The sequence below is a fragment of the Crinia signifera genome, chromosome 2, assembly GCF_055691185.1.
Source record: "Crinia signifera chromosome 2, ASM5569118v1, whole genome shotgun sequence".
Lineage (NCBI taxonomy): Eukaryota > Metazoa > Chordata > Amphibia > Anura > Myobatrachidae > Crinia > Crinia signifera.
In genome coordinates, this window is record NC_139218.1 from 361,139,905 (window position 1) to 361,211,993 (window position 72,089).

Genomic DNA, 72,089 nt, shown 5'->3' on the forward strand with positions numbered 1-72,089 from the left:
AAATAGCTGCTCTGTGAGGAGTAATGTAATCCACTGACATACATAGAAACAAGAAAGCAAGGGGCTCCTTATCTCCAGCTGAAATGAGAGATGCAACAATATGTTCCTGATCGTGATAAATTACTGGTTGGGCGCCAGGATTTTTTTTTTTTTTGCACAAAGACAGAGGAAGAAATAGAGACGGACAGACAGCCCTGTCATTGTATACTGCCGGCACAATCCTGGAATACTGCACATGACACAGGAGAGATTGTTCATGTAACGAAGGTACTCTCATTTCCATGGGATCCCACTCTTCCTGAACCACCGTTGCATAGTCCACTTAGCCATTATTTATTTATTAACACCTATCTATATAGCGCCAGCATATTCCTTTGTGCTTTACAATTGGGAACCAATCTGCAATAAGACGAGACTGGGTAATAACAGTCGGACAAAGAGAGGGCCCTGGTCAAAAGCTTGCAATCTATAGGACCATAATATATACTTGCCAACTTTCAGGTGGCTTGATCTTGGGGGAGGTATACGAGTCAGCATTGCAGGGGTGGGGTTTTTGATGCGGCATATAGTGTGCAATGACGTGAAGGGGAGATGTAAGGCATAGTTACCTACCCTCCTGCATTCTGCAGGAGACTCCCTGAAATAACAGCAATCTCCCTCTCTCCCTGATTAGTGTAGCAATCTCCCTCATGTCACCTAGTCCACATTACACTGTTACATTTTTTTGGGAAAAAAGCAATGAGAGTTAGATACATTTACATTAAATTGTCAGTGCCATTTCCCAGCACTTTAGCAAGTATAGTAGCTCTTACTAACTGCTTTGGGTCTCATCTACATTTGGAATAAGTAATTTTAAAAGATTTTTCTCAGATGTATTAGTACACACCCACGCTTCTAGGTGCCACGTTCACAATCTCTTTTCACAATCTCTCCATATATGGAACTAGACACGCCCTTTGGGTGGAGCATGACACGCCCCCTCAATGGGGCACTGTGCAAAATTCTACTACCAACTATAATCTCCCTGAAACTAGTTTTCAAAAGTAGGCAAGTATGGTGTAAGGGCATGTCTGCAACATTACATCATCGTGGCCCTACTACCCTGCCATGTGGGGTCATGATGATGTGATTCAGTGTAAATTGGGTCATCAGGCCCCTTCACTAAGGCAGGGGTTATCTGGAGATGCAGAGGGGTTTGGGCGACTATCCAGGAGACTTGCTTACTCTTGCAGGGGGCCAGGAGAACCACACGATGTTCGGGAGAATATACCTTTTATAGAATATGTTTCCATTCTGGGTGGAGTTATTTTAATTAATCTAAAATATGCAATAATCACATCATGAATTGTGTCATCATGACCCCACCTCCGACATTCTAACTACCTTCTCTGTGAGAGGGCAGCAAGCCCGGCACAGCAGAGGGCAGGGTGGGCAGGCAGAACATGGCAAAGAGGGCAGGGTGGGGGTGCAACTCAGTATAGAAGGCGGTAAAGGGGGTGATCTCGTCATGGTGGCCACACGCCCACTGAACAATGCCAATATTACAGGAATTGTACAGCGGTGGATCGTGTATAAGTATGTGTCTGAGGTATGGGGGGCTGGCACAGCTTTCGGGATTGGCACCTGATTTGAAGGAGTCTCCCGTCCGCTCCAGGAGAGCAGGCAAGTGTGTCCAATCAGCAGGTTTGCCGTCACTTATGTTTCATTAATAAATAGTCCATGATATGTTCTATAAAATCAGGAAATACAGTATAGTGCGGCGAGTGCTGTCTTGTGGAGGGGAGGAAGGGGGGTGGATAACATAATCTGGTTTGGAAAAAGAACACCATCAGGCTGACAGTGTGATCATGCTCATTGCTCGGAGAGGTCACATATTCCTGGGTTTGAGTGACAGCAGTGTCTCATCAGCAAGCAGAGTCTTGTACAGCCCCTCTCTCCTGCCTAAATACTGTCTGTGATATGGGAGTTGTAATCTGGGTATGCAGAACAAGACGTGCTGTGGGAGATGTCTAATTGGCTCCCAGCAGAGCGGACGCTGCTTCAATTGCTTGTGTTTTCCCCTCTCAGATTGGTGCCATTTTCACATCCCATTAATGCCCTCTGGTCGTTTAAATACAGAACTACATTTACACTTTTATTTTTGACTTTCCCAAAAAGTAATTACCACAGAAGGTCAAACTGTCCTATTTTTGTGAAATATAATACTTATTATTTTGTAATGCGCCTCAAGTGCTGGACCGACAAGCTGGAACACTTGGCTTAGTTTTATAAGTGATTTTCGGCTCATTTTGTGACTTCTTATAGTGCAGATAAATGTGGTGCTGGGTAGTTGAGTGATAGCCACAGCAGCACAGAGGGACAGCAGGATCAGTGAGGAATAAGACTGAATAAGTTGCACGATAGGAACAATAGGAACTTGGAACTATGGGCCTTATTTCTTCTCAAATGGACAAAACCATGTGCACTGCGGGTGGGGCAGATGTAACTTGTGCAGAGAGAATTAGATTTGGGTGGGGTTTTTCTTCAAAGTGAGATCTATATTGCAGTGTAGAAATAAAGCAGCCAGTATTTACCCTGCACAGAAACAAAATAATGCACCCAAATCTAACTCTTTCTATTCACATGTTACCATCTGCCCCACCTGCACTGCATATGGTTTTGTCCATTTGAGAAGGAATTTGCCTCTAAGAGTGAACCAGAATAAGGCCCTTTATTCAGAAATAACATACAAGTATGTAGGGATTGGGAAATTGGGATGCTGTAACCACCCATTTATATTCTATTCCACTCAGGGGTAATCCTATGTAGTACAAGAAAAAAGAAGAACCATAGGCGCCAATGTACTCAAAAAACTAACAATACTTTAATGAACAATAACATTGGTTGCATGCATGCAAGAATAACATATAAAATATATCTAAAACAGGACCAATATACATTTACAGTAAAATCGACGAGTCATGAATGCTGTAATTTGATTAATCCTGATTAATTGCACAATTTAAACAGTTTAGCTGTCAATTCCAAAGGTGAATGTGTGTCCACAATCCTACGTAGTACACCCAAGGTGGCTGCCTCTTCTGGTACCATCCATGGGCCTACTATAGTATATAACGCATGGAAGTTATTACCTAAAATGACTGCACCGAACCTGCATTATACCAGGGCCGAAACTAGGGTTTCCGGCGCCCGGGGCAAGGCAGTCTTTTGGTGCCCCCCCCCCCCCCACCCTAGTGATGCTGCGCGCCTCCGGCGCGCCGAAATTTTCGGGGGGCGTGGCCTAATTTGGGGGCGTGGCCTATAATCACTGCTCCCCCGCGAGGCCACGCCCCATTTTGCCGCTATGGGGGCATGACCCAGAGGCTCTGTGAGCCTCTAGCCATGCCCCCAGCCACACCGTAATGCCCATTACATACTATACAACACTGCAATGCCCATTACATACTATATAACACTACGCAATGCCCATGACATACTATATAACACTGCAATGCCCATTACAAATAAATACTCCGTAATGCCCATGTCATACTTTATAACACTAAGCAATGCCCATGTCATACTATATAACACGACGCAATGCCCATGACATACTGTATAACACACCATACACATTTGACACATAAGTGCCACTTACCTATATGCTCAATGCCAGGGGCTTCATGCCGATGCCAAGGTGGACTGAATTTGCTTGTTGCCGAGGGGGATAGATCTGTGCCTCTGTGCTCGTTGCCGAGGGGGATAGATCTGTGCCTCTGCTCGTTGCCAAGGGGGATAGATATGTGCCAGTGTGCTCGTTGCCGAGGGGGATTGATCTGTGCCTCTGTGCTCGTTGCCGAGGGGGATTGATCTGTGCCAGTGTGCTCGTTGCCGAGGGGGATTGATCTGTGCCAGTGTGCTCGTTGCCAAGGGGGATTGATCTGTGCCTCTGTGCTCGTTGCCGAGGGGGATTGATCTGTGCCAGTGTGCTCGTTGCCGAGGGGGATTGATCTGTGCCAGTGTGCTCGTTGCCAAGGGGGATAGAATGCCAGTGTGCTCGTTGCCAAGGGGGATAGAACCCCCCCCCTCCCCCGCCTGCGGGAGGCAGACAGGCAGGCAGGCTTGTCAGTGTGCCTGTGCCTGCCTGCCCGTCCCCTCACGTCTCCCCCGCTGTATTCGCGGGAGAGACGTGCTGCTGCTGTGCTGTATGATTTTAACATTTCTAACTCCCGCTGCTGGACCGCTAGCCAATGGCCGTTCGCGGTCCAGCAGCCAATCAACTGGTGGCTGCTGGACCGCGAGCGGCCATTGGCTAGCGGTCCAGCAGCATATGCAGCACCGCAGCAGCACGTCTCTCCCGCATACACAGCGGGGGAGACGTGAGGGGACGGGAGCAGGGCAGCCAGCGGGGGAGCGGGGAGACGAGGGGGCGGCGGCGGGCGGCCATCTTTGATGTGGCAGCGGCTGCGGCGCTAGCTCCCCGCTGCTGCCGCTGGTCACACCAGCGTCCCCCTGCCTCCAGCGCCCCCTGCCTCCAGCGCCCGGTGCGCGTGCCCCCCCAGCCCCCCCCTAGTTACGGCCCTGATTATACTTACTGTGTGCTCTGTATTCTCTCTCCCTCTCTCTTTCTCTCTCTCTCTCTCTCTCTCTCTCCCTCTGTGTCTCTCTCCCCCTTTCTCTGTCTGTCTGTCTCTATCGCTCTCTCTCGCTATATAGTTTTCTACTATATCCTCTGTGCTATATGATATGTTTGTTATGTCTGTACAGCGACTTTTGATTCCTGCTGGAATATATAAAAATATATAAAAATAAAATTATATAGTAATACTAAATAATTTAAAATAATTATAATTATAATGAAAAAACAATGGAATCAGATCTGAGAGTAAATTTACTAACGGCATGTTTGGGTTTTTGGGTCTTTTTCCATTGGTTTTGCAAACAGGCCTTTTATGAAAACTAGTTCACTAGTGAGATTATAGTTGGTAGTAGAATTTTGCAAAGCGCCCCTTTTATTTATTTATTAACAGTTGCTTATATAGCGCACACATATTCCGTAGCGCTTTACAGAGAATATTTGACCATTCACATTAGTCCCTGCCCCAGTGGAGCTTACAATCTATATTCCCTACCACATGTACACACAGACATTCTAGGGTTCATTTTTTTGTTGGAAGCCAATTGACCTACCAGTATATTTTTGGTTTGTGGGAAGAAACCAGAGTACCTTGAGGAAACCCACGCAAGCACGGGGAGAATATACAAACTCTACACAGTTATGGCCATGGTGGGAATATTGAGGGGGCGTTTCATGCTCCACCCAAAGGGTGTGTCTAGTTCCATATATGGTGAGATTGTGAACGTGGCACCTAGAAGCGTGGGTGTGTACTGCTACATCTGACAGGAATCTTTTAAAATGACTTATATCCAAATGTAGATGAGCCCCAGAGCAGTTAGTAAGAGATACAGTGCTGGGAAATGGTGATGATGATTCAATGTAAATGTATCTATCTCTCATTCCTTTTTCCACAAAAAATGTAACAGTGTAATGTGGGCTAGGTGACATGAGGGAGATTGCTAGACTAATGAGGGAGAGAGGGAGATTACTACTATTTCAGGGAGTCTCCTGCAGAATGCAGATAGGCAGCTATGCATTGGGGCCCAATTATAGTTGAAACTCAATGTAATAAATATATTTTTAGGCAGCATTATGTCATCTATGTCCATCTGCTACTGGCAGTTTTAATGTAGAACCAAAACCGATAGTAAATTGAGCCCTAGTATTAAAATCTGTGACTTTATGGCTTTATGATCAGAACTAGTGGAATCTTCTTATTACGGTGGTCAGCGTAACACAGTACCGGCACCTGTTTCTTGTTCTTTTATTTTTTTTATTATTTTCTATCTATTACAAGAACAAATAATATGCCAACTGGAAACACACACATTTACAGTAAGTATAATTGCACAATTGTGTGTTTTAATGCGAGAAAGGTGCTTGTGTATGATTTGACATTTTGTGGGTTTTTTCCTCAAGTGCATTCATACCAAATTGCAGTACAGAAGTCACATTTAGTAGTAGCAGGGCCAGACGCACTAAGCTTTAAAAGTGATAAAATGGAGAGTGATAAACAACCAACCAATCAGCTCCTGCCTGACATTTTTCAAACACTGACTGTGACATGGCAGGCAGGAGCTGATTGGCTGGCTGTTTATCACTCTCCATTTTATCACTTTTGAAGCTTAGTGCATCTGGCCCGCAGTGTCCAGTGCTGCATATCAGACACATAATGTATATAAGCCTCTGTTTGGAGCTTTGTAGACGGGTAAGAGATGGTGGCTCCTCTTATTGGGTGAATTTGGCTAAATCCCACAGAATGATACTAATAGTCTTATTCTCACAATAACATGGTTTAGTTACAGGATTACAGGACACTATCAGGTTGCAGTAATAAAACATCCGGATCAGAATCATATTTGTGTCTTTTTCAATGTCAATTTTTCCGGCACCTCTGCAGTTGACCGTCCGGCCATGTACTGTACTGTCATAGGATTGACAGTATGAAGGTCGACATACATTAAGTTGACCCCTTAAGGTTGACATGGCTTAGGTCAACAATGGGAAGGTCGACAGTCAAGGGCGATATGATTTTTTTCATGTCTGTGTCGACATGGACACTGTATCAGTGTACCGCGCCCCCTTGCATGGAGTCAAAAGGTCGACAGGGTTTAAAGGTCGACAGGGTCAATAGGTCGACAGGGTCAAAAGGCCGACATGGGTTTTTCATGGTTTTTTTGTGTCTATGTCAACATAGGTTGACATGGACACTGACTAATTGTACCGCATCCCCTCGGATGGCTCACTGCACTCGCCAAGCTTGGCACATTTTACTAAGTGTGCCAAGCTCGATGCATTCCACATTTGTGGGCAGCTCTGTATGGCACAGTGGGGCAGATGTATTAAGCCTTAACAAGAGATAAATGCAAGGGTGATCAGGAGAGATAAACGTCCAGCCAATCACCTGCTAACTGCCATGTTACAGGCTGTGTTTGAAAAAAGTCAGTAAGGAGCTGATTGGCTGGACGTTTCTCTCTCCTTATCAACCTTGCATTTATCTCTTGTTATAGCTTAATACATCTGCCCCAGTGTGAGCAAAAAACCATTACACACAACCAATCCCACGTATGGATATAAGGGCAACGGAATGACTGCATAGGCATGCAGTGTATTAAACATGCTGAGGCAGGGGTGGACTTAGGAAAGCATGTGACTCGGAGGTAGCCAATAGGGCCTTAGGGATTGGCAGGTTAGCTGGGTCATTAGGTGTTGAAAGGGGAGGAGTCGGCCTCTCTTCCCAGGAAAATTGAGGTGAGTGGATGTGTGTCTGCTGTCTGCTTACCTGAGTAAATCCTGTGTGGTTGTGGTGAGAATTGTGAGGTAAAATTCGCAGGAGTGTGTGTGGTTTTTGTCTGCTGCCATGCCCAGGTCAGCTCCCCAGCGTCCCAGGCGTACTGCAAGGCGGCCAGCCCGCTTTGTTAATGAGGAAATGGCGGGCCCTGCTGACGGCGAAGCGGCGGTTGTTGCTGGCTCTGCTGCTACCGCCTCTGGCCCTGTTCGTGGCCGGGCGGCGGTCGCTGGTCCTGGAAGGAGGGCAGCGGCTGTCTCCTCGGCTGCGGGAGGTCGGGGGAGAGGTCGCGGTACAGCCGCGTCACGCGGCGGGCGCGCTGGCATAGGAGGCGCCCGTCGCGATACTGTAGCGTTTGCCGCAGCTGCGGTTAGCGCAGGTCCTGCTTTAAGCACACGGCGGCCATTAGCATCAGCTCAGCGGAGTGGTGCTGGGCGCAATGTAATGGCGGCTAGGCCGGCGGGCGCACGGGGGCGGGGTGGCGCTGGTAGTAGGGCTGCTGGGTTAGGGAGAGATGCTGTAAGACAGGGACAGGCACAAGCGGAGACTGTCATGGCGGCTGGGCCTGCTCCTGACCCTGAAACCCCTGGGTACGGTTACAGGCCTTCCTGGGAGAGACAGGTGCCTGATTCTTTCAGTGGGGGCAGAGCTCCTAGAGCAGCGGGCCAGGGTAGGGGCAGGGGGAGGGCATCAAACCGCGGTGGTCGCCATGGGGCTGATTCAGCTGCTGAGGTGGCTAGCGGTGATGCTCCCTCTGCGTCCTTCGACCCTGCTTTGCTGTCGGCGGCTCTGTCCTCTATGGCGGGTGCACTGGCTCCCTTGCTGGAGGGCGGGCCTGAAAGGGGTAGGGGATCTGGTAACAGCGGGCAGGGAGCGTTTGAGCCCATACCTGGCTGCGCTGAGTTTGTGAGAGCGTTTGGGGGTGTGAATACTCCTGTGGTTGATGAGGATGAGGGTGGCCTTGATGATGCCATTCCTGGCCCGTCACGCAGTCTGCCAAAGCGCAATAGGCGCTCGCGGTCCCCCAGGCCCCCTTCTTCTGTGCACACAGGTGGCGTTGCTGCTGGTAGAAAGCAAAGGAAGAGAGTGGAGACGGTCGACTTGGTGGACACAGATGTCGACAACGATGATGATGATGACACATGGGAGGAGCAGCCTGGGACTTCAGGTGAGGATTCATCTGATGGCGAGAAGGGGTCACACGCGGGCTCTTCATCCGGGGGTTCCCATTCTTCGCACTACTCCTCCTCTTCTTCTTCTTCCTCCCCGGGGGGCTCTGATGAGGGTAGTGCATCAAAGGCCCGTAAGAGGGCTGCTAAGTATGCGAAAAAGGAGGCTGGAAAGCGAGCTAAAGGTGACAAGCGCAAGCGTCTGGCTTCAATTTCCAGGAGAGAGAGGAAACGTAGGAACCTACCTAGTGTGGTTCATTGTGACTATACTAAGGTTCTCCGGGGCCTTCGCGAAAGCTGCAGGAAGAAAATTCAGAAGGGTGACTTTGTTGATTTATTTAGCTTAACGGATGAAGCCAAAAAAGCCCATAAGGCTGCGAAAGCAAAAGGGGGAATAGGTTCGGACACTTTTAGATCTTATGATAATTGGTTGTCTGGGTTTTGTGTATTTGCCGCATGCTATTTGGAGGATAGGCCCGACGAGCATATGAATATCATTCGCTATATTCATATGGTCCATGATATGTACAGAAGGTACGGGGGGGTAGCGTGGAGGAAGTACGATGAGCAGTTTAGGCGCAAGCAGGACTGCTTACACATAATAGATTTTGGCTGCAAGGACGTTGAGGTCTGGATGGAGGTGACCAGGGTTCAAATGGAGGCTGCGGAGAGCGTTCGCCCTCCTACAGCTGCGGCCCCTCCGAGCCATGCACCTCAGAGGGCTATCTCGGAGGGCCCAGCGGCTAGGCGTGTCCCACCCGGGGGTAGGTCATTTGCGCCTGGGGCTGCTAGAGGGAAGTGTTTCGCTTTCAATAACTCCTTCTGTAACATGGGGCAGCGCTGCCGTTACAAACACATTTGTATAACTTGCTCTGGTAATCACCCTTCATCCAGCTGCTTTCGAGGGGGCCGCCCCGCCAGAGGGGCGGGCACAGCAGCTACCAATAGGCCCCCCTCCACAGGTTCTACTCGGTAGGGCTTTAACACCAGTTTGTGCCGAGGCTATGTCTCCATGGCTTCATAGTTACCCAGACAGGGAAGCCGCAATGTTTTTGTTTAAAGGTTTTTCTGAGGGTTTTAGTTTACCAGTTAAAGGTGAAGTAAAAGGGGGGACTTTTAGGAACTTGCAATCTGCAAGATCCCTGGCGTCAGTATTAAGAGAGAAGGTCCTTAAAGAGGTGCATCTAGGTCGCATGGCTGGCCCCTTTTTGGCCCCTCCTATAGCTGACATGATCATTTCACCTGTCGGGGTGGTGCCAAAGAAGGATCCGGGGAAGTTCAGGTTAATCCAGCACCTGTCCTATCCAGCTGGATCGTCAGTTAACGACGCCATTCCTTTTGAATGCTGCTCGGTAACTTACCAGTCCTTTGATGATGCACTCGCGATGGTCCGGTCCTTTGGGCCGGGAGCCCTTATGGCAAAGATCGACATAGAATCGGCATTCCGCCTTTTGCCGTTGCATCCCAATGCTTTTAGGTACATGGGCTTCCGCATGGGGGACGAGTACTTCATTGACAAATGTTTGCCGATGGGGTGCTCCGTTTCCTGTGCATTCTTTGAGAGGTTCAGTACCTTTTTGCATTGGTGCGTGGAGAGGTCCTCGGGATTGAGCGGGATCGCTCACTATCTCGACGACTTTCTCTGCGTGGGGCCTGCAGGATCGGATCAGTGCGAGTGCATCCTTTACAGCATAAGGGACATTTTTGCTAAGTTTGGGGTACCAATTGCAGAAGAAAAGACCGAAGGGCCCACGACCTGCTTGTCTTTCCTGGGGATCCAGATTGATACTAAGGCAGGTTGTTGTTGTTTACCTCGGGACAAGGTGGAGAAGCTGAGTCAGGCCATTGACCTGTGCAGGGGGGCTCGCAAGGTTACATTGCGTCAGGCACAATCCCTGCTAGGACAGCTTAACTTTGCTTGCAGAGTTATTCCGATTGTTTTGTCGCAAGCTGGAGCGTTCCACTGCTGGGGTTAAAAGAGCGCACCATTTTGTGCGCCTGTCAATGGAAATCAGGCGTGACCTTGTCATTTGGTCCTCGTTTTTAGAGGATTTCAATGGCATTCGCATTTGGTTGGCTCCGGTTGTGGATAGCTCCAGATTGCAACTTTTCACTGATGCTGCGGGTTCCACTGGCTTCGGGTGCTATCTAGGCGGGAGCTGGTGCGCAGAAGCCTGGCCTGAGGATTGGAGGAAGGAGGGCCTGACCAGGGATATGCTCCTTCTTGAGCTTTTTCCGATCATGGTAGCAGTTGAGATCTGGGGTTCTCGCTTGGCGAATCGCAGTGTACTTTTCTGGTGTGACAATTTCAGCGTTGTCCACGCAATTAATAACCAGAAGGCTAAATCTATCCTGGTTTTGCGGGTGCTGGGGCAGCTGTCATTGCAGTGTTTGCGGTTTAACATCTTATTTAAAGCAAAGCATGTGCCCGGCACACAGAATGAGGTTGCTGATGCGCTTTCCAGATTTCAGTGGGAGCGTTTCAGGAAGATTGCTCCTGGGTCTGATGCTGTTGGTGTTTCGTGCCCTCTTTATGTTTGGCAGGTCATCAGGCCGGACTGGAGGGGCTAGCCGAGCTGTCGGTAGCGCCAGCTACGCTTGGGAAGTACCGCCAGGCTTGGTCGGAATGGGAAGCTTTCTCTGGAGGGTCTGCGCAGCCAGGTAGGCGAGGGCAGAAACTTCTGCTATCTTTCCTCTGGAAACTTTACAACTCAGGCAAATCCAGGGCGGTAGCAGTTAGTTACTTGGCAGGTATAGCGTTCTTTGCGCAGCTAAAAGGGTTCCCTGACTTCACCAAAGGATTTCTAATACGAAAAGCTGGCTGCGTAAATCCCCAGTGGCCCCTGATAGCAGGCGTCCCATTGACGCTTCAGTCCTCCCTTCTGTTTTAGATAAGGTAGTTTGCTACGCTGAGTCCGCGTATGAGACTTTGTTGTTTCGTTTGGCTTTTTCAGTAGCATTTCACGGGGCGTTTAGAGTCCTTGAGTTGGTTTCCCCTTCTAAACATAGGGATTCTTGTTTAATGGTATCAGACGTGCGGTTGGACGAGCAGGCGCTTTGGTGCAGGATCCGTCGCTCAAAAACAGATCAGTTAGGAAAGGGAACGTGGGTGTCAATGCCTTCTGTGTTGCCAGTATCTATCTGCCCAGTAGCCTTGGCAGGGCAGTATGCGCTTGTGAGGCCAGATTCTGATGGGTCGTGGCTTTTGCACTATGATGGTCTACCTTTGACCAGGTACCAATTTTGCTGGATGATGAGGCGTTGTTTGGAGGGCCTGGGTTTGGCACCAGGGGACTTTGGCACCCACTTCTTTAGAATAGGCGCAGCGACGTCACCGGCTAGGGCTGGGTGGCCGGATAGGGATATTAAAGCCTTGGGTAGATGGCGCTCAGCAAGCTTTAGAAAGTACATTCGTCCGCATTTATTGCCCTGCTAGTCTGTGTGTGTTTGGTTTCCAGTCGTTTGGTTGTATTCCTATGTTACCCCAGCCCGCCTGTTTCCTACTCGGGGATTAGCTACGCTCTGTTGTTGGGCCAGCGTCCGGAGTTTTCACGCTTTTTTGCCTGACCTGACGGACTGAATTTGGCTTATTAATTCGGCTAATCTGGCTTTTAATTAAGAGTCCCTCAGCAGGTTCAGACGTTTTTCCTCCGGCCGAGTAATCCCTTTCTTTCCGATACCCTTCCACTACCTTTCCCTCCCTTTGTGAGTTTTCTTACCTACTGTGTCTAGGAGTGGCTTCAATTGTGATTGAAGCAGTGCTACCGCACCAAATTTGTGCACAAAATTTTTTTCTTTTTGGCAGGTCCTCCCGTAAAATGTACATTCCTGTCATCATTAAGAAATCATACTAATCCCTCATATTTAATTTTTCCTTAGGTGTGGGCCTCGATAGCATCAAGGTGTGGGTTGTAGGCCACTCATTTGTCCATTGGGCGGGTAGGCTGGTAGCCTCAGGTGAAGGTCCAGTTGTGGCAGGTTGCCAGCGTGTGCGTTGGCTTGGAGTGAGGGGAATGTCCTGGCGCGAGCTAAGGGCTTTTCTCATGGTGAAGGTAAAGAGCTATGGGCTGCCAGAAGTTTTAGTACTTCATTTGGGCGGCAATGATATGGGAAAAATGGCGCAACTGGAGTTACGGGCCCTGATCCTGGGTGATCTGGCCGCTATTAAGGCTGCATGGCCTACTTGCACCTTGGTATGGTCATTCATAGTTCCCCGCCTGTGTTGGAGAGGTGCCAGGGACTGTCGGGCAATTGACGAGGCCAGGAAAAAGCTGAACTCGGCTGTGGCTCGTTGGGTTCTGCAAGCTGGGGGTGCGGTGGTACCTCATGAGAGGATTAGGTTCAGGTACCACCAACTATATCGTCCTGATGGGATACATCTTGTCAGGGCTGGTTTGTGGATTTTTGTGGAGGATCTGCTGACCGTGATAGCTTCGGTGTTATAATATGGTGGCGGGGCGGGAAAGAACGGCAAGTTCATAGATTTTAGATTATTTCTTAAGTTTTGTTAGTTGCGGAGTTAGCTGGTTTTCGGTGCGCTCGCCTCTCATTGGCTTAGGCCTTTCGCTGGATTACCCGCTCGGGGACTGCGAACCCACCCGGATGGGTGGGTAGTCAATGTTGTGGGTTGAGTGGATACCGTTTTTCTGGGTTAGGCTGATTTCCGCTAGTTAGTTTGGGGGGTGGAGCTTAACAATTTTAGCCGTTCTTTCTGGCCACCATAAAATAACCAATAAAATTAAACAAACTTCAAATTAGCTTAAAGATTAAATAAACTCAGCTAACATTCATCTGCCAATCTATGTCTCCGAGTCTTTATTTTTAGATAAGTTTATGTAGAAGTGTAAGCGAATATGTACATGCTAGAGGTCACACATCTGCTGATAGCATGTTTAGGGCAACGGAATGACTGCATAGGCATGCAGTGTATTAAACATGCTGAGGCAGGGGTGGACTTAGGAAAGCATGTGACTCGGAGGTAGCCAATAGGGCCTTAGGGATTGGCAGGTTAGCTGGGTCATTAGGTGTTGAAAGGGGAGGAGTCGGCCTCTGTTCCCAGGAAAATTCCTGCCCTCCCTCCCTATTTAGTTTGGTTTCTGGGGGGGGGGGTGTTGGGTGTTAATCGCGTTAGCTGAGCTGCGGGAAAGAACGGCAAGTTCATAGATTTTAGATTATTTCTTAAGTTTTGTTAGTTGCGGAGTTAGCTGGTTTTCGGTGCGCTCGCCTCTCATTGGCTTAGGCCTTTCGCTGGATTACCCGCTCGGGGACTGCGAACCCACCCGGATGGGTGGGTAGTCAATGTTGTGGGTTGAGTGGATACCGTTTTTCTGGGTTAGGCTGATTTCCGCTAGTTAGTTTGGGGGGTGGAGCTTAACAATTTTAGCCGTTCTTTCTGGCCACCATAAAATAACCAATAAAATTAAACAAACTTCAAATTAGCTTAAAGATTAAATAAACTCAGCTAACATTCATCTGCCAATCTATGTCTCCGAGTCTTTATTTTTAGATAAGTTTATGTAGAAGTGTAAGCGAATATGTACATGCTAGAGGTCACACATCTGCTGATAGCATGTTTAGGGCAACGGAATGACTGCATAGGCATGCAGTGTATTAAACATGCTGAGGCAGGGGTGGACTTAGGAAAGCATGTGACTCGGAGGTAGCCAATAGGGCCTTAGGGATTGGCAGGTTAGCTGGGTCATTAGGTGTTGAAAGGGGAGGAGTCGGCCTCTCTTCCCAGGAAAATTCCCGCCCTCCCTCCCTATTTAGTTTGGTTTCTGGGGGGGGGGGGGTGTTGGGTGTTAATCGCGTTAGCTGAGCTGCGGGAAAGAACGGCAAGTTCATAGATTTTAGATTATTTCTTAAGTTTTGTTAGTTGCGGAGTTAGCTGGTTTTCGGTGCGCTCGCCTCTCATTGGCTTAGGCCTTTCGCTGGATTACCCACTCGGGGACTGCGAACCCACCCGGATGGGTGGGTAGTCAATGTTGTGGGTTGAGTGGATACCGTTTTTCTGGGTTAGGCTGATTTCCGCTAGTTAGTTTGGGGGGTGGAGCTTAACAATTTTAGCCGTTCTTTCTGGCCACCATAAAATAACCAATAAAATTAAACAAACTTCAAATTAGCTTAAAGATTAAATAAACTCAGCTAACATTCATCTGCCAATCTATGTCTCCGAGTCTTTATTTTTCGATAAGTTTATGTAGAAGTGTAAGCGAATATGTACATGCTAGAGGTCACACATCTGCTGATAGCATGTTTATGATTTCACGTGCACACAGGACAAAGATCTCTTCAGTTTTGCCTGTTGGTAAGAGACTTCTATGTCCCGTAACAGGTTTGCCTGCATCACACCGCGGTAAGAGCAGTCTGAGGTAACTTTGCACTCAGGAGATTGTATTCCTCTGTTGTTGGTTCTCACCTGGCTCCCCATTAATTAGGCGCACAATCAGCCGCTCTGTTCCTCCTCTCAGTAAATAGTAGTCTGTGCAGTCTCAAAGCCTTATCTCGGTGTTTGGTTATTCTCTGGTCCATCCTTATCATCCTCTGCTGCCTGTTTGTCTTATCTGTCTGACTTTTCAATCCTACAGTTTGTGTTTCATTTTATTTCCAAATCTTCCTGATACCTCTCCCACCTCCTATTTTTTTCTAGCATCCTTGTCTTATGAATCACACTTGGGCCAGAACATTAGGGATGTTACTTGAGGACAGACTCAAAACTTACTTTACAGAACTAACTACAAAATGTAAAGTTGAGTTCCGATACCGGCTAATTGGAAACAGTGGTGTCACAAGGGGGGTACATGGGGGGGTGTGAGCCGCATGCGCCTCTGCAGAACCCGGTACCATCGCTGAGAATCAGTTGACAGTACTATAGAAAGTTCTGGGCTCAAGCCCTTTGCCCTCAGAGTGAGATTGTTGTGGACTTCCCCCATTAAGACACGCCCTCTTAGAGATGTACTTGGGGGCTCCAGTGAGGCCACACCCCATTCACATTAAACCACTCCCCATTTTGAGGTGCAAGCACACCTTGTTTAGAGGTATGCATTATGCTTCATTAATCCACCGTATTAGCAGCCCCAAATGATTTAATTGTTTAGAAAGACGAAAAACAGTTTTCCTGGACACAGGTGCGTAGCAACCTATTGAATGGTACCCTGTCCTAAGGCTTCAACGGAGACACCTCTCTACAGCAGCAGTTATTCCTGGTATGCATGGTATAAATACATCCCCACCGGAGATCCAGTCAATGGCTCTTCTACAATTGGCTGCTATAGCATAAGTCTTAAGGCATAGGAGATTAACCACCCCCAGTTCCCTTTTTTTATGAATTTTAAATAAAGAGATCTGCGGCCTCTTGCCCGCCCAGATAAATGTATTGAGGTCTTTATTTAGCTTGAGTGTGTCTTTTTTTCGGGAGATAATTGGCAAAATTTTAGGGTGTAAAGGAAGCGAGGAGAGAGATCATTTTATAGAGGTGACATCTGCCCATTCGAGTATGAACGAGGAAAATTAGCCCATTTGGCAAAATCAGCCATTGTTTTGTAGAGCAGGGGGTCATAAGTTAAAGAATATAAACAAGATGGATGGGAAGGAACTTTGATACCTAAGTATGTGATTCCATCCCTAGGTGCCCATTTAAAAGGGAAATAGTCACCCCATCCAAATTTTGCCTCTGGAAAAACTGCCAAAGCCTCAGATATAAGATCATTTATCTTTCAACCAGCCACTTTTCAAAGATATTAAAGAGCGAAAGTAGCACCGGAATTGCCTGTTTAGGGTTAGCAAGGTATGAGAAGGTCATCTGCAAAAACCGGCACTTCAGAACCCGCTAATTTAACATCCTTCCATCTAGTGTCATGTAAAAAATGTCTCAGGAGTGGATCTAAGGCTTTGTTGAATAACATCGGGGAAGGTGCGTATTGCGAAACAATTCAAATCTAGTATTGGCATTGTTGATGATCAAAAAAGCAGTTGGGGTTTGATATAACATTTCAAAAACATGAACGAAATCCTGGCCAAAATTTTGTAGATGGAATATGTTAATTAAATGTTGCCAAGAAACTCTGTGAAATGCCTTGTCAGCATCACAACTGAGTACTATAGTTTTTTGTGTTTAAGCTGGTGCATAGTTAGCATAGCAGCCAACAAGGACCTGACATTTTTGACGGAATGACGATTGTTAAGAAAACCAGTTTGTTTTGGGAGTAAAATAGAAGGGGACAAGAGGCAAGAAATTTAGAGCAAATTTTTAGATCTTGGTTGAGGCGAGAGATGGGCCTATAGGATGAAGCTAAGGAGGGATCTCTGTGAGGTTTTGGGATGACTATCAATCTAGCCTCATTATAGTAAGTCGGAGTTACATGACCATGACAGGGCCTGGTGTTTTACCCAAAGGTAAATATTGCTCTGGTGCTCTCCTCCGGTTCTGGTCATGTTATCGCTGCCTCTGCTGGTTTACAGCAGGTGACCAAGGTGGCAAATCTTCAAGAAATGGGCTCTTGCAACTGCGGCCACCTGTGAGCCAGGTCCTTTATATATATAAAGCAATTGGTGCAAAATAATTCAGTAGCTTCAAAATCAGATGCATCTTGGGAGATTTGCTCTGTCTGCTTTATATGCAGTGGCTGGGAGCGAAATGTTTTTTGAGACTTAATGCATGGGAACAAAATTGTCTCCAATAACAAAGTTTGGCCGTAGCAACAAACAGCGAGCTGCTTAATGCTTCTCACACATATGCCGGGACAGCTAAGTATAGATGTATGTCTTCCCAGCACAGACACATTCTGTGCAGCTTCAGGTCCTTGCCCAGTTTTTCTGTCTGATCTCAGGGCAGCCAGAATAAACAGCTTCCTGGTGAGAGCACTTGGACGGATGGGGTTGTAATGAACTTTCTCAGTAACACCGAGATTTATGGGACTTAAGGTAAACTGGTCAGCATTCATCTTCTGCAGAAGCTTTTACCTCGCTTTCTGCTTGCAGGACTGGAATGAAGAAGTGCGTACATAAATGAAGGATATTATTTTGATGCTGCTGATGATGATAATAAAATTCTTCATCCCACAGTAAAAATAAGGCAGCCTAGAGCACTACCTGTGCTTTCTTTATTATTAGGACTATTTTCCATTGGGATTAGAACCGGCAGCCCAAGTCCAGACTTTCAGGTTTACTGCACATGTGCAAGCCTGGTCTCGTTTGTACTATAGCACATGCAGCGGGATTGGTCGGAAAAGCGGGAAGACTCCTATAGCAGCTGGGTCTCAATGTCGCTGTTGCTGGGCAGCTGAGTATAATACAGTTCCCCTGGGAAAATGGTATCGTAATGCATGATTATCACCACTGCAATAAGGTGCGGTAGAATATTTTGGGTGGAATGCCGCAACTCATCGCAAGTATAGCAGCATTAAGTAATGATGCATGCTTTATATACAGTATATATATATATATATATATATATATATATACACTAGGTGATTCATCGCGCCCTACGCTCTTCACACCATCGTAAGGGGCTGCGCCCCCTTAATTTGTGAACGTTTGTATTGTGAGAAATATGGTTAGAATTGTATGAAAGATGCCTGTATTGCAGCTTCTGCCAGTGGGTGAGGGTCCAGCGGTGGCAGCACAGGAGTACAGGATGGTGGCCCTGAGTCAGTGTCTCCTCCTACTGGGTGGGAGTTAGGGTGCATGAGAGCAGGAGGCTGGGTGGTAAAGCATGATAGGGGAATGTGGGCAACACAGGGTGAGCGGCTTCCCACTGGCGGAAGTTACGGGGCAGGAGAACAGGGGCAGGGTCGCGGGGGGTCCCGCGAATGGGGGGAGGGGGGGTTGCGGGGGTGCCGCGAATCGCGGGAGGGGGGGTCGCGGGGGTCCCGCGAATGGGGGGAGGGGGGTCGCCGCAAATCGCGGGAGGGGTGTTGTGGGTATCGGTTTGCTGGCAGAGGGGGGGGGTGCGGGAGTAATGATGGATGGTGGCTGTGGAGTAATGGTGGATGGTGGGTGTGTACTGTAGCCCTGGCTGGGTGGAGGGAGGTGATGTCAAGGGGGTGGGATCTGGATGTGTAGAACGTTATACACATAGAACACTTTTCCCTGGAGAGGGCAGATTTGTGTATCCTGCTGGGCGGGAACGTTACCTACACAGGGGATGAGTGACAGATCTGGCTAAATATATGATATATATATATATACTATATATAAAAAAATGGCAATGGGAATATTTCATAAGCCAGTTTGATCAACACAACCTTTAGCACAGGACCTTTCCCCAGAACAAAAAATGTGCCTATAGCCATATGATCAACACACTTTTGTTGGCCCTTTTTTTTTTGCAAGGGGGGGACGACTTTGTCATCATTTACCAACCATACAGACTATGATTGAGAATATTAACGGGCAAAGCAAACCCTCAAAAAAAAAATCACATTTCTAATAATTTGGCTCATAGTAAAACACCAATAGAAAAACACTTGTGTCAACCATTTTTATACCAACCACTTTCATGTCAAACTTGTGCATGTGTCGCCTTGCCAAGTCAACTTTTTGCATGTCGACCATTTGAGGACACTCTATTGAGTTTTACTATAGATCTATTGGACTACACCCAGTGTTTCATTATAATAAATTAGTGGATAAATAAAATCACAAAATAATACCCTGACCGATCTCTAACAATAAAAAAACACCATAAAATGAAATATATTTTTAAAAAATAATAAAAAAATCAAAGATTTCACACCATAGAAATTTTATTAAAAATTGAAATTTTACTTCACTTTAGGAAACACCGCAAGTTAAGTGCCCTTAAGGAAATTATGGCAAACGTGGATATTTCTTTTACATTATTATACATTACACAGAGAAATTGTGCAAAACACCACATATCACAACATTTGTTTGCAACTCAATTTACCCCAACAAATGAAACGTATTTTTTGTTAAGAATTACAAATTTAACTTATTTTTTTTCATCTTTACAGTATACAATATACATATGATAGTCCCCCTGAATTCCATTTATCAGAGAAGATCGGCCTTTGCAGGCTTGTGCAATGGGAGCATTTTGTCCTCAAATCTCTATAATGGGAACATACAAGTTACTAATAGTAAATAAAAAGATGTTTGTATTACCACGTGGGTCAAAGAAAGTAAATAAATGTCAAACCCCAGATTATTGACAAATTCGATTGGTTAAAATGTAGTATTTTTTTTTTTTTATGAAGTCAGAAATTTTCTAGTGATGCACTAAGGTGGTAACAGCAATGCTAACATTGGGTTTGGAGCCATTCAATTGTTAGATTCTGTCAAAAAACATATATGAGGCAAATAGTCAAATAGTCTTTCTGTACCTTTATGAAAAAGCATTTACTCCTAATATACAGTTGTCGATTACAAGAAGACAATAGGGCCAATTCAATTTAGCGTGATATGAATAGATCCCCGAGCTATCCAATTGGCTGCACTGTTATGCCCGACCAGAGGATTTCTTGCTCGCATCACTCCTGAGGTGTGAGCAAAAATCCAACTAAACTAGTGTCACAATCCTGTTTTCTGCCTTAGCACATGCGCAAAAAGCATCGCGAGCGGCATTTAAGTCTGAGTATGCCTGTTGCCAGGATGAAGCATGCGATTTAAGGCACAGCAACCAGCACCTCCTGACATAGTGCAGTGTGCGCGATGGGGACCTCCTTCCTGGTGCTATTCATATTGCACTGAATTGAATCACTCCCATTGAGTGTAGCTTAATTCTTCTGTGCGCTAGACCTTCATTCCTTCCCCATATCATAAGGACTACAGGGAAAAGAGTCATCATTTAAATAAACAAAGTATGTCTGCTACCAGCAAGTTGATGGGACAGAAAGCTTTACATTAATAAATTGTGAGCATTTGCTCGCTCTCCAAAGCTTAGTAAAAAAAGAGACCCTTGTATTTAAAGAATGGCAGTTAGGAGCTGGTTGGTTGGTAGTTTATCTCTCTACAGTTTATCAATCGCCAAGGCTTAGTACATCTGCCACTTGATCATGAAGGTACCAATTTTTGAAATACCACATCTTGTTTTTTTTTTTTCTTTTAACCCAAATCTTTCTTTACATTTCTTCCGTCCAGACCCGTTGAGCCTCATCATGTATTACATAGAGGTATACCGTACTGCACATCATTCTTCAAGCTGCATTCATTTATCAGCATTACCAAAAGTAAACATAAATGATTTTATTCTGCCAAATTTATTGTGATTTGAAATATAACCGGTAAAAGAGGAGCAGAATGAGGATAATGATCCGGGTCAGGTTAGCAGGAATCACCAATGTGTATTATAAGTGTTCTTGTGGAGTTGTATAGTCATGTGTCTAGGTCTATGTTGAGTTCTAAGAAGAATCGGTTGAGGCAAAGGCCAGGGCTGTACCCACCGGGCTCCAGTGAGAAAAAGAGAAAAAGTAAATTGACAGAAATTTATCTAAGAGGAGAGATTTTAAATGATCCCTGTTGGGAAGGGGAGGGAGTTGGCCCCCGTAATCTGAAGTGCTAATGCAGTGACACTATAATCTAGTGATGGCCGTACACGGTTCATAAGCATCAATGGTTTCCTCTGACTTAAAATTGACACAAGAGGTCTGATGGCAAAGTTCCATTGCTTCTAAGTACTACTCAAGTGTAGCCCTTCCTTAGTGCATGTGCAGACCCTAACCAACAACGGTTTCCCCAATGGTAACATCCGATAGATAATCCATCAATGGCCATCCCTACTATTTTTTGTATATCAGTAGCAGAACTGTTAATCACCAGGCTCCACAGCAAAACTGAAAACGAGAGAGCGCGAGAGAGAGAGAGAGACAACCAACTTCTGTACATGCAAATCTGGCATTTGCATCTGAATGTATATGCGTCATTAAAAAGTGGATATTACCCTTTGTAGAACAGAGTGGGGGTAGAAGAAGACAGAGGGTGTGTGTGTGGGGGGAGTGTTGAAGGTGCCTTTCTGGTGTGGTGTGGTGCTGCTATTCACCTCTGGTACACCCTATGCACCCATGGTAATTCCCCCACTGTCCAGGTTACATAGTGCTCTGTATTATAGAGGTGCAGCTTAAGGCTGTTGCATGGTTTAGATTGACAGTAGTTGTAGGGCTTTACTCTCTGATTGATTTAAATTCACCCCTAGACCCTAGTCTTATAAACTGCTGAGTTATACAGAAAATACAGCCATGTTAACTCCCATTAGGAAACAAAACTCCAATCAAAAAAGGGGTGGAAAAAATGTGAAAACTAATTTTAAAATATGTATCAAACATAATGCATTGTTTCCAGTCTATACAACATGTGCCCTGTCCAAGGGTGTAACTACCATAGGTGCAAGGGGTGCAGCTGCTATGGGGCCCATCTTTGCGGTCTAAATAATATGTTTTACATACATTTATCACCATCAGTTGATAAATAGGGGCCCCTACATACTTTTGCTATGGGGCCTATGAATATCTAATTATGCCCCTGGCCTCGTCCTCCTCCTACATTTGTTTATAACACTGTGTATTCGTCTGCAAATTGAAATTGTGGAGTTATGAAAGCATTTGGCTGTCAGCTGGCTCTTCGTGTATATTGAGGCAGCTGCTTGGACACAATCAGAAATCAATGTTTACAAAGCACCGGGACATATATGGCATCTTGCTATGTGTTTTGGTCACCTTACAACTCATAGTGGCTTTTTTAATAGCAATACCCAATCAGATGTCAGCTCCAAAGCAGTCCAGTGGAGTAAGAATAAGTGGGAGCTAGAATATAATTGGGTGCTGTAGGTTGTAGTCAGCTATGAATTATCCAATGGGCAGTGGTGAATTTCCCATTAGGGCAGCACTTGGATGCTTGTTTTAGTACTGTCAGTCCAAAGTTTACCAGCAACGGCTAAGTAACATGTGCTATCTTCTGGATAGGACAAGCATGGATTGTCCATGTACGCTTCCTACGTAATAAATGTGCATAAATAATTAAATAAAACAAAAGGTTGCAGTACTGAGCTTTGTGTATTATTATTATTATTATTATTATTATTATTATTATTATTATTATACTAAATTGGCAATCATCAAATGAGGAATTAAAATCAAACAATGAAAATATAAAAATTGAGCAAAGGTGGTGTCCAAATTCCAAAATCCACCCGTAGCATTGGGCACGGCACGCACGTGTCAACAAGTTACTTCTTGCTTGGTTTATTTTATTTCTATTTTTCTCAACAGTAACTTTCCTACATGTCCTCACTAGAGATGTTTTGAAAGATCTCCCCCAAAGTTTGGTAACAGCTTTTACAGATAACATTGACACAGCCCACATGCTAAGATTAGGCCTCCAATTCCTGCTCCCCTCTTCTTTGCTTTGTGCCCTAACGTGCAACAGGTCTAGGCTGGGAAAGAGGATATGGCTCCTTGTGAGTAGGGGAGGGCAGAAATCCTTGAACATGAAAGTGTCTGGTTTGTTTATTTACATTGGTCATAAGGAAAAAGCAGATAGAGGACACTCATGCATTAAAAGGATTGTGTCACTAATACCACTTTTCCACTAAAATCCCGGGTAAGACCTGGCATTTTACACTCAGGATTTTGCCGGGTCGAATTCGGCAGGACCCCATTTCCACAGCATCGTAGTTCAGGTTTTTCCCGGGTTAGCTCAGTTTCCACTGAACTTAGTAAAAACCGAGTAAGACCAGCAAAACCTATGGATGTCATTACAAATGGCCTTCAGTACAAATACATCAGCAGCCAGCACCCTGGGAGGACCAATCAGCGGTGTATGGATGTACCCGTGTAGAAAAATCCGGGTAAGAGACATTTCCACGGCTCGTCACCCGTGTTTTACCCGCTAAAATCCCTGATTGAGTCCCGGGTAAAAATCTCAAGTCACTAGACCCGGGTTTTTTCCTTGTAGCCATTTTCACTGACATGAGCCCCGGGTCAACCCAGCAAAAACTTGAGTTTTTAGGCCGGTGGAAAAGGGGTATTAATTATCTGACACATTCCCTATATTGCCTGATATACACCACAGGATTTGTTTGTTTTAATCATCATTAATTATTCATTTATTTAGAAATAGTCTCTTCAGCTCTGTATCAGAAACGATGTAAAAGTGTCGGTCATATCAAATATTATTTCTCCCAGATCCACCTTTTTTAAACGGTTTGATTCTTTGTAAATTACATTTTTCGGGAAATATTAATAAAAAATAAAAAAAAATTTATAGCACCAGTGGATTTAAAATATCACTTTACAAGACTGATAACATTTTTGTTTACTGAGCTACTTTTACCCTTTAGTAGCAGTCTAAACAATACCGTATAAACTACAGAGCATTTTCAATTGAGCAGTCAGCTACATTCATCTCTGAATAAGTCCTGAGGCCTTAAAGAATATGCTTTGTCTATATATAATGGAGGCAGCCATTTTGTGGGCTGAACCAATTCATGTTTGTTACCTGATAAACAAGCTGGTTTAAGAGCAAAAAACAAAATGATATATAAACTATTTATACTTCACATTTTTTTTCAGCATGTTACATGGGAAGCTGCCGCCCCCCCCACTAGTTTCTTCCTGGAGAACAAATATGTGACAAAACCACAAAATGGCTGCCTCCGTACGACAAATGCAGTTTAAAAAAAAAAAAATCTATGGCACGTCCATTCATAGTTTATTACACATTTATATTATTTATATATATTTAATCCATAGGGGCAGATGTATTAAGACTTAAAAAGCTATATAGTGGAGCGAGATAAAGTACTAGCCAATCAGCTCCTAGCTGCCATGTTACAGGCTGTGCTTGAAAGATGACAGAAGTTGATTGGTTGGTACTTTTCTCTCTCCAATTTATCTCTCTCTAAGGCTAAGTACGTCCGGCCATATATGAGTTAACAAGTATTGTTTTGATTTTCTTTGCTTTTTTTTTTTTTTACAATTTAGGCCTGAAATAAGCTTTAACCGAAAGCTTGTGTGATTGCACTGTCCTATTGATTGTCTGCATGATTGTCTAAGTTAAATAGAAACATGTTATTCATAATTAATACACTTCAACAGGAAAAAAAAAATCCCTATACCTGCTATAGCAGAATATACTAAACCTGCTCTTTGCCGAATTGGTGACCAGGAAAGAATAGGCTAATGGCTCAGGCAATTCAACTAAAATATGTATTATGCACCCTCAACCCTCCATAAAAATAAAAAAGCACGTTCATACAAGAACAACAACCTTTTGTCATTTTGTTTCCACATGCGTTTTACAATAAAGCTATTGAAAGTCTCTCTCGCCACTTAAGTAGTCCTGTAAAATGCAATATTTACTGTACTTCTGAAACAGTCTGTTTTCCTCATTGAAGAGATGATTTCATGTTCTAATTTGTAGTCCTTTACATATGGCTCAGCTCAGACAGTCACTGCTGGGTACATCATCTGTTCAGGGTTGCTGTGAGGATAAGGTGATTGCATTTGTCTATAGCCACCTTGTAGCCCATCCATATAAGGTGGCATAGGAGTCATGGGTACAGAGTCATGAGGTACAGCGTAACCCACAAACTGAGGGTGGAGATATTGTCCCTGGTGAGGAACCATTTGGGTCGCCTGTTGACAGTTTAACACTGAATAATTGGTCGGCATATTTACGTAGACATTATTCATTGCGCCCTCCGGCAGGCAGCAGTTGGTCTGCGATCTTGTTGGAGGAGCCCTTGCACCTGAGTTGGCACTGGAGCTAGAGCTGGTGGCCGTGCTTGACTGGCGAGAAGAAGAGCCACGTGAGGTGTTGGCACTGGAGATCATAGGGATAGTCTCCATCAGGCGGTTACTCCCAGGTGCCCTGCTTTGCTGGGGTTCCTGCTTGGGCCTAAGACAGCGGCAGCAGCAGATGGCAACCAGGGACCCCAAGACGATGAAGGCAACAAACACGGATCCGACAATGAGAAATGGCACGTAGATGGGAACTGGAAGAGAAAGAGAACAGAAATCAGTAATATTGGGGAATTAGGAAACACACACACACCCCGACTCCTGTGTGGTTCATGCATGAGTCTATGCATGTGCAGGAGGTCTACCAGGTCCCAAAGACATAAAGTACCAACCAATCAGCTCCTAACTGCCATGTTACTACAGGCTAGAGTTCATTATAGAACCCTGCGCCTTTCAAAATCTGTGCAGTTCCCCTTTCCTGCCTGGGCTATCACCATCTCGGCTGTGGCACTTCTAGCACAGTTTGATCTGTATCTCTATGCCGAAATACAGCTCAGGCTGTGCTAGAAGCAACACAGCACAGTGACACCACAGGCAGGAAAGAGGAACTGCACAGGTTTTGAAAGGCGCAGGGTGATAGAATGAACACTATCACTCTGCTTCCAAGACACAAAAACAAACCTGTACCTGCCTTGGTAATAAAATCTAGACTTTGCTTTGTGAGGTAAAAATAAGTTAAAAAGTTATTACTAGAAAAATGTAATGCAGCGCTAAGATGCTGGAGTTCTGGCATGGACCCTGGCAGATATACTGGATATACTGGCAGGAAGTCTGCCAGCTTTTAACATAATGATTAGTATTACAGCTTTCGGGCTACAATATATTTCTAGGTTTTGGGATGTGTTTTGTTTTCTTTACATCAAAGATGACTTGTACAAATAAAGTTGAGTGAAAGACTTATAATGAACGTCCACAACCGGTTTATTCAATACAATAGAATGTAAAATTAATAGGCAAGGAATCGAACTTCAAAGGATTAGCAGTGCTTACTAAATAAAACTCTGTTATTGCTTTGGCCGCAGCGCTGCTTACATCCCGCTAATTGAGTAAGCTCCAATTGCAAATCCCAAAATGAAACCAGGATGCATAAACAGAGGCTACAATTATAAGAGGGGATTCTGTGCCTTGGACAGGTGGTATCATTTCACTTATTGAAGCAATTTCTTCATTAGTACACTACAGTCGCCTCCGACAGCGGAAAGGCACAGAATCAAATAACAGGAAATGGAATCTTAATGATAACGAGAATGTTTCCACTCTGAATGTTTCCGTTCTGAATGTGCGATGGCCGGTGTGACGCTGCACTGCAGACTGTGGCCCCATTCTGCTGGAAAGGTGAGACGCCTGGCTGGTTCCTCTGCTTAGCACCAGGTGCCAGCACTGGAATTTATCCTAGGAAATCAGCCAGCATCTGCTTTTCTGCTCACATGAAATACAGCACTCCATAATGATATTCAATAACATCCACATAAGGCTCAATGGTGTAATAAAAGGATATCTATAATTAGATTTTTTTATGTGGTAGGATTATTTATCAATATTCTTCTGGTGTTTCCCTATCATTACACACGGGACGACGGAGCCTCCTTGCTGAGTGATGTAGAGTATTGCTGGCACATATGCGATGCACCAGCGATGTGTGCTGGGCGATCTGGTACGGCAAGTGTCCTATGGTGAATAGGCATTCCCCTACATCACAATGCCATGGAAATACAGGATCATGAAGAGCGGATGATTCTCTGAGAGTCACTCTATTGCACCCCCTAGTGTTGTAATAGGGCAGCATTGTTCCTTGTGCCGGTCCCACCCCTATATACGTGTGTCGCCGCGACAGTGACACCCTCTGGGGCTCTGTGCCAATTGCCATGGCACCACTTGCACACCACCCTGATAGGGACGGCCATCGGGGCTTTATGGGTGTCGGCGCGGAACTATGCTCCATGTCACGGCACTTTAAAAAAATAAACAAAGCAAAACATCGGTTTTGCTGTGCCATCGTTGGAGGGAAACCATCTGGTTCTCTTCATCAATGGCAAGAGTATTCAACATAAACCATCGATGATTTTGAGTCATCGATGGTCAATGGCCAGCCCTACACCCTGATGACCCCCATTCTGCCTATTTCTTTAGGGACTGGGCAGGGGCACCCCAAATGTCCCAAGAGAAAAGACAAGCATAATTAGATCTGTGACAAGTTCAATAGTCTGGCCCTGGGTTTCAATAAGAATCAAATGTCTGCATCATTTATCAACATCTCTTATCAACACTATTTAGCTGTGGTAACAGATGGCAATTTATCAATCTCCTGATGATCAGATGCTGGTTACAGTACAGCGATAGCTTGTCAATATCACCAAACGTCCGGCATCTGACATTTTGTGCACTGTGCAGTCCCCACACTTGTGCACAGAAACATGAGTAAGACAGTGGGCCCTGATGGGGAGGGATCAGATGATCCCTCTCCTGCCAGGATTTCCCCATAGATAAACACCATCAGATGTAATTCTTTATTGGAAACAAGATAAAAAAAAGAGCAAAAGCTATTACACACAACCGTGACTTTCATAACGCACTGTACGAAAACTCCAAAGTCAACCAACTGATCTTTGCTTATTTGACAATTTCTTCTGTCAAATCACAGCACGCAGGGCTACACCAACCACTGTACGTATACTGGAGAACAGACCTAGATCCATAAGCATTTCACCTGCTGCACTCCATAAATTACAAATTTAGGTTGACGTTCTCATTTTACTGAAATACACAGGACTTTCATCTCTCTTTTAATGGTTTAAAGGAGTTTCACTGCTGGCTCTGAGCATTTTTCACTACTATTCCAGAAGTAAAATCTAAGCCGTAGCAGTATAAAATTACAGAAGATGCTCCATGTCTCCTTATGGTTAACGCAAACGGACTATTTCCACTAACAACTAAAAAATAGTTACCATATATACTCGAGTATAAGCCTACTTTTTCAGAACATTTTTTATGCTGAAAAAGCCCCCCCTCGGCTTATACTCGAGTGAGTGTCCCACTTGAGTCAATAAGTTTTCCCAGTTTTTTGTTGTAAAATTAGGTGCCTCGGCTTATATTCGGGTCAACTTATACTCGAGTATATACGGTATCCATCATTTGTAAGGCACCACTTTACAAGTTATATACACAAAGTAACAGTAAAATATGACAAATCAATGGACCATTAATGTGATATTTCCTTATTACAATATAGTGTAATAAACCAACAAACTAGGTCGGATATGGTATGGAAGGTCCTTTAATTTGATAGGCAGGAGGATGTGAGTTACAGGGAGGGGAAGGCAGTTCAGCGCTCAGGGGTTGACGTATCCAGCAAAGGCACCCAAACAGGGCAGGTTTTAAGAATATCCATACTTAATTAGTACTTTAGTCAGTTTAATAATGCCATCTGTGCACAAGCAGAGACATCCCTAAACCTGGTCTGTTGGGGTTCCTTGAGGATCGCGTTTGGAAACCACTGCCCTAGGAGACAAGAGGCAAGGAGAACTGTCTGTAAGGGAGGGATGAAAGGAAGAAGGGCTCTGCCAGAGGAGGAGGATAAGGTAGCTGCTCTTCAGAATAAATAAACCCAAAACAACTGGTGTCTTCCCCTTCCTCTCCATATTAGGGCTTAGTCGGTATACTTCCCTATCATCCTATTTTTGAGAGTCACTGGAGGGCAGAGACCGGTGGCTTCTCCAGCACCGCGGCCAGCAACAGAAAGCCGGGATGCCGGGTAAATACCTTTCACACCGGCCTGTATCCCGGGCTGGGCCCGGGAGCAACCCTGCTAGCAAATTGGTCCTGGGATTTTGCCCTGGGAGCCTTTCACACCAGCGCTAGTCGTGGGTTGTTCCCGGGGCTAACCCGGGAATTTTGGCTGTTTGAAAGGGGTATTACTCAGACATCTACAAATGCATAAGAATGCCGAGGTACCTCACCTGTCTACTACTGGGCAATTACGCTGTATGGAATGAGAAGGATGATAGGTTAGAGCAGCAGCATGGGGACAAGTTTAAAGGTAAGAAATTTCACTTTTAATCAGCAGACAGGAGTTGGGGAACTCTCCTCATCATTACCCAGAACAACACATCTGATCCTGTGCCCAAATGCAACATTAGATTTATGTTGTGGGCCAAGATACTATAAAGAACTTCCTTAGGTGGAGACGGCATCCCTGTGGACTGGGATACTATAAAAAAAAAACATCCTTACTTGGAGACGGCAGCCCCATGGACCGAGATACTTTAATGAACATCTATAGGTGGAGACGGCACCCCCATGGACCGAGATACTATAATGAACATCCTTAGTTGAAGACAGCACCCCCATGGACTGAGATACTATAATGAACATCCTTAGTTGAAGACAGCACCCCCATGGACTGAAATACTATAATGAACATCTATAGGTGGAGACGGCACCCCCATGGACTGAGATACCATAATGAACATCCTTAGTTGAATACAGCACCCCCATGGACTGAAATACTATAATGAACATCTATAGGTGGAGACGGCACCCCCATGGACTGAGATACTATAATGAACATCCTTAGTTGAAGACAGCACCCCCATGGACCGAGATACTATAATGAACATCTATAGGTGGAGATGGCAACCCCATCAACGAGATACTATAATGAACATCTATAGGTGGAGACGGCACCCCCATGGACTGAGATACTATAATGAACATCAATAGGTGGAGACAGCACCCCCATGGACTGAGATACTATAATGAATATCCTTAGTTGAAGACAGCACCCCCATGGACTGAGATACTATATTGACATCCTTGGGTGGAGACGGCACCCTCATGGACCAAAATACTATAATAAACATCCTTAGTTGAAGACAGCACCTCCATGGACTGAGATACTATAATTAACATCCTTAGTATCATCCTTAGTTTGAGACCCCATGGACCGAGATACTATAATGAACATCCTTATGGGAGACGGCACCCTGGGGAAGCATTACCAGTATAGTAGTTGGAACAGGAGTAATAACTGGAAGCTAGCGGTGACCAGTGTTGAGCCTTCCACCTCCTGCACAATCTAGGAACATGTTCTATGGCTAATTGCATACAGGATGCAGCTGCCATCAAACATGGGGAACAACTGCCAGCGAGCAGAACAGCAAAATGACACAGACACAAGAGGACACAAACTAAAAACCATCAGTCGGACCAGCATGGGGGGTGGTGGGGGGCAGTATGGGTGAGAGCAAATGTCTGTTCTAAAGTTTCTACAGTGACTGGTTCATGTCTCAGACTTCTGCTGCCTGCCTTCGTCCCATCTGTATTACACTCATGGTAGCTGCACAGACCTGTATACCAGTCACAGATGGTTAAGTCATTGCTGGACAATTATAATGCTGCTCCAAACAATAAGCAGACACACATTCCATTCACAGCACCTGCCTCCAACTGTCACCTCATATACCCCCTATCACACTACAACTGCCACCTCCTATACCCTCTATCACACTACATCGCCAGGTCCAGCCTGGATCACTAAACAGGGCACCCCAAATTCCACTCATTCATACAATGTATCTAAGAAGTAGATGAAGTTCTAATTAGCAGTACATTAATTACACTTTTAATTAAGGCATTAAAAGTCGTAGTAGACCAGGCTTTAAAGGGATGCTTTAATGTTGCCAATGTGCCAATGTTTCCTATGATGGAAAACCACCCAACACATTAGCACCCAAAGTATTTACACCAGACTGACCAATTCCTCTTCATGTACAGCAGGTCCAAGCGAATTGTGTCATTGCAGCCAGGTCCCCCGTTGTGATATGCTGCAGTGTGTGTGTGATTACACTGTGGAGCCACAATCACACAACTCGACTCAAGGCCATGGACCACCCCACTGTGCAGACAGAGAACAGGATTTTCCAAGCACGTCAGGGTAGTAAATAAGGCTTACACTGTTGAGCTTCAAGAAGCAGAAAGAGTGTGTGCTATTGTAGACACTTGCAGAGGAATTGAATTGTTTTATTGTTGCTGCAGCTCCTGTCTCGAGTTGCAACTGTCTGTACCGCAGGTTGCCCATTATTTCTGCTTACATCTCCAGCGGTGGTTAGCAGAAATCCGCTTCAAGTCAGAAAACCCGCCCTGTGCAAATTTGCAAGTGAATGGTGAAAACCTTGCTGTTCACTGCGAATCCACACACGCAGCTCGCTCATCGTTGAATGACTTTCCCAGTTTGTGCAAATGTGAGTAACTCTGGGGTAGATTTATTAAGCTCGGTGAAGTGATAAAGTGTCTGGTCTTTATCACCGGCCAATCAGCTCCTACCTGTCATTTTTCAAACCAAGCCTGTAACTTCACAATTGGGAGCTGATTGGCCGGTGATAAATTACCAGCTTAATAAATCTGCCCCTCTGACCCTTCCAGAGCTGGCCTTAGGCATAGACAAACTAGGCAATTGCCTAGGGCATTTGGAATGCCTAGGGGCATCAGCAGCTTCTGCTGATTAAAATGATATGCAGCATGCCTATATTCTGTGTGTGAGTGAGGCTGTATCTGCATATGAAATAGTGTATTCATGGAAATCACTGTAACATAGCATTCTGTATGCAGGTACAGCCATAGTCGCGCACAGAATATATTCATGCCACATATCATTTTAATCATCGGAAGCTCCTTGTGTGTCCTGGTCACATAAAAATGCAAATAAGATGAATTTTCAGCAAAAAAAGGCACCAAACATTAGCAGAACTGGCCAGGAGCTGCATGGCCTATTGAGGCAAGATGTATGAGGAAACATCTGTATCCAAGCAGAGGCAGAGGTCACAGTGTTAGCGGCTGTGCAAGTGCTGTCTGCGGGTGGGTTGGTTGTGCAATAGTGTTCGGCATACTGTATGTGTAAGGGGCATGCTGTGTGTCATGTGTATAAGGGCATTAATAATGTGCAACATGTGTAATGGGCATTATGTGTGTCATGTGTATAAGGGCATTAATAATATGCAACATATGTGTAAGGGGCATTATGTGTGTCATTATGTGTATGAAGGGCATTAATAAAGGTTGGCATAATGTGTAAGGGGCATTATGGTTATAAGGACATTAATAATGTGTGTCATGTGTAAGGGGCATGACTGTGTGGTATTATCAGAGGTCGAGAGAAAGGGGTAGGGAGTACAAATTACCCAGGCCAAAGTCTGATGGAAGGGCCCAGTGGGGGCCCCAGGCCCCCTCCCCTTAAGTGACAGCAGCAGCTGCAGCTCTCTCCTCTGCCCAGCACACACTGCTTTGTGTGGCCATGGTGCTTAAAATACAATATTTTCTCCGGATTTTTTTCTAAGGGTATAATGTGAATAATGTGAGGAGTAATGTATATAAGGTAAAGTGGTACTACTGTGTGATGTAACGTGAATAAGGGACACCATCGCATGATATAATGTGAATAAAGTTGCACTACTGTGTGGCATAATGTGAATTGGGGGTACTATTGTGTGGCCATGCCCCTTCCCAGCAAGAACACACCCCTGTTTGGGCTGCGCTTCGAATGTGTGCACTGTTTCTATTTAAAATATTGCGGGTAGGAGCACCAAAATGATGACTGCTATGATGAGGGTTGATGGTTCTGGGAAAGGGGAGCACGGTCAGAGGCGGAACTAGTGGCGGTGCTAGGGGGCACCAGCCAAAATCTTGCCTAGGGCGTCATTTAGGCTAGGGCCGGCTCTGGACCCTTCCACAATTGTGTGACAGAATCAGGCTGATCGAGGCCGGCAATGACATCACAGGTCATTCGTCAGAAAACCACTGAATCCCGCTCTTGCTCAAACAGGTTATGTACACACAAAAAAATCATGTACCACAGACTTGTCTATCAGCAATGAGAGAAACCCACAATTTTTCCTATAATAATACTAACTTTCATTTGAAGTCTATACAGCTGCTAATTAAGGCTTTAAAGATAATTGAGGACTGGAAATGACGAGGATGATCCGTTTGTAGACATGAGTCACATAAGTGACACACACATGAAACAGCTGTACTTCTTACTATGATAATCCCTACGGTTCTCAATGCCTACATCCCCTTGATCGCCTTGGAGGTTAAGCGATAGAAAGGACTGTTCAGCCGGTTGGCTGGCAATATGATAATTGCTGTGCCAGGATAATACAGCCTAAATCCCAGCACTTCATCAAACATTCCTTAAATTCTTGGGATTTGTAGTGTTGATTTGTCTAATAAGCTTCTGCCCTGTGTAAGACTACGCAAGGCTAATGGGTAGATGTCAAGAGCCAAGGAATTTCCTTGTGGAATATTCTCAGAGATGAATCCCACCGGGCACTTGGGCGCACCTACGTCCATGACATTTTGGCATTTCGTCTGAGGGTGATCAATCTACATACTTAAATAAATTAGAAGTAGATTTCTGATTGGTTGCCCATAGCAACATCCTGTGTGGAATCGAACTCCCAGCTTAGTAAATTTCATTAGACGCTTTGAAAAATCTAAAAAGTTTGCATTACAGTGGTTAGCATTGCTGCATTACAGTACTAGCATGCAGATGCGTAACTCTGGGAGACAATGGAGTCATCTGCCGCTGGGCTCCTGCTCCCAAGGGGGCACCTCTCCTGCCCTGCAAGTTTGAATCAGTTAATTGAAAGCCATCAATATCGCTTCTGTGGCTGACTCCCCCTGCTAGCATCATTTTTGCACGTGTCACACCTGGTGGTAGTACCCATGACCTGTCTTACTGCAGACAGACACCTTACTGATTTAGATATTTGGGGGCACAATATTTATCTTTAGTTTTATTTTGATCAGGGACCTATCTGTATAAAGTCTGCATATACCTATATCTATGCCTGCGGGGGTTTCCTCCAGGTGCCCACCTTCCTTAAACAAATCCAAAAAACATAGTGGTGGAATAATGGTGTTTGTGTGGTAGTTAGCCAGGGGCTGGTGACAGCGATTAAACATCTCCTATATGGCGCTGTGGAACATGCTGGCGCTATAAATATAATGCATAATGTTTGCTTCATTTTGGTTCCAAGTAAAACAGACAAATCCAAACAACTGTGTCATTCAATATGTAACAGAAATGTATGTAATGTAACAATGTATGGTAACATATGATTAAGGTCTTCCAAACAAAATAGGAGAACTAGAAGTAATGATGTTGGAAGAGACTTATGAGGCAGCAGTGGGAAGAAGCGGAGACTTGGTTGGATGAGATCCATGACTGGGGCCTGCACTAGGAATCCTATTAGCTTGATTAGAAAGGACGGGGAAGCAGGAATGGTGTTTGGATGGGTGTGGATCATTAGGTCACCAGCATGTTTGTTGACAGCCATTAGGTTGACACCATTAGGTCGACATGCATCTAGGTCAACAATGAGTCTAGGTCGACATGGGTTAGTTCGACGGGGTCATTTGGTCGACGGGGGCAAAAGGTCGACATGGGTTAGGTCAACATGGGGTTTTTCACGTTTGTCACGAATGTCGACATGGACACAGAAATATAGCACCGCGTCCCCTCACATGACTCACTGTGCTCACCATGCTTCGCGCACTATTTTATTCTCCCACCACGCCCTTGTTGATGGTAGGTCATGAAATACCGCCTATTGGCACATGTGGGCAAAAGTGAAAAACCCCATGTCGATGTTTTGACTGTTGGCCTAACCCATGTCAACCTAATGACCCTGTCGACCTAGACTGATGTCAACCTAAATGCATGTCGACCTAATGGTGTCGACCTATTGACTGTCGACCAAAATGCTGGTGACCCAATGTTTGGATACAGGTATGTGACACCTGAGTTACGCCCCCATACACTATGCGACTTCTCAGAGGGGAGGGGATGCATGTGATACCCCTTGGGGGGAAGGAGTACACACAATAGTACACACAATATATGGTATGCGTCTCTTTTGCATACGATATATCATATGCTTTTCCCTTTTCTGCTGCTGGGAGGCTATCAGAGGTGGGACAGCACATGCAGCATGGTCGTTCTCCGACTCCAATATGAACAGAACGGCGCAGTGGACTGGATGTCGAGCAACATTTTGGCTACCTTTCACCCTATTTCTCAGCCAAATCTGTCGGAATCCAGTGAAAAGTACCAAATTGCAAATAGTGTATTCCAGTTTAGGACTTTCACAGTCTGGAGGATATCAGGAGAGATTATGACACTTTTCGGTACTTATGTAGTAACTGGGCTGCCGATTTTGAAATCGGGTCCATCGCATCGCATCGCACCCGACCATATCGCATGCGATGCGATGCGATGCGATGCGATGCGATGGACCCGATTTTTCCATAGGATTCAATGTTAAAATGGACTGAGTCCATTTTAACATGGAATTCAATGGGAAAAAGGGGTCCTTTTCATACCCCTACTATCCAAGTGGGCATGGAGTTGGATATAAACCTGTGGCGAGCGTAGCGAGCCACCGAGCCCGAAGCGTGGCGAGCGTAGCGAGCCCCGCGAGGGGACACAGAATACCGTCCCCTCGCGGGACTCGCTTCGCTCGCCACGCTTCGGGCTCGGTGGCTCGCTACGCTCGCCACAGGTTTATATCCAACTCCATGCCCACTTGGATAGTAGGGGTATGAAAAGGACCCCTTTTTCCCATTGAATTCCATGTTAAAATGGACTCAGTCCATTTTAACATTGAATCCTATGGAAAAATCGGGTCATCGCATCGCATCGCATCGTATGCGATGCGATGCGATATCGTATCGCATCGCATCTGATTGTATGCCTTAACTTAAGGCATACAATCAAAAAATCGGCAGCCCAGATACTACATAAGTACCCACTTTTCTCTCCATACAGTATATAGGGTTTGCCATGTTTTGCAAGTGGTATAAGGCCCAACTATATGACAGTGTCAATCTCATGTCAACCTTTTCCTTTTGTTGACCTATTGCATAATGACCTTTTGTCAATGTCAACCCGTTTCCTCATCGCACCTTTTGGTCTCCACTTATGCTGCTTTCAGACCGCATAACTGGCTTTGACCCTGTATTTGAAAACGTTTCCAAAAACGGGTCTGCCAGGTAAAACCCCTTTCACACTGCATCTCTTAAATAGTATATTACCGTTAAAGTGCAGTTTTTTTGACACTGCTCGACCCGTTTTTGGAAACTTTCCAAATTCAGGGTCAAAGCCAGTGCAGCCTTTAGCGCCCCGCCACTCATTTCACATTCCCCAAAGGGACCCTGCGCTGTGTTGCAGCGGGGGCCACCTGCAGCCCCATCCCCAGACCGGACCGAGCTGCTGGTACCTTGGCAGTGTGGGGTCCTAAACACCATTTCAAACCCGTTCAGACCACAAAAAAAACGGTTCTGAAACGGGTAGGACCCTGCTTTTTTTAACGTTTCCAAAAAACGTTTTTTTTTGGAAACTGTAAAATCACTCTGCACCTTTCAGACCGCACAGATTACCATTTTAAAACTGTTAAAAATCGGCAAAATACCGTTTTTTTAGTTAGGTCTGAAAGGGGCATTATTGACTATCAACCTAGACACTGTAGATTTTCCCATCCACACCCACATGTTCCTTGTGTAGTACAGAGGGCAGAGCAGTCACACCAAGAGAAGATAGATCAGATAAGGCATCTAAGCCTGCAGTTTACCAATATTATTGGAATGCGGTCATTTGGTCTACAGCATGATGATCGACGGTCATTAGGTCGACATGGGAAAAGGTCGACATGGTTCTAGGTCAAAAGGTCATTAGTTTGACAGGTCATTAGTTTGACAATGTCTAGGTCGACAGTCAAAAGGTCGACATGGGGGTTTTCACTGTTTTTTGAGCCGACATGTGCCGACAGGCGGTATTTCATGCCCTACCATCCACTAGGGCGTGGTGGGAGAATAAAATAGTGTGCTGTGCACAGCGAGGCACTGTGCCCGATGCATAGCGAGCGCAGCAAGTGATGCAAAGGGATGCGGTGCACTTGAAACGGTGTCCATGTCGACCGTGTTGACATTCAGGTAAAAAAACACCACGTCGACCTTTTTTTACTGTCGACATAGATATTGTCGAACTAATGACCTGTCAAACTAATGACCTTTCGACCTAGAACCATGTTGACCTTTTTCCATATCGACCATCATGCTGTAGACCAGTGGTAGCCAACCCTAGCCCTCGAGAGCTACCAACAGTTCACATTTTCCAGACAACCTAGCTGCTGCACAGCTGCACTCATTAATCACTGACACATTTTAAAAGATACACAGATGGAGCTAATTAGCTCACTTGTGATTCTGTGAGGAGACCTGCAAAACATGCACTGTTGGTAGCTCTCGAGGACTAGGGTTGGCTACCCCAGCTGTAGACCAAATGATTCCAACCCTCATTATTAAGTGTGTCTGCATAATACTGGGACCTACTGCCACAGCCAATATTGTTATTTAGATCAGCAATGGCCGGTACTGTCTAGTGCAGAGTTCTAAGCATTACTCTGGGAGACAAAATATGGCTATTAAGCCATTTATTGTGACAATTATGTACTAATAACTCTGGCGTATCTATAATTGGTGCATGATGTACATTATACATGGAATCCCAAAGTAACCAAACACCCTATAGGTCATTTAACAAGACAATACTCATAGTGAAGGGCACCTGTTTTTGCACAGCTGTGTGTGCAGCGGGAACAAGCGCACCAGATATGAAACCATACTAAATACCCAGACGAGTAACCCCTTCAGCTCCAGGGGAGTAAGCATTAATGCTGTGTACACACGGGGGAGATATATTGCTCAGCCATATATTGCTGAGCAATATATGGCTGAGCAATATATTGCTCAGTTTCTACTTTACATCAGCGACCAGAGATGGTCGCTGATGAAAAAGAAACTGCCGGGGGGAGCCCGGCAGTGGTAATCAGCTGGTCGCAGGAGCATGTTCCTGCGACCAGCGATCACCACAGGGGCAAAAACGGGAGCGCGCACCCGGCGATATATCGCCGGTGCACACTCCCATTGCGGGCAATATGGTCGCTCAGCGACCATATTTCCCGCGATTTTACACTAAATCGCCCCCGTGTGTACGCACCTTAAGACCATGGTTTAAGTATTCTAGGAATAATTGGAATATTACTTATTTGAAAAGTAAACAGAAAATGGCGAGTTAAATACAGATTAATGTTAGTGCACTTACTGGTGCTTCATCAGGAACATCGCCACTGCAGCGTACAGAGTTATACTCCATGGTTGCCTACCTGACCCTCTCCTTCAGGGAGAAAATGCTCTGCTCCTGGACTTTCCGTATGATTGCCATCACGGTAATTGATAAGAAAGGTGTTTCACCACAGGTGATGGCAATCCTACATTATCAGGGAGGTCCAGGAACAGAGTATTTTCTCCCTGAAGATAGAGATGGGCAAAACGAGTCACTAAAAAGAGCTGGGATCTAGCCAGTGCTATTTTTCAGCAGGCTCCAGCAGGAACTGAGGGCCTTATTCTAGTTCACTCTTTCTGACAAAATCCTTCTTAGATGGACAAAACCATGTGCACTGCAGGGGGGAAGATGTTACTTGTGCAGAGAGAATTAGATTTGGGTGAGTCATTTTGTTTCTGTGCAGGGTAAATACTGGCTGCAATTTGAATGGGGTTATTATGGTTGATTCGCTTGGATGCGAATTTGCATCCTTGCGAGTCAACCTAAGCCCGCCTTGCGAATGGTGGTACGCCGGCCCATCATTTGCAAGGCTCATATGTTCACACTGGCTGCAAATGATGTTTTACATAAACATACATTCACAGCCTGCGGGGGAACACCCACATCATTCGATGGTCAGCGAACATCGAATGATGTGGAACGTGCATGCATATGTAAGGTTGCTTTGTGCTTTATGCATGCACGTTCTGAAGGAAGTCAGCGGGCAGCTGCCCATCCCCTGCACCCTTAGCTGGCATCCAGTGGCCTCATTAGCATGAGAACGTCCAGCGTTCTCATGTGAACACCCATGAAATGCTGGGTGTTCCCATATACTAATAGGGCCGCCCTACACCCCTCTCTGCCCCCCGCACGCTGTCCTGGGTGCGTGCACCCAGCAAACAGACTGTTCGCAGTAGGTGCACACAGACACCCTGCGTATGCACATGTGCAGTATGACAACATCAGTCCCTGTGCAAACGAAGGGCTACTGCGAATGGACCTCAATGAGCAGGAAGACCCATGAGGAAAGAGGGCCCTGCTTGTGAGAGCTTACATTCTAAATGTGTGACATCATATAGGGGTGGAGTTCCGCCGTCATTCCCGGGTCCCACAATGTCTGATCGCAGCCCTGACCACACATATCAGCCTTGTCTGAAGGCATTGAAGCCTAAGCCCTACTTACTGCCCTTCTCCCTGTTCTATTCGCAGCTACAGAATTTGGCCACTAGAACGTTGTGTTTCCTGTTGCAGCGAGGATTCTGCTTCCAGCAACAAGCAGGCAGAAAACAAAATACATGACCGAATGTTTCCTGGTCCGCTCATCACCGACTGGGATGTACAGAAACATGAATATACAAATAAAATAAATATTCTTTAACTATACACTTCTGAAATAAACATTGGGCTCATTCTATAGAGTGTAGTCCTGAAACCTAGCAATGGTGCCCTCTGGGGTATGGGTCATACAGTCGAAACTATGAAGGTCGACATACATTAGTGGACCACTAATACCCCTTTTATATCACCGCAAAAACTTGGGTCAGCAGTGGGTCAGACCCAGGTCAGTGACGGTGTAAATGGGTCCAACTGTGTCCCTTTACATGGATGCCTGTGTGCGGCATCCATTCACCTCCCTGACGGGAGCTGGAGGGGTGCACGGGGGCTGGGGGCAGCCCAGCAGCTTACCTTGGTGTTGGGCTTGCCCCCAGCGCAGTGATCGGCGGTCCCAACTGGGGTGATCGCGGTCTGGCGCTTGGAGATGGTCATCTCCAAGCGCCACCTCCGTCTACACTGCGGGTCGGCACCGCAATGTAAACGGTGAAAATCCCGGATCCGACCTGGCTTGGATGCGTGTTCCAAATGCCAAGTCGGATCCGAGATTTTTGGTGTAAAAGAGGTATAAGTGTCGACAGGGCTTAGGTCAACACATGTCGGCACAAGTCGGCTCAAGAAAACCTTGAAAAACTCATGTCGACCTTTTTGACTGTCAACCTAATGCATGTGTCAAACTAAGCCCTGTCGACCTCTAGTGGTGGACCTAATGTATGTTGATGTTCATAGCATGGATTTAACGCCAATATATGAAGCTCTATATTGTTACTATCCAAAAGGGAAAACATTTCCTTCGATTTTCAGATAAACAGAGTAGTGTATATTTAATCTTCTGTATTTCTACAAAAATAAGATGCCAAATACAAAAACAAGAACGGTGGCACTAACAGAATAAGAACAATTCTGATTAGAACAAAGGATTTGAGGTCAACTGAAGGAGACAACACCGTCTCCATACTTTGTGTCCTGGACATTGACATACAGGGAATGTAAACCTACAACTGTTTAACAATCAGATCCATCATCGGACATCTACAGGGCGAGAGAGCAGCCTCCTTTTAGACACAATATCAAGTTGCCCGCTAGTAGGACTGAGCCCAGCGGAACATACTGTTATCTGTTACATCTGTTTAAAGAGAAAGAAAAGTTGTTTGGATGTTGTTGAGAAAGAGAATAATCAGCTGGTGTCACTGTAGTGATTGATGGGTCAGAGCAGATGAGTTGCAAAGTTACCAATCTCCCTATTCTAGAGCAAACATGCTTATACCAGACTACAGCCCTGCTCCTAGAGTATCTGCTGGCCAATGTAATATCATATAAGACCAGACCACTGGGCACTTCATTTAGGATTAAGTCCTCTTCCATGATTTTTTTGCAATAGATTATTAATAAATGTATTTACTGTATATGACAATTTTTGCTAATCTATGTCATGTCGTAAATTAGGTTTAATCGATCTTTAGCAAAACACACTTAGAAATAGTAAAAGACTATCACACCTATTGGCAAGTAAGCCATCGCCTGTTGCTGTTAGCATGCACACACGTTTGGAAATATATTAACTATTTGTAATGCGAAATATAATCTATATATATATGTCCAGTGCCCGCGAGTCTCCGAAACACTGCCGCCTGCTGCCAGCGAGAGAAACTACATCTCTTTCTTACACATGCGCAAACACAGAGGAAAGCAGACTAGCATTCGAAGCATTTGCATCAAGCGGGCATACTAGCTACAAATATATGTATTATTACTGATCACAGTGGTTTTATATGAACACAGACACAATCATGTATGTCTAAAAGATATTTTACCTGTTTTGTATTATATAGGTCACAGCCTGTTATTACAATAAAATGTGACTTCCATGGCTCCTTGTTATTTATGTGATCTGATGTACTGTGTATATACAGTATAGCAGGGACTTTTTTTTTAAATCTTCCCCTTACAAAATAAGTATCAGCACCAGGTTAAATCCGGAGAGCCACTTAGATTAGGCACATCCACTTTTATGTGATTTTTAATTAGTATTTTCCTCCCAAAGACCATAAAATCTGAGTGAGACCCTGTACTTAGACCCCCCCCCCCCCCTAAATTTGTGACATATTGGGTTCTTCCTGCACTGAGTTACTGGGTACTGGTACATGAATGGGTAAAGTGCTAGGGCAGGACCTGTGGTTTAGAAATGGCTGTACCTGAATGGATGAATCAATCATCATCTATATATATGTCTAGTGTCCATTTGGGTGTCTCTGAAACACTGCCATCTGCTGGTAGCGAGTGAAACTACATCTTTCACACATGCCCAAGCACAGAGGCAATCACAAGGTAGCAGACTAGGTTGTGTTTACTACTGTAGCTTCGAGCGGGATTACTAGTATAATCCCAATATCAAGCATGGGGCTATATACATCCTGTACACCAATATCAAGTGAATGGCAACCTTTACCAATGGTGGTAACTGTAATGTAGGGATGCCCACAACAGAATGGGAGAAGGGGAAATTGTAAACAATTATGGACATCCCATTATGCTGAGTACAGGATGAGAAACCACGTTCTAAAACATATCGATGAAACTATTTGTCTATCCAAACATGATCGATGTATGCATTGGGATGCAGAATACAGGCACGTAACCATATATGGTTACTATTACTAACAGGTTAGTGATGACAATTGTGCTGGCAATCGCCATTTATTCTCATAGATGATTAAATATGAATTATTAATGAGCGATCTGCCCACACAGTACTCGGCTGCCCTGCTAGGGACCTAAATTGGCTCCAATTAACACTACTATGAATGGAAATCTTGGGAAGATCATCTCTACCGCTATGAATAAATGACACACACACTCATACATACTGCAGCAAGCTGGTGTGCTCTGGGCTGCAGACTTCCAGCCGGGAACAGTTCCAAAACAACATGCTCCTAACACCTTTCTCCACACGCTGAGTAACACCAACCCCAATCCTGTCCCAGGCACATCCCGTGGCACAGGGCGGCCCAGCTCACCTCCCTTCCAGTAACACATGTGTCCTATCAAATCCCAGCCACCAATTCCCTTTGGGCTGCATCTGGGGTGTCGGTGATCACACCCCTAAAGCCCTGCTCATGTACTGACCTAATGATACACAGGAGAAATGCTTTACGGACATGATAATCTGGGGGTAATTATCATGATAATCTCCATCAGAAGGTAATAATAATAATAATAATAATAATAATAATAATATATTACTGTATAGTTCTGTTATGTTATAGTTGGACCCTTAATGTTATCCAAATCCTCCTGTCTACACTGAGAATAGCGAACTGATCACACAGTCTCGCCTACAATATCTATATAAATAAATTATTATTATTATTATTATTATAATTATTAATAATAAAATAATGATATAAATTAATAATAAAATAAAAAGAATACGAATAGAATAATATAAAATAATAATAATAAAAAGAATAATAATACAAATAAAATAATAATGAAATGATGATCCCGTGGCAGTGTTGGGCCAGGTGGCACAGGACCCCCCCAGCACCGCTCCAGCACTGCCCCCTGCCTAGCAGCTGAGCCTACCTGCGGCAGTGTCCGGGTTCTCCTTGTCCGGCTTGCCGTGCTCTGGCGCCCCCTGCTGCCGGTCGTTGCTGCACAGTCCCTGTTCCAGCCTAGCCTCCGAGCTGGAGCAGCAGTAGCGCAGGACGCAGGTCCCGCAGCAGATGGTGGCGTCGTCCCCGTCGTACCTCTCCGGGCACTGGAAGCCGTCCCTCCACACCTCCTGCCCGTCCGTCCAGCCGTGACAGTACTCCCCGCTCCCCTGGGCAGCTGCCAGCACCGCCAGCAGGAAGGAAGCTGCGACCAGCGGGGAGCCCTCCGGCCACATGATGAGTAAACGCACGGGAGTCGCAGCGAGTCGCAGCGACAGCGCGCTGGGGATCCCTACAAGCACCGCACTAGGCAGACATGAGCAGCACAGCGGCAGTCCGGGCACTTGTTCTCATCCAATGGAAGAAGACGATCCGAGGATGGTGCTGAAGTTCTGCTGAACTATCCAGAGTGATGGGAGCAACCAAGTTATCCAGCGACCTGTGGGGGGTCACAGCCGGCACCCAGCTCGCCCGGTGCCAACCATCAGACAGCCAAAGCCTGGGCGCAGGGTACTAACCAGCTCAGTGCTCGGGGATGGTATACATGGGGCACGGGTGGCTGTGTAGGTGGGTATCCCGCTGTCTCAACGTCCCTGCCAGCATCCTGCTCGCCAAGACCTTTCCTAGCCCACTGGCTATTCACATGATTTGGCGTCCAGGGAAGGAAGGTACCCAGGGGTGGGAGCAGGAGTGATCTGGGGGGGCACAGGGTGCCAGCTGTCCGCAGGAGAGCAAGTGGTGGTGGGCAGCTAGCGTACAAGCAGAGTGCTGCTGGTGGTGGTGGTGGAGCTGTGAGATCCCCCTGTCATTCCCCTGCTCCTCACTCCTCCTCCTCTGCTCTGCCAATAACTCCTCTCTGGCAGCCACATACTCTGCTGCTTTACAACGCACAGGACGCGCAGAGGAATCGCAGGTGCGCGCACAGAGCCACTGCACTGACCAGCGTGGTCATACAGCACTGCAGGGCTGGGCTGATGGGCTCCTTCTGTAACAACTGCTATGTGCTTGCTGACACATGTAGTCCTACTCCACAGGAGCACCCACAGGCTTCTAATAATTCCCACTGAAGTTTATTTTCTTCCTCGGGAATCAGTACTCCATACCTGGTACAAGCACAATTTACAAATTATATTTTTAAAAAGTTGTAATACTTTGAGTTAATAGTTGCGTTGATATATTTATATTTAGGACATTTAAGCCAAACCATAATCAACATAGCAATGCTTTACTTGGTACTTGTTTCCTAGCACGGCGCCCACGATATTCAGTCGTATGGAATTGTATTCAATTTAAAATTGTATACCATTGTATATGGCATACAATGGCATACAATGCAATGCGATGCGATTTTAAATTGTATATACAATTTTTAATTGTATAAGCACCTTAATAGGTGCTTACAATGTTAAATGCACCCCCACGCCACCGCCACTATCAACGCCAACCCGAAGCGTGGCGAGCGCATCAAGCCCGCGAGGGACGGCGGTACGCGTCCTCCGACCTTTTCATACCCCCACTATCCACGTCGGCGTGGAGTTGATTTTATATAGTGTGGCGAGCGCAGTGAGCCACTGAGCCTGAAGCGTGGCGAGTGGCCGCGCATTACTTCACATGTATTCCGCGTCCCCTCACGTGGCTCGCTGCGCTCGCCACGCTTCGGGCTCGGTGGCTCGCTGCACTCGCCACACTATATAAAATCAACTCCATGCCGACATGGATAGTGGGGGTATGAAAAGGTCGGAGGACGCGTACCACCGCCCCTCGCGGGCTCGCTGTGCTCGCCACGCTTCGGGTTGGCATTGATAGTATGGGTGGCGTGGGGGTGCTTTTACGGTGCTTATACAATTATTTATCTTATAGGGGGCAAATTTAACATTGAAAACACCAATTAGGGTGCTTATACAATTTAAAATTGTATACCATTGTATATGCCATACAATGGCATACAATTCAATGGTATACAATTTAAAATAGTATAACATCGGCTAACATCGTATCGCATCGCATACCATCGTATGCCTTATGGTATGCGATGCGATGGGCGCCGTGCTAGGAAACAAGTACCCTTTATTTGTTTCATGGTTACACAAATCCCCAATTGTAAAATGCTGCGGAATATGCTGACGCTATATAAGTACATGTTAATAAACACCCTAAGTGGGAATTATGCAATGGAAGGGGTTGCTATATAAATGTAGCTTATGCTCACATAAACCAGGCAGTTATCGACTTTGTAACGACGGGCGACGTCATATAATTCACAGAATAAACAACTTTAGGGCTAAAGCAGTTATAAGTTCTAAGTGAAAACAACATTGCTAAGTGTGTAATAATGACTCACTGAGAGGTATGTAGGTCCATCCAGTATGTAGTCCGTCCGTGTAACATGCACATACTGTAGTGTACTGACTTATACAATGTTTGCTTTACCCACAGTAAATATTTTATGATTATAACTATCCATTAGTAATTTTAGCAAGTAATTAACATTAACAGCTGAACGCATGTAGTCGGGGGTGGGGGTCAGTGATCTCTGGAGGGGTGTATTGCCAAGGCTAATACTGCAATACAGTGTGGGACTGCTGCAGAAGAAAGTCCCGGAGAGAAATCGGTGACTGACGTGTGTTTTTCACAAGAGGTTCTGCAGCAGATCAGGTTTCCACTCCACTTTTATCAAGAGCTTTTAGGGAATGGGAGAAGGGGGGATCAAAGTGATTTTTTTCTCTTAAACCACAGCTGGTGTGTAAAGCCATACTGTAATTGTGTGTGCGCTTGTGCAAACTATGGGATTTAGCAAAGGACATAATGCACAGGAAGATGCGTTTGTGATTTGTAAAACCAGCAGATTGCAGACAGCGCCAGGGGCGCTGCGTATTAAGCAGAGATGTGCAAAATCGCATGGAAAAAACTGCGCTGTCTTTAAAGCCTCATACAGGATAGACCAGCTTTTAAAAGAAAACTCTTAGAAGGGCCCTTCAGAGCTCCCACCCGGGGCCCCTCTGAGCTCCCACCCAGGGCCCCTCTGAGCTCCCACCCAGGGCCCCTCTGCAGGGCCGGTGCAAGCCCCCCGCCCGCCCCAGGCAAAACCCCCCTGCGCCGCCCGCCCGGGGGGGGGGTTATCGGTGGTCGACACTTACTACGGCGCGGAGGGGGGGGGTGCGGGCGATACTGCGGCCGGCAGGCGCCCGCACCCCCCGGAGCGCTGTACCTGCTGTACTGATATTCAGCTTCTGGGTGCTGCGCGAGTCCCATTAGTCCTCTCCATCCACGCTGCAATCCCCCCAGCAGGGAGCTGGTGTCTCCATCCTCGCTTAAATTCCCCCAGCAGGGAGCGGGGGTCAGCGTTGATTCACGCCGGGCGGGATGGGATGCTTAGTTTCTGGTACCTCTCTATGGTACCTCGGCGGCTCAGTACCGCCCTCCAGTGGCCTCTGAGCTCCGGCACCCGGTGACATCACTGAGTAACAATATCATTCACTGTGTGCGCACTATGTGGGTGATTCTGATTGAATCACGGGGGACGGATTTTGCATAGTTATTTATGCGCATGTGCAGTCGCTGTGTGAGAGCACCCACCGCCCGCACACAGAAGTTCAGGGTGTGGCGACGGGCCAGGGGATTCACCCATGGGAACGCCCAGCATTTCATGGGCATTCCCATGAAAATGCTGGGTGTTCCCATGGAAATTCCCCATCGACGCATGTGCGGGGGGGCGGGCAGCTGACATCAACGGATGTCAGCTGCTCGCCCGCTTCCCGCACTGGGTGCCCGCAGATCAGAGACACCACAGACGTGTCAGATCTGCGATCACTGGAGAAAGCAATCGATGGTCGCTGACCATCAAATGATTCTCACCCAAGGCTGTGAATGGATGATTATGCAAATCATCCATTTGCAGCCGTGCAAGTCAACCAGAATAAGGGCCTATACAGCGGTGTAACTATAGCACCGCCGGGGGCTGCGGTGCTATAGTTAAACCCCCCCCCTCAATCCCCCGCAGACTTACCTATCGCGCTGGTCCCGGCGGCTCCGTTCTTCTGCTGAGGACCACTACAAAATGGCCGCCCCCATATAGCGCACAGTTCACTGAAACTGTCTGCTGTATGGGGGCGGCCATTTTCTGGTGGTCCTCAGCAGAAGAACGGAGCCGCCGGGACCAGTGCGATAGGTAAGGCTGTCACTGTGGGGGATTGAGGGGGGGTTTGCATGGGCGGCGGGGTAGGGGTGCTTGGCGGGGCGGCGACGGGGGTGGGGGCGCCCCTCCCCTAACGGCGGGGGGGAGCCCAAAACGTAGCTACGCCACTGGGCCTATATTCTAGAGTGGAGCCCTTAATAAGGCCGGCGGTAGAGCCTGTGGCCTAGTGTGTAAGAGCCTGAATTGAGACTGTCAAATCCAGATGCTGGCAGTCAGTAGACTGATACCTTTTAGGTAAATACTCCCCTACCCCCCTAACGCTTCCTATCTGCTGCCTGTACCTAACCCTGCCCCCTTAGTGCCTAACCATAACCGTATCCCACCACAGCCTTCCCCAACCGTACCCCTTTAGTGCCTAGCCCATGCAAAATTCCTGTATAAATCGTCCCCAAATACAACACACTTGTGCCATAAGTGTGCACACCCCATAACTAAGAATTCTTACACAGGGCGGGATTCTCTAATAACCCCCGGTGCACATCGCCGGCATTTGCATTGTTAATAATCGCATATGCAGCAACATATGCGATTATTAACTCAAAGGCGATGGCCGGCGATGTGCAGTTGGTTCCCCCCTCCCTCCCTGCACCCTTACCCGGCTGTGAGGGCTCCGTTTCCTCCTCCCTGCATTCGGAAGAGGTGCAGGGAGGAGGAGGTCACTGGTCCGGGCAGCAAAGCAGGAGGCTGCCCGGACACAGGTGAGGGGGGTGCGTCGCGGATTGGCGGGGGTGTGGCGGGCGGCGGGGGTTGCGAAGGGAAGCCCATAGGCTTCCATGTGGTTACGCCATCTAGAACTGGCGTAACCCCCCACAGTGAAGCCCCGGCGGTGGGGCTTTGCTGCATATGAAAATGCTGTAAAAACCCCGAAAACAGGGGTTTTACGGCATTTTTAGTTTGGTGAATTTCGCCCACAATCCTTTTATCTCAGTCCTTCCTGCACAAAGCTACCAAATCCATCACACTGTGAGGGGGTCTCCAGTGTGCAGCTATATTTAGGTTATTCCACAGGATTTCACTTGGATTGATCCCTGGGCTCTGATTGGATCATTCCAAGGCTTTGATCTTCTAATGAAGCCAATCCTTGCTGGACTTGTGTGCTTTGGATGGCAGGAAGGTGAATTCCCCTACATATCCAGCCTTCTGGTAGAGGTCAAGCCAAATCCCTTCACATTTAAAGCTGAAGAGAAACAACCACAAATTATAATGATGGTATTTCCACTACAGTTCACAAAATTTTTGATGTTCTTCAGGCGATGAGTTGCGCCAAATACATATTTTAGAATGAGGACCAAAAAGTTCCTCTTTAAGTTCTTGTAGTCCCTTTTCTGTTGGTTGCTTCCCGGACTGAGTGTTCTCCTTGTCCTGGCCTCAGCTGTGTAGGGACATCCTGATCTTGGTAATGTCCCTGTCGTGTCACATGCTCTCCGCTTACTGATGATAGTCACAGTGTTCCCTGTACTTATAATGCCTTTGAAATTATTTTAAATCCTGATTCCTCTCGGTTCCTTTCAACATTGAGACCATGTAGATGTTCTGACATTTCCTGGCGGATCACGGCTGTCCCTGTACAACGCAGCCAAGAAATCAGCAAGAGAATCCTATAGCCCCGTTCATTACTGGCAAATGCACTAAATACATTTCAGAATCAAAATCGGCTTTATTGGCCAGATACACTTGCTTATATACTAGGCATTAGACCCCCCCCTTAGTGGATCTTCTTCACTTAAGTGGCAATGATGGCATGACATCACATACGATGTGCCAGAAGAAGAAGCCACTGGGTCAGGCTTTTCTGTTGGAATTACTGTTCAGGGCTGTGATAGAGGTGGAATTCAGTTCCCCCTATCATTAGAGGTGGTGGAACTCAGTTCCACCCCGTTCCCCCTCACTTTAACCCCTGGACATGTTTCCAATCATTATCGTACCACCCACCCTTTTATGCAATGCTGTCATTTGTGCCATTACGTTGCACTGGCAATGATGACGTGATTAGCCATGTATTGCGGCAAGAGGCCCCTAGACCGGGAGGCTAATTTACTATCCTAGGAGTGGGGAAGAAGGGACTACAATTTGTGGCTTACTTGGACATAGGGCCAGACAATGATAAACAGCCAACCAATCAGATCCTGTCTTTTTCAAACCCAGCAAGTAACATGGCAATAAGAAGCTGATTGGCTGGTTGTTCATCACTCTCCATTTTATCACTTTTTGAACCTTGATACATCTGGCCTATAATAGGATGTGTAACTGTGTGGGGTAATTTAAATTACGACTGTCATTAACCTTTACTTTACAATAATACTTTATTCAGGTATACAGAGACATCTGCTTATACTGCCATGGTTTGGGGCCTAGTGGTAGGTCTGATATCATTAGGGGCATAACATTGAGGCAGAACTAGCAAATGACGGACAGCAGTCCCTGGGTAGAAACAGCCATAACTCCTAATGTTAGTTTTCTCATAGATTGAATAACAGAACACCAAGCAGTGCTTATAAGTTCCTGTGTCCTGGAATGTGATCTAGGGCGCGGGGCCCTTGGCAAATGCCCTTTTTGCCCCATCTTTAGTAATAAGATCCCATAACAACACTGCATTGCGGGTCTGAGCTGCAGCGGTACTAAAGGTGGCCATACATCAGAAAGATATTGTACCCAATCATACAATCTCAATCGATTGTAAGATGGATTGTATGCAGATTGTGTGCACATCTTGTGTACACAATCATACAATCAATCATAAGATGGATTGTATGACTGATTGTATGATGGATTGTATGCAGATTGTGTGTCCAAAAACCACCAAGGACTGCCGGGGATTTCAAGGGAAATTGTACACAATCATGAGCGCAATCGATCTTAAGATCGATCTTTCTGATGTATGGCCAGCATTACACTGCTTCTCCGGTGCCAATCATCTACCAGCCCAGTTGTCTTATTTAAGTCAGGACAACCAACGCGCAGTGAGGGAATTTCTCCACCCTGTAATGAATATAATAACATACAATGAGTGTAAGGGCATTCTATGTGATGCCGGGAAGCTGTAACAAGATATTAGAGGCATCAGTGCCAATATCCTGTATATCTGCTGTTCCTGGAAATATTCAGTGCGTATGTAACTTAGAAAAATCTGGATAAACTGTTGCAATCTCTGTCCAGCATAGTGACAACAGCTGTTGGCTTTACCTTGCTTGGTATGTAAGAAAACATGCCCTGTGCGCCCACTGAGATGGGAAAGCACTCCGAACAAATGGTTCATACAAACCAGCGGATGCCCAGTCTATTTCCGCACACAGGAAGCGATACAGTTGCAGACAGATAAATATAACTGTGCGAGGTAATACGACTAGACAAGATCACATGTGGAGGTGACCACAGATTACACGGCAACACACTATTAATCCAACATTCAATACGTGAAACCCACATTCTGGGAATTCCGTTTATGCTAAATAACCACCTGCCCAGTCATTAGGTTTTGAGAAAATTCATCCTCAAAAGGAAGAAATAAAAGGATTTGCCTTGCAAGAAATGCATAATTTTTTATAGTTACATTTCCTGGTTAATTGTTTTTGCAGCCATGGATTCCAGTCAGATAGTTGTGGCGGGATTTGGCCCAAGTCTATAATGGCTGCCAGTGTGCATTGTGCGCAGACCTATGAGCAGGGCCGTTTCTAGACAATTTAGCTCCCAGGGCAAATAAATAAAAATGTGCCCCCCCCCCCCCAAATACATAACATGAAATACAAGAAATTGCGCGCGCCGAAGGCGTGCGCGCCGAAATAGGGGGCGTGGTTTATTTTAAAAGGGGTGTGGCTTAAAATAAGGGCGTGGTCTAGCAGCAAAACAATTACCTTACATCTCACTTTTGCAACCTGCATGTCCAGACATTGGTTACCGCAGGAATTGTCATTGTCCTCCCGCACTTAAGTTGGCGGGCTGAAGACCACACGGTGACATAAAAATATAAAGCCCCACACAGTTACCTAGTACGCCTCACAGATCAAGGCCAAACAATGACAGGCTACTTAAATCATACACTTTTTTATCCGTGATGCCAATTACACATTACATATTACGCCGCACACCATGATGGCAAGCACACAATACTCCCCACAACGTAATGCCTATTACACATTATGCCCAACGCTCCGCTGCCGCACAACTGATGCCGTTTACTAATATGCCCCCACAGTGCCACACATATATGCCCCACAGTCCCAGCTATGCCCCCACAGTGCCACACATATATGCCCCCACAGTGACAGCTATGCCCCCACAGTGCCACACATATATGCCCCCACAGTGATAGCTATGCCCCCACAGTGCCACCCATATATGCCCCCACAGTGACAGCTTTGCCCCCACAGTGCCACAGATATGCCCCCACAGTGCCAGATATGCCCCCACAGTGCCACACATATGCCCCTACAGTGCCAAATATGCCCCCACGGTGCCACATATATGCCCCCACGGTGCCACATATATGCCCCCATAGTGCCACACATATGCCCCCACAGTGCCAAATATGCTCCACAGTGCCACACATATGCGCCCACAGTGCCACACATATGCCCCCACAATGCCACATATATGCCCCCACAGTGCCACATATATGCCCCCACAGTGGAAAATATGCCCCCATAGTGCCACACATCTGCCCCCCTCAGTGCCAGACCTATATGCCCCCACAGTGACAGAGGATAATATCCCAGCAGCAGCACAACTCACCGTTGCTGCTGCTGCTGGGGAGAGCAGAGTCCGGGTCTCCGACTCTGAGTCCCGTTGCCGCCGCTGCTTCTGTTTCCCAAGGGAGGAGAGGGGAGCGCATACCGCATCTCTCCTTCACTGTGACTGGGCTGACAGGAGACAATCATATCTCGCGGGCTGGCTCCTTATTGGCTGCCGGCCCGCGAGCTGATTGGCTAACAGCCCAGTGACACAGCGAGGGGAAGGAGAGACTTATGCGCTCCTCTCTCCCCTCCAAGATCATCTTTTTGGTGCGGCGTACGGGGCGTGCGGGGGGGACAGCGGCGTGGGGGAAGCTGGCGGGCGCCCTGGCTGCTAAACAGAGGCGGACAAGCCGTGCGGCGCCCCGGGCTGCTGCACGGCTTGTCCGCCTCTAGAAACGGCCCTGCCTATGAGTAAAATAGTGAGGGTGGCCATGCTTATAGGAATTGCATTTTAAGCAGAGGAGGCTACTGCTATAGGCATTGTTGCCGACTTCTCAGCTCTCCTTTGCGGGAGAGGGCAGCTTGGATAGCTCCGCCCATGACCCCGCCTCCTTTGTGATACGTAAATGGGGCGGGCCATGGGTGGAGCTATCCAAATTACATTTGAGAGAATACCGTAGCACTACAAGGAACCATACTCCGGGTTGCCGACTTTTTCAGCTGCCCTCTCCGGGAGAGGGCAGCCAACTCCATCAAGTAGGGGGCAGGCCCGGCAGTCATTACACAAAAGGAGCGGATCCGATGACTAACATATATGGCAAGCGGTACTTACTGCTGCCGCTCCAGACGCACCTACTGCTCTCCTCACCCTGCTGCCAGCACAGACTCCTGCAGTGGCCGTCACACACCACTACCGCTGCTGACGCTCACGCTCCCCAGTCTCCGCGGCGGCTGTCATTTAAGAGGACAGCGACGCCGGGTATGTTAAGATGACATCATGCTGGTCGCTGCTGGCACCTGCCCCCGGCACTTTGAGCATGCGCAGTCCAATTTTTCAGCAAGAAGGCTGAAAAACCGGGAGGATCTCGGGACTTTCCGGGGGACCGGGAGGAAGATTTAAAAAGCGGGACACTCCGGCTAAAAGCGGGAGGGTAGGCAACTATGGCTATAGGGCTGCAGGGCTGCGGCCCCTCCAGTCAAAATCCAAACACCAGAGACACAGACAGACAGCACCAGAGCTCCGGTGCTTCCCCCTGCGCCCCCCCCCCCCACCTCCAGAGCTCTGGTGCTTGCTGGCTGTGCCTCTGACACGCTGGTAACCTCCTCTCACCAGGCTCCATGACACAGCAGTGCAGACACAGCAACAGCCCAACCCTGTGGGGAGGAGTTCAGCATGTAGTAGATTCCTACTATTGGAAGCTGCTACTGCTCATCATACACAGAGCCACAGAGCTGGAAACTCCTCCCCTTCTTGGGCTGCCAGTACATGGAGCGATGACAGCAATAGTTTTCCAGCAGGAAGCCATTCTGTGCAAATCTCCAGAGCTACAGTCTTCTATGGGCTGCTGCCTGTGCAGCCCAGCAGAAGCAAATCCTCTCTAGTGAGCATAGACTGTGAGTCAGTGTGATGCAGCTGAAGGTATGTATGCATTGCACCAGAGAGGTGCATGGAAGTTTATTTTATTTTAATAATATTTGTAGATCTTTATTAAGAGTATCATTTTGTGTACTTTAATTAATATTAAAGTTATTAAAGTGTGTATTTTGCTCGGTACCTGTGTTTGGATGCATACGAGTACATCATTTATTGACAGTAATGCATACAAACACTAGTACAGCGCAAATCAAACTAATAACCTGCAAATAATTGATAACTGTTTGCAATGAGCATCACCCAGGAAATTGCAGCCCCCCTTAAGTCTAAAGGCAGGAGCCGCCACTGATTTTAAGTGAGGCTTATTGTGGTTAATTAACATGTAGAAGCTATTCAAAATGTGTAATTGCGAATGCAATGTCATCAGGTGGTCATTCCACCGCCAAATAAACATAAACAAATAAATTCCTGTAAAAGACATAAGCGTCTATTCAATTAGAATTTTATTTTTTTTCAAATCCAGGATTCGACCAATTAATAAATAAAAAAAAATTCAGACAGGTCGGAATGCTCTGGCTCTGACCTGTCGGGAAACACCTGGATTGGCGGAATAGCCGCCAATCCACATGTTTTTGTCGGAAACGAGGCCAAATTCAACAGGTTTTTGCCCGTTTCCAACAATCTCAATCTGACTTTAAGTCGGATTGAGGAAATGAGGCGGGGAGGACGGAGCCGGATGAGCATTGTCGGATCCATTCCAACAAATGCATGTCAGAATCTATCCGTCTTTAATTGAATAGACCCCTTAGAACTTTAGGATAGATTTTATTTGGGGTGTCTAGAACTCAATTTATTTTCATGGAAGACCAAAACAACCTACTACACGCATTGCTGAAGGTGAGCCTGATCTCCTAACAGTGTTCAGCTAATAGAAGAGCTGGTGTCGGAGATGGATATGATATTTACATAGCAATGATGCTTACTAAGATATTTGATGTACACAATATATACTGTAGTATTCACCACAGTGCGCAATACAAGCTGCTAGGTAGGACTTATTCTAGGGGGTTTTCTTCTATACCCCAAATAATAGACAATGGTACAATAAAGAGAATGAATCCTTCAACCAGCGCTTGCGAACAAAGAGAAATTACTTCCCTTGCTTTGGGAAAACCAAAAGGGAAGTAATTTCTCTTTGTTCACAAGCGCTGGTTGAAGGATTCATTCACTTTCTTGTACCATAAGATATTTGATAACCCATGTGGATGGGAGTACTGTCTTCATGGAACATTCCAGTTCCAGTGACCTGTGAAGAAGACGGTCACTTAGACTGGCTGTTTATTTATTTGCATTGACATTACCTCTAAGAGGATGAGTGGCCCTATCTAACTGCAATAGAGGCATCAGTGCCATCACTGGGTTCCTTAGGTCCTTTTGGCTCTCACGACAATCTCACTATAGAACAGTGGTTCTCAATCTCGGTCCTTAGGACCCTCAAACAGTTCACGTTTTCCAGGTCTCTACACAGAATCACAAGTGAAGTAATTAGCTCCACCTGTGGATTTTTTAGAATGTGTCAGTGAGTAATGAGTGTACCTGTGCACCTGCCGGATGACCTGGGAAATGTGAACTGTCTGTTGGGGAGTCCTGAGGAGCCGAGGTTGAGAACCACTGCCATAGAAGAACCACCTAGATAACTGTTCTCTTCGTATGACTTCAGTCATTTCTTACAAGTCAACTATTACAAAAGTCCATAGGATTATATGTGTATTTTCTACATCACTGGTTCGTTTCTACAGTAAATAATATCTTACCTTATTTTGTGATGCAAATAAATGACCCTTGTTTCACATTATAGTCTGGATGTTATTTAATGAGCTTTATACATGCCTGTGAAGTCAGGCATATACTAAATTCATTTTTGTACTAAGATTAAGTGAAATCAAATGATGAAAATACAATTGTTCTTTCTGCTTCTAGCAAAACTATCAGAGCTGGTGCGCAATGGCCTCTATGGGTGTATTTATTATTGTTTTGTAAATCCCACACTTCTGTTTGTGTTTATGCTGGATACATGACATGTAATAAGTCTGGTTTCTATAGGCTGATAGAGGATGGCTGTTTCTTGTGTGACCAATCCGGGTACTTCTATAAACAGAGGGTTGGACTGTAGAGTACATCTTCTTTAAGAAAGGAGCAGGGTGCCGACTCCGAGAGGTATGCCGGGGCCAAGTAAAATTTTGAAGACGCGGCCTAATTGCGAGAGGCGTGGCCACCTCCCGCAATTAGGCCACACCTCCAATTTTTTTTAGGGGGGGGTGAAAAAAACACTCTAAAGTTAAGGGGGGAGTGTTATTGCCCCCCCCCCCCTCAGCAGGCTCAGCATGAACTCTGACACTGTCAGTGAGACGCTCATGCACAGCACATGCTGTAGGTGTATGCTGCTGCTGGGGGGTCTGACCAGGGCCCCCGCCGGGCCCCTCCAGCAAGCCCAGGCCAGGGTAATTAGTACCCTCTCTGCAGCCTTGGACAGGAGACCAGCATGTTTGGTGCTTCTCTTTGCCATTTATAGAGCTTGAATCAGAGATGGGCACATCTTGAGGTTACTCAGGGGCAGATTTATTAAGCTCAGTGAAGTGATAATGTGACTGGTACTTTATCACCGGCCAATCAGCTCCTAACTGTGAAGTTACAGGCTTGGTTTGATAAGTGACAGGTAGGAGCTGATTGGCCGGTGATAAAGACCAGACACTTTATCACTTCACCAAGCTTGATAAATCTACCCCTCAGATTGGCCCTCGTAGCTCTGTAGGTGAGACCAGGAAGTCTGCATTGGAAAACGTAGACAACGGCCTCTTCACAACCAGCAACAACAGAGGTCCTATTGTAGTTGTAAAAAACAGATACACATTTATATATAGTCACAGAGCTAGACTACAACTCCCAGCAGCCACTGGGGTTCTAAGCAGTGCACATCCAAGCTGTAATATAAATTATGCTGTACTAGAAGCCTGGTATCATGGTGTTATTGGTGACAAGCTATAACCACACAGTACATAAATGCACGAAGTAAAAATCTTTTTTTTGTTGTTAAAATGCACAAACGAAGTGACTGATTATCACTAAAATAACTTATTTTAATAACAAAAACTTAAAAAACTCCATCAATGTTGCTTAAAAACACACTTAATAATCCCTCTGGGATTAGGGGATTTTGAGTTTGGTCCTCATGTAGGGACCAGCTGCTGAGGGGGGCAAATGGCCTCTTCCATTTGACCAGACCTCTCTGATTAGGCCACACCCCCTTCAGTACCCAATCCCCATGGATGTCTCAACAACCCTGCTTGATAATATAATATAAATGTGGACAATGCAAACTACGGTGGCACACTGATAGGAGAGAGTTGCCGACCTCTGCACTATAAGCGTCCCCTTCCTGTTTCGCAGTATCTATGAAACCCTCTATTTCAGGGGTGGCCAACCGGTCAGAGGTAAAGAGCCAAAATATATCTGTAGCCAAGCTAAAGAGCCAATAACATGCGCGCGCCAAAAAAGGGGCGTGGTCTATTTGTGTGGGGTGTGGGGCGTGGGGGTGGGGGTGGGGGGGGGTAGGGGGAGCAGGAGGTTAAAAGAATTGAGACTATGGAAGTCGAGTTACACACACGCCATTTTAGGATAGTATGGCCGCCATTTTGGTTCGCAGAGTTGCGCAAATAAAGTTTCCATACCCGAGTATGCGTGGCAAAGTGGGCCAGAAGAGTAGCCATACTATCACACATAAATTCATAAATACATACTGACCCTAAGTAAAATATAGTTAAAGGTTTAGAACGCCACACATAGCTTAGTTAGCCCTGCATACATCTATCTGTATCGTGTTTAGTACCGTTCCGTTCAGTTCATTATGCGAAGTATTCCGGTCATTGCGAATATTCCGCAATATACACGGCTCGATAGTTATGGACATAATCCATAATCCAGGGACAGTTTCTGTTGAAAGAATGTAACAAAGAAATCCAGATGAAACCAGTTCTTATCACTGCTGACGCCGAAACCACCGAACAAAGGACTCTTAAAGTTCACTCCCCTGGACCTAGCCAAACCAGGTGTATCAGCTTACCCCCCAATCACAGCTGACCTGACATTCGACCCCTGACCAATGAGAACGGCCTTTGACCTCCCCTTTCTGACCCTATAAGATAGGCGACCCAGAGCAGCCAGGGTCTCTTCGGCACAACTACTTTCCCTGGACCTTCCTACCGGACTATCGCTCATTCCTGAACGATAGTGAGCTCTGACCGGACTGCGCTTCGCATACTAGATGACCACGGTAAACGGTTGCATTTCACGGTATTTATTCTTAAAGTATTGTTGGCTGATTGTGTCTTGTATCTGTTTTCTTTCCCCTTAGCAGAGTCTGTTTAGTATTCATTGTTAGTATATTGTGTTACTTGTTATACCTGTTTATTCTTATTTCTGTAACCCCCTTTTGTCCTTTAGGGACTTAAATACAACCTTTTACGGAGCTCTTATCTCCATATTTCTATACAGTGGTCGTTGTCTGTTTATTCGCATAATAGCGATAAGGTATATTGCGGACACAGTCCGATAAGGTATATTCGCAGATTAGAGACAAAGTACTGCGAAGGAATCTCTGATTAAGGTATTGGTTCTTGGTATACATAATACAATAAAAGGTACGCTACGCTGCGCTACGCTTTGTTCGCACGTAGCTAGGTATAAAGGGTACGTTGGTTGCGGACTTATTACGTAACCAACGCTTTTCACTTATTGTCTCTCTGGTCATATTTAATCGCCATTAACAATTGGGGGCATCGTCCGTCCGCTCCACATTCCAGAACTCAGTACCAGGCGTGCGACTCGACCTATACCAGCAAAAGGGTGGAAGTATTTATTTGTTTCCATTGCTGGATAGGCCGAGTCCGCGGCGGTGCGGGGTTCGGGAAGTGCTAGCGCTGAACCCGGAGTACAATAAGTGAAAGCCACGTGTTTTAAAGCATATCATACCTAAGTGTTTAGTAAACTGTACTTCTGCCTGCCACAAGTAGTTTAACGGGGTATAGTGTCTTGGGTTGCTTGTTTATTATAGTATATGTACCACGTGCGATAAGGTTCGCACACGTGGAGTCTGTGTTTATTATAGTACATAGAGGATCCCCTCTGTGCAAAACTATAACTTTTATTGTTAGTTACTGCAAAACCAGAGACTCCGCCACGTGGCGACAAGTCCTGGGCCTTTTGCAGTAACGTAAAGCGTCTATTGTGTATTACGCAAGGTGCGCGAGCACGTGCCCATATCGGGAAATTTTCGCATCTTTGTACGAGATTTACGGATTAAGTGCGGGATTTATTTCGCATCTTGATATGTAACTTTCGGACGGAGTTAAGGGATTTATTCCACATTTAGGCGCAATTACTGCGTATAGCGAAACCCGAGTGCAACCTTGCAAATACACTATAGAACACGTGGGTGGCCGATTCACCGGCGGCCTGTGAACAGCGCATGTACACACGTGGCTGTTCATTGGTACTGCACATGCAGCACACATAGGAACTCAAAGGTGAACAGTATTGAACCACTAGCTTTATTTAAACAGTATAGCAATATACTGCGAATAAGGCGGTGATTAATAAAAGAAAATAAGTTTTTTTCTTTTTGTTCATTTTTTTTTTAAACAAGCAACTCAAGCATTATTTTAATAGATTCCTATAGAGTATTATAAGGGATTTATACCTGCATAAGTATCTAGTGAAAAGCTACCAGCCTGGGAAGAATTTTCTGTACAGAAATATTTCAAATATATGCATAAGACCAAGGTGTAACCAGCGCCCAGTGTGAAAAATAACTGAGGCGAACGGGTGTGTGACGACACGACTCAAGCGCAGTGTAGCCAGTGTAGGACAGACCAGTTAGGACCGGGTTCACGTGACGACGTGCCCATAGGAACTGCCCCTTCCGTGGAACTACCTATTTTGATCCACTGGGAGGGTACAAGAGGCTAAATCGGAACCCAGTGATCCGATCAGCTACTTTAGAAATACCAGTTTTTGGGGGTACAGGAAAAACAAGTTTTGCTGTGCCCTGGAAAAACTGCCGCACCTTGCAAGTTGGCTAGCAGTTCGCTACTAGTTGAAAGACTTGGTGATTGAGTACATTACCTCGCATAGTGGGCTTCACGCTTGATTGCGGAATAGTGCCATTTTGTGGAGAAGGAGTGATTTGGGAGTGACTCACTGATAAACGGCCCTCCGGTTTCTGCTAGCTGTGAACGTTTATTCCTGTAATTATGGGTAATAGCGGTTCACACAGGGATACCGAGTCAGTTAGGGAGGAATCTAGTCGACCCAAAGGGTCGGCGGCTTTCATTATGTGCAGGAAGCACGGTGAACTCGCAGTTGTTTATCAAAATAAATGGAGAAGAATGACACAAGGCAGCAAGTTAGAATTTCCCAGTGTTGGTAGCTTTGATCCAGAAATCTTATCTGCAGTAAAGGATGAAATATGTCTACTCTCCAGTCGTAAGAAGAGAGTGAAGCACATGGAAATTCTTAAATTGTGGCAGAAGGAAGGGCAGGAACAATGGGGAATCAAATGTTTGGCAGTGCCAGATACAATCAGCCACAATAAAAATGCAACCGTAGCCGCAACCGCTCCCCCACCCCCATATGTGCCGAAGGGGTTAATGACTAATAAGCGAGACCTGAGTAGTAATTTACCTGTTGCTAACTTGTACCCTGTCTTATCCCCTTATAAGGAAACCCGAGAGGAAAACGAGCAGCTGTTGGCACTAGCCGTCTCCCATGCAATTAATATGATTAAGGGAAAAGCTCAACCCGCTGTTGAGGCTCTAGCACAGGAAGAGGAGACGGCTGATGCCAACAGCATAGTCTTGGACCCAGGTAAGAAGGCACTACACAGCACGGACACAGACGACTCCCAAGCAGGTCCCAGTAATGCGGATGTGGTACAAACATATCCTATGCGCACACTGGAAGTTCCCTATGGTAAGGCAGACAGAGAGGGTGTGATACCTACCAGAAAGATGACCATGCTAAACCCATGGACACGGTTAGAGCTGCGGTCCATCATTTTAGATTTCCCTGATCCTAGGAAAGATCTGACATTATGTCAGAAATTTGTAAGGGATCTGGGAAACTCTGATGAGCCCACCAACAAGGATTGGAGAATCATGTTGAGAGCCTGTCTCCCCACTCACATCGATATCCCGAAATTCATTCAGGATAGTGGATTGAAGGTGGACAAGGAGATAAATGATGAGATCAACCAGGAAAATATACGCCTAATCAACTTGCAGTTGGGAGTGTATTTTCCTGCAGCAGTGGAATATAGCAAGATATTCACTATCAAACAAAAAGATAGTGAATCAGCTAGCGAATATTTCAACCGGTGTTTGATGACGATTTCAAAACACACTGGTGTCGCCGATCTTAAGGGTAACCCACACCTGAGGGAGATGGTTGTCTCTGTGTTAGTGGAGGGGCTGAGAGAGAAATTGAAGAACAGGGTCCAAACATCGTTCCCAAATTGGCGAGGAATGACAGTAGATGCCCTACGGGAATCTGCCGTAGCCCATGACAAAAACATATCAAAGCACAGGGAACTGAAAACTGACAAACTGATGATGGTTAACATCCAAGCCCTTACTAATGCCCCAAACAAAACTGCATACCAACGAAACACCAGGGACACAGGTAGAAAACCAATTATCTGTTACAACTGCAATAGGGAAGGTCACTACTCAGCTCATTGTAGGTTAGGAAACCCCAGGAATTATCAGACACATAAGCGAGAATGGGAATCTCACAAAGGTGAGACACGGAGATACCCAGCCCCTAGACAATGAGAGGAGACAGACAGGTCACGCAACATGCCTCCTCCCCATCTGATGGCTGACACTGTGCTAAGGGCAACCCAGGTCAGACAATAGGAAACAGGTCATACCTGTATCCTACAGCCAGTTAGATTAACTCAACACCTTAGAGAGGAACCTCAGGTGAAGGTTGATATAGCTGGAGTAAGGCAAACCTTTTTGGTTGATACAGGGGCGGCCAGATCTGTTCTCAACACTCCTCTTCACTTGGGTTTCACTGACAAACCCGTTAACAACATTCCCTCCTGATCTAGGTTGTGCCAAGCAATTAGTAGCAGCAATTGGGGTAACAGGAAAAATACAACATTACCCACTGACGAAACCAGCGAAGGTTACAATCGGGCCTCTGCATACCAAACACTCTTTTCTGTTGGCTGCAGCGGCCCCGACTAACCTCCCGAGTAGAGATTTACTATGTAAAATGGGATGTGTCATCTATTGCACCCCTAATGGGGTATTTCTGGACACTCCTAGAAATCTTACACAAGAAGTGCAAGATATGCTGGACAGTCCTCAGAGGCTAATGTTGTATTCCACTGTTATAGAGTCAAATCCATCTAAGGTAGCTAAAAACTACAGCACAAATACCGAGTTCCCTTTGAACTAAAGATGGGAAGGACACAGGATCAATGGCAACCATAGCTTCAATAGAAACCCTGTTAAAAACAGAAAGTATAGCGCCCCAAAGTACAGCCTCACCATTCGAAATCTGAGGTTGAGCTGGAAAAATACCCAGTGAAATAACAAGGTTCCCAAAGGAGAACTTTTAGCTAAATACCCCTAGACACAGCCCATAGTCACAACCACACTGGGAAACAGAAAGAAAGGGAGGGCTTTACAAATCAGAACAGGAGTTGAAAAGGGTAAGAACCAAATAGTTGAGAGCCAATTCCCCCATAGTGCTAAATCCTGGTGTCATCAAAATAAAAGAAAAATTTTCGGTTGAAAATAAATGTACACATTACTGTCATTAATATTTTCTACCCTTTTTGAGTTTTTCTCTCTCTTTTTCCAATTTTTTCTCCTTTCCCTACTTTTCTGTTCCAGAAACCTCAGAAAGCCACCAAGCCCCTCCCCCGGGTTTTGCAAGATCGCACACTGTCCTTACGGCCCACAAATGGGTAAATACCAATACAATGGGTTAATGATCTATTGTTATGTCCTTTCCTCATCCACAGCACCAGCAGTTGGCGATAGACAACCTCTGGTGTATCCTCCTGAGGCAGGACATAAGGTATCTCAGGACGGATTGCGGTTGCGCCTGAACAAGGGGGGGAGGGGGAGGGAAATCTGGGACACATTAGTAACCATAAACCCACAAATCATAGAAAAATAGTTCGAAAAATCTGTCGTACTCCCAGCAGAGAAAAATACCCATTGTGAATATGCGATACCCCATAAAGCGAGTAGTCACAATATTTTTCAGTAAATCTTGAACAAAGTCCCAGTAACTTTAAGCATTACTCCTAATGTTACCCAGGGCAACCACAGCCACCATCTTGTGAAAAGCAGTCCAAGTAATGCACAAAGCATTCCCCTTCTACAAAGAATGAAAAGGGTTGTAAAATGCATTTACATATAAATAGGTGCAATCACAATACCCATGTCTTCACAGACAGATGTGGATAAAGAAGGAGAAACAGGCCTGATTATAGCTTTTGCCATGGGTCAAACTGACACAAGAGACCATGTGATTTAGAATATTAGACCTGCTGAGGGGGCGACAGATATAGTGACGTAAGAAACCTGGTGATGCCAGCCTGACCAATGTCGTACTGCAGTGTGCAATTAAACCCTATTATTTGAGCACTTCCTACTTGTCTACACAGTGTAGTTGCCATAGCACTACTGGTAAACAAAACTGAGAATGTGGTGTTGGGGTGTGTTTTAACTGTTTATGCTTCTCATATAGTCGGGACACTCCTAAAATTCTGCCTAAACATGTGAAAAATATTCATCAGCCAAGTCCACTAAATGGGAACTTGCATTGATGTTACCAGTAAAATGGGTAATATTGTAAACCCAGCAACACTCTTACCAGGTGTGCCCGCCAAAGGCACAAAGGGTGGATTAGTGCTGAGGTTGCTGGAATGGTGGAATTTAGTGGGAGCCGAGACTAATATGATTGCATGACATGTTTGAGTCAGACCTTTTGCAGCAGGCCCCCAAAGGGTGGTAACAACCCATTGGAAGAGGTAATTCATTTTTTTTTTTTTTCTTCGTTCTTTCCACAACACCGAGAGGGAAAATTGTACACTGGCTATACCGTAATAGATGGAAAAGGCATAGTAGAGGCTGAACCCATTTGACGTCTCACTTAGCAACAGCAGTCTCATTAATAGTACTGCGAACTGAGAGAAAAACAGCCAATATTCATGCCGACTCCAAGTATGTTTGTTGGGGTAATACAGAAGATCTTAGGCCCTATGGCGCCTCAGATGTTTTGTTTCAGTAGCTGGCACTCCAGTGGCGCAAGCGTTGTAAGTTTAAAAGATTTCTGACAGTCACACAGCTGCCAGACAGAGTGGCTGTTATCAAGTGTAAAGGCCACATCTTCGATGAGGATTCAGTGTCACTTGATAATGAACATGCTGGCAAGGCATCTGGGTGAGCCATGCGCTCTGCGGATAATGTTTGTGTCCCCCCTGTAAATGTCAGTACATTCACATAGAAATACAAGATTTGTGTCCCCTGCAGGAGAAGCAGTCTGGAAGCCGAAGGGATGTGGACAGGAATAGAAAGATGGACAAGGAAAACCAGTGACTCTGAGAACATGCCAAACTGTCAGGACAGAGATAGCCCATGGCCTGATTTGTCTTGACAGGGAAGGTATGTGGAAAAAAAATGAGTCCGAAATTTCTGGCGTGCCCACAGACAGGTAAGACGACAGGATCATGCCTTACTTGTCTGGGGGGAAAGAAACTGCAACGGTTGTTCCCACAGAGCCATCTCCACATCCCTCCTCCAGCAGGATCCTCTGCAGGTAATACAAAATTGGCTTCGTACAGTCCACTCTAGAAGCATTTATTTATTTATTTTTTTTTTTTTTTTATATATATATATATGTGTTGACGTTTGTGTGTATAGATATAGCAGCCCAGAAGCACCCTTGAGTATGCAAGTATATTTATATATATATGAAAGGTTTAAGTCATGTATGAACCTTCAGGGACTGATGGTACACCCCATAATCTCTTTTGTAGTAGTAGAATCACTCTCAGAACTCCACCTCATTGGTCCCCATCGAAACATTGCTTGGCGGGCAGCCACAGGTTATGGTAATCCCACAAGGAGATCCTAGACCACAAATGCAAGTGATGTATCCACACCTGGAAAACTGCAGCAAAAGGACTTTGTTGACACCTGTTGTGAACTGTCATAAACATGAACCAGGAGATGTTGTTGTTTCCCCTGCTTTGCCATATACAGGTTGCTTGATAGACCTTTGGAAAGGACCACCCCAGATCTTGTTGACCAGCACTACCTCAATAACAAAGTCGCAGAGAGAGAGATTCGGGTACGTTCGTCCTACTGCCAAAGGAACAGAAAACCAAAAGGTCCTTACACTCGAGGGCGAAAGAAAGAAATCGCTAAGAGGCACCATTTCGGGAGGACTGGAGAGCAGCTAAGGTCAAGCAACCTGTACAAGCTACAAAAGGGACTGTGACACACCCCACTGGTAACAGGTTGGAAGGATCACTAACCAAATTTTTCCTTTCTCAGTTTTCTCTATTGTTGTGGGTCCTATTCTTGTCTCCCCCCCACTATCCGTTATCTTCAAAATCAAGGATACCGCCGCCGCACTGCTGCCAGGCATTGGACGGACGATACAGAGTTCTGAGAGTGTGTTACCGATCCCAGTTTAGGTCAAGGTAGAATCTATAAACTTGATACATTACCCAGGACCGGATGTTTGATAGTGATAATACCATCATACTTAAAAGCATACCAAAAAGAGAGACAACAAAGAGTTCAAGGGTCTGTTGTCACAAACAATACCTACCAAAGGATGCCATATCTGAAAAACGTGTATATGTTGTAACCACCCCTGTTTTTATTTTTATCCCAAAATTGTACATTATCCTTCGTGACCCTGAGTAGATTGTTCGATAAATGCGGCCCATCGTTTATCCATGATCCTGGATCGGCCGAGAGCAGATGGTTTACTCCCCTTATATGTTTATTTCATGTATCCCAATTTCTCTGTTAGGATTATGAATTTCTGTATTGTCGTGTGAAATGTTTTGTATTGTAACAGTTTTATAATTACTGTTAAAGGGTGGACTATGGAAGTCGAGTTACACACACGCCATTTTAGGATAGTATGGCCGCCATTTTGGTTCGCAGAGTTGCGCAAATAAAGTTTCCATACCCGAGTATGCGTGGCAAAGTGGGCCAGAAGAGTAGCCATACTATCACACATAAATTCATAAATACATACTGACCCTAAGTAAAATATAGTTAAAGGTTTAGAACGCCACACATAGCTTAGTTAGCCCTGCATACATCTATCTGTATCGTGTTTAGTACCGTTCCGTTCAGTTCATTATGCGAAGTATTCCGGTCATTGCGAATATTCCGCAATATACACGGCTCGATAGTTATGGACATAATCCATAATCCAGGGACAGTTTCTGTTGAAAGAATGTAACAAAGAAATCCAGATGAAACCAGTTCTTATCACTGCTGACGCCGAAACCACCGAACAAAGGACTCTTAAAGTTCACTCCCCTGGACCTAGCCAAACCAGGTGTATCAGCTTACCCCCCAATCACAGCTGACCTGACATTCGACCCCTGACCAATGAGAACGGCCTTTGACCTCCCCTTTCTGACCCTATAAGATAGGCGACCCAGAGCAGCCAGGGTCTCTTCGGCACAACTACTTTCCCTGGACCTTCCTACCGGACTATCGCTCATTCCTGAACGATAGTGAGCTCTGACCGGACTGCGCTTCGCATACTAGATGACCACGGTAAACGGTTGCATTTCACGGTATTTATTCTTAAAGTATTGTTGGCTGATTGTGTCTTGTATCTGTTTTCTTTCCCCTTAGCAGAGTCTGTTTAGTATTCATTGTTAGTATATTGTGTTACTTGTTATACCTGTTTATTCTTATTTCTGTAACCCCCTTTTGTCCTTTAGGGACTTAAATACAACCTTTTACGGAGCTCTTATCTCCATATTTCTATACAGTGGTCGTTGTCTGTTTATTCGCATAATAGCGATAAGGTATATTGCGGACACAGTCCGATAAGGTATATTCGCAGATTAGAGACAAAGTACTGCGAAGGAATCTCTGATTAAGGTATTGGTTCTTGGTATACATAATACAATAAAAGGTACGCTACGCTGCGCTACGCTTTGTTCGCACGTAGCTAGGTATAAAGGGTACGTTGGTTGCGGACTTATTACGTAACCAACGCTTTTCACTTATTGTCTCTCTGGTCATATTTAATCGCCATTAACAAGACAATCAGGGGAATGGGCAAGGTCGAGGTACGGTACAGGCAGTGCTGCTACAAAAAAATATCAAGGGAAGGTGGCATCAGCGTGGAAGGTGGCATTACATATATTTAAAATAGCCCAGGAGAGCTCAGGGAGGCAGGCGGCATTACATACTTGTAATATTGCCCAGGAGGGCTCAGCATTGCAGGTGGAGCGGGAGGCTGAGGCGCAGCGGGAGCCGGACGGAGCACAAGAGCTCAATAAGGACACACTCCGCAGTGACTAAAATGTCACCGGGGACGCTGCCTCCTGGGCGACTGCACATGCGCCGGGTCACTGCCCATCAGCGCCGTGGACGCTGCCTCCCATGGACACTGCGCAAGCGCTGGGTCACTGCGGCCCGTCGGCGCTGTGTATGCCGGAGCTATACATGAAAGGGAGGAAGCAGCCGCAGCCACACATGAAAGCGAGGAACCCACCGTAGCCACACATGAAAGGTAGGGAGCCAGCGAGCCGCACATGAGAGGGAGAAGAGCCGCATGCGGCTCGAGAGCCGCGGGTTGGCCACCCCTGCTCTATTTGATATCAAGTATTTAAATAGGATGTAGAGTATGTAGCTATGATACCTATGCAATCCTATATTTATATATGTGAAGTATGTCTAGTGGAGGCAGAGGTCACACTGCAGCTGCTGTTACTAGTATCAGGCCAGGATTGCAAATTATGAATGTGAAGTACCAAGCAGAGAGACGGCATCCACAGAGCCGTACGCTAGCTACAGATCAATATTTCAGTCACCCAATAACAGGACCGGATTATAGTCTGCTGGGGCCAGGGACAACAGAGTTGTGGGGAACCCTATCAATAAGTGATATAATGGCAGGTATATATATATATATATATATATATATATATATATATATACACACAAAAAAATGCGTCCTTACAAGCCAAGATCATGAAACATACAAGCCTAATAAAGCACAGCCAAGGCAACTAAAAAAAAATTCCAAATCAATTACAATCAATTAATTACAGTTATATTTTTATTAATTAAACCCACTCATATCGTATGTATGTTCAAAGCATAACTCCGAAATGACTGCAGCAATTGACACTAAACTTGGTACACATATTACTTACAATCTGTGAACAAACACTGTGGGGGTAAGACACTCCTAGCACCCCTAGGGGTGGGGCAGCAGCACAGACAATATCAGGACATGCATGATATGTCAGTGATGACAGGGCTGCATGTGACAGGGACATGTGAGAAGGGGATAGCATAAACCCACACACTGAGAGTTATTTAGTGACAGTAGCAGGGTGCCCCAGCAGCACAGAGTATATCAGGAGATGCATAATGTGCTGTGCTCCAATGTAAATTAATGAATAACTAATGTTATTTATACTGTGTGTTTAATATTTAAATTGATTTTTTAAAGAAACATTCTTAAAATCTCAGGCAACGCCGGGTACTGCAGCTAGTATTATATACAAGGTATGATTAATGTAATGCCAGCACTAGGCATGGAATGGGTTAAACATCCCAGGCTGTGTGTGACCCTTGGGGAGCATGTGACTCGGGGATCCAATAAGGTGCTTGGGAATGGCAGAGTTAGTTGAATATTGGGTCAGGAAAGGGAGGAGTCTTCCTCTCTTTCCTGCTGAAATGTTGGTGAGTGGACGTTTTCCCTTGAGCTCCCACTTGTCCCTATTTTAGGCACCTTTCCCTGCTAGGCCATGTCCTCGCGGTCCCCGCGCCCACGGCGTTCTGCCAGGCTGCCTGCCCGCTTTGCTGCGGAGGATGCCCAGCTGCCCGCCTCCACACTTACCGCGCGATCGCCCGCGGCATCGGCGTCTGCGCCTCCCACAGGTCGGCATGTGAGGAGGGCCGTGTCTGCTAGCCCCAGCCCCCGGGGTGCGGCTGCGGTCTCCTCCGGGTCGGCTGGTGGGCGGCGTGGAGCTGCGTCGGGGGGGGGGGGTCCCGGGTAGGGAGAGGCGGCGAGGTCACAGAAGAGCATGTCTCCTCTGTCTGATAGGGGCCTCATTCAGAGCTCCCAGCCTGCTGCTGGGGCTCAGAGGGCACCGCCTGGGCGCACGCCAGCCAGGGCCCGGAGAGGTGAGGGGGCGCGCCGGTACCTGGGGATAGCAAGGGATTCCCCGCCGGGGTCCCCGAGGCCACTTCTGCCCACCTTGTTGGGCAACAGGTCCCGGCTTGCCGGGGGTGACGCTGCGGGTGGTGGGCGTAGCGGTTCTGGGCATGCTCGTGGCAGAAGCTCCGCCCGCGGGGGTCGACACGGTCGGAGGACTAGCCGTGGCTCTGCGGCTGGATCTGCCGACATGGCCTTTGACCCCGAGGTCCTCTCTGCTGCTTTGTCCTCGGTTGCTGGGGCTCTGGCTCCCCTGGTGCAGGCCATGCCACGGGACGCGGGGGTGACGGTGCTAGTGGGAGGTCACCGGCTTCGGGCCAATAGGGGTGTCACCTGGGGTTGCTCCCAATTCATGCGGGCCATCCAAGATATGGGTGATGCCGTAGCGGTGATGGAGGGGAGGTCTACCCATAACCCTGACACCACTGAACCTACCCCACGGTGGGCCAGTAGACGGGGTCCCTCACGCCGGGCCTCGGGCCGCCCAGCCCCCGTCCCAGACGAGTACGATTCCGCCATGGAAGAGGATTTCCCTGACGCCGACGGTGTCGACGGCGAGGAGGTCGACACGGCCGACAATGCCGATACGGACGATGACACATGGGCTGCTCAGCCGGAGTCTTCAGGTGAGGCCTCTGATGAGTCTGCTTCTGGGGGTTGTTCAGGTAGTTCCTAGTGCACCCGATCTACTTCTTCTTCCTATTCTTCTGCCGGTGGGTCTGACCATGGCAGCGCGGCTAAGGCCCGCAAGTGGGCTGCTAAGTATGCTAAAAAGGCTGCTGGGTGCACAGGGGACCAAGTGTAGGAAGAAGGCGGCCTTATCACGTAGGGAACGCAAGAGGCGGAACCTTCCCGGGGTGGTTCACTGCGACTACACGGCAGTGTTGAGGGGCCTTAGAGAGAGCTGTAGGGTTAAAATTCAGAAAGGGGATTTTGTTGATGTATTTAGCCTGACGGAGGACTCCAAGAAGGCGTTCAAAGAGGCCAAGGGTAAAGGGGGGATAGGCGCGGAGGCCTACCGCTCCTATGATAACTGGCTGGCAGGTTTCCTACCTAGAGGACAGACCTGATGAGCATATGAATGTCATCAGGTACATTCATATGGTCCATGACATGCACCTCAAATATGGCGGCACTGCTTGGCGTACCTACGACGAGCAGTTCCGGCGCAAGCAGGATTGCTTGCATATATTAGACCTAGGGTGTAAGGATGTGGAGGTGTGGATGGAAGTGGTTAGGGTCCATTTGAGTGCAGTCGAGGGTGTCGCTACGGCCACTGCTGCGGCTCCCTCCACTGTGCCCAGGGTTTCATCGGGCACCCCGCAGGCGCAACGTCCTGCGCCTGGGGCCCGGCCTGCAGGAACAGGACAGGCAAAGGGGAAATGTTACGCCTATAACAACTCCTCTTGCCAGCTGGGACAAAAATGCAGGTTTAAACATGTCTGCATCAATTGTTCGGGGAACCATCCTGCCTCAAGATGCTTTCGGGGCGGCCACCCCGGCAGAGGGGAGGGAGCAGGGTCCTCCTCCAAGGCGGGTCCCTCCAGGAATCCTCGATAGGGCTCATACCCCGGTTAGGGTCGAAGCGATGGCCGGCTGGCTTAACCGATACCCGGATAGGGCGACTGTGGAGTTTTTGTTTCAAGGTTTTAGTCAGGGGTTCCAGTTGCCAGTTCAGGGCGTAGTTAGAGGGGGCTCCTTCAGAAACCTGCAGTCTGCTCGTTCACTCTCCGAAGTGTTAAGGGAAAAAGTGGACAAAGAGTTACAGTTGGGGCATATGGCCGGCCCCTTTGATCAGCCCCCGGTAGATGGCTTGGTTATCTCCCCGGTGGGAGTCGTGCCCAAGAAGGTTCCTGGCAAATTCCACCTAATTCAGCATCTGTCTTACCCTGTGGGTTTCTCTGTCAATGACGCCATCCCGGAAGCGTGCTGTTCAGTGGCTTATCAGTCATTTGACGATGCTCTGGCTATGGTTAGGTCATACGGTACAGGGGCCCTTATGGCTAAGATCGATGTTGAATCCGCATTCCGGCTGCTTCCATTACACCCCAATGCCTTTAGGTTAATGGGCTTTCGCATAGGAGAGGAGTATTTCATCGACAAATGTTTGCCGATGGGGTGTTCGGTATCCTGTGCCTTTTTGGAGAGATTCAGTACCTTTTTGCATTGGTGTGTGGAGCAGTCATCAGGGGAGAGCGGAATCGCTCATTACCTTGATGATTTTTCTTTTTTGGCAGATCCTCTAGTCCAATACCATGTCCCTTCATATCAATCCAACCTTACTAATGGCTTCTCTTTTTCTTCTCCTTCTTATAGGTGTGGGGTACGATAGGCTAAAGGTGTGTGTAGTGGGTCACTCCTTTATCTATTGGGCTGCTAGGTTGGTTGCCTCTGGGGAGGGGCCTGAGTTTCCTTGCTCTCAATCCATTAGGTGGTTGGGTGTTAGGGGAATGACTTGGGGCGCCTTGAAGTCATTACTTATGGTGAATGTTCGCAGGTTTGGTGTGCCCAAAGTCCTGGTGCTTCATCTCAGTGGCAACGACCTTGGGAAAATGTCCCAATTGAGATTGCGGGCCCGGATCTTGAGTGATTTGGAGGCCATTGGTGCAGCCTGGCCACACTGTAGGTTAGTGTGGTCTTTTATCGTTCCTCGTATCTGTTG

The 72,089-nt window shown here is 46.3% G+C and overlaps 1 protein-coding gene across 1 annotated transcript; it reads right to left on the reverse strand.

Annotated features, from left to right (window-relative positions):
* Positions 1-22,591: 22,591 nt before the first annotated feature.
* Positions 22,592-44,361, reverse strand: SHISA2 (shisa family member 2). The gene is made up of 2 exons (XM_083169891.1): positions 43,388-44,361; positions 22,592-25,505 (listed from the first exon to the last, which is right to left on the reverse strand). The coding sequence occupies exons 1-2, from the start codon at positions 43,689-43,691 to the stop codon at positions 24,952-24,954; spliced, it is 858 nt and encodes a 285-aa protein (XP_083026017.1). The 5' UTR covers positions 43,692-44,361; the 3' UTR covers positions 22,592-24,951.
* Positions 44,362-72,089: the final 27,728 nt, after the last annotated feature.

Bases quoted from the DNA above. Each gene is read 5' to 3' on its own strand.
- SHISA2 (XM_083169891.1), bottom strand. From the start codon at position 43,691: ATGTGGCCGGAGGGCTCCCCGCTGGTCGCAGCTTCCTTCCTGCTGGCG. The intron at 25,506-43,387 runs GTAGGCTCAGCT...TTTCTCTTCCAG, and splicing joins GAACCCGGACACTGCCGCAG to TTCCCATCTACGTGCCATTT.